This window comes from Uloborus diversus, chromosome 4 (genome assembly GCF_026930045.1).
Source record: "Uloborus diversus isolate 005 chromosome 4, Udiv.v.3.1, whole genome shotgun sequence".
NCBI lineage: Eukaryota > Metazoa > Arthropoda > Arachnida > Araneae > Uloboridae > Uloborus > Uloborus diversus.
Window position 1 is genome coordinate 193,731,375 of NC_072734.1, and position 72,089 is coordinate 193,803,463.

Below are 72,089 nucleotides of genomic sequence, written 5' to 3' on the forward strand. Positions count from 1 at the left end.
ACAGCAAGTGCAGATACCGCTTTTGGGCTTAGCACGGCACAACGGAGGTCCCCATTCAGTTTTGTGCATTTCTTATTTCCAATGTGTGAACAAATGCAGAGACAAAACAGTTTATCCATATACCTTATTGTAGATCTTTATTTTTCCGTTTCATAAAATTAGACAACAAAAGTAAAATGTAAAAATGAGCAAATTTCAGTCCAGATTCACTAACCGAAAGTGCAAAAACTGAAACTGAACAAGAAAATAACAGCCAACAGATGGGGGAAAAAAAAAAAAAAAAAAAAAAAAAAAAAAACACATACATACAAGATAAATATTAAGTACATCGTTATGCTCCTTATAATGTACTACAAAATGAAAGCGTGGTTGCCAGATGCAGTTTTATTCTTTGTGCATAGAAAACAACAACAATGAATAAACAAATAAATAAAAGTGCATTTGAGCATTTTGAATGTTTAGTATCACAATAATTAATTTTCACTGAAAGACAAATTGAAACCAAACAGAAAATTTCCAGATTCTGAAGATGAATAAATAGAAAAAAACTTTTAGTGCTTGTTACAGAACATATTCGTTTTTTATTTATTTATTTTTTTTCTTTTCAAATTTTAGAAACATCAAATTCAGAGAGCATAGTTATAAGCAACGAAAGGGGTGGGGGGGTGAACACTATTATGTTGCTTTTTAGTGCAGCTCTAATTTATGAAAAAAACCGGAAAATGAATTTTCTTTTGAACGCACAGTGCTTCAAAGTGTAAGCTTCAGAAAAAGTAAGAGTTGATGTCTTTAAGCTCTGAAATCCGCATTGACAGTATGTATTTTTGAAAACTGTTCTGTGTCTTCAGGGGTTCCTACCCCCTCCCCAAAAGCAAGAGCCCCCCCCCCCCAGAAAAGTGAAAAATACCCCTCAAAGCATCCCCCCTAAAAATTTCAATGGTGCAGTCTGCGCCAAGACATCTCCCCCCCCCCCCAAGGTGGGCACCGCTGATATCTTTGACATATCGCGCACCAAGAACAACATTCAGAATTCAAAAGCAGAAAACTTTAGGACAAAAAAAGAAATTAATATTGTAAGGACTGTTATGAAGCAGTTAAGTAATATGTCATAAGCAGTAAGTTACTGCCTTTAAGAAAGAACATGCAATATGACGACAGCTTAGTTATCATCAAGAGACTTTTCATTTTTCACTCCAGAGCCCCCCCCCCCCCGTACCTACTATTATTTGTGGCTTAACCAGTTGGATGGGACCCTGAAGACAGCTCTGATTTTTTGAACCAGACCAGAAACCAAGCAGTCCCTGGTCCAGCAGCCCCAGAGGTATCGTTTCACTTGGAGGACTTTGTGACCACGGGCATATTCAACGTCCCCCAGTCACCATTAATGAAGACGGTGGATCTTCGATCGGCCAGGATCGAACCAGGGACCCTCCGGTCACAAGTCCGATGCCTTACCGATCAGGCCACCACAGCTCCCGACATCAAGAGACTGCAGTTTCGTCCCTGTTATGGATTCATCAGTCTGGGATAGTCAGTGACCAAGCTGGAGATAAATGTCATCTCATTGAAGCCAAGATTACCAACAAGCTGGCAGGTAGAATGATTTTAGCACACCAGGGAGAGTCCGGAAGAAATGGCGCGGTACAACTCGAAAACAAAGGTAAAAGCTAAGGTAATTAGCAGTAAGTTAAAGCATAACTACAGTAGACTCTCATTTTATGCAGGAGTTACGTTCTACGGGAATGCCGCGTAAATTCAGACCTTATACTAGTGTTAAAATCGGGGTTAGGTTCCGTAGATAACAAAATACTTCATTCTAGTGATGACTAATTGTATAATAAGTTTAATGTGTACTTACATAGACTTTTATGCACAACCTGCATAAAGAAAACATAAATTAATTTCGTGCTCTGTTTATAAAGAGGAGCTGGCTATGATAGTCTTTTGGAAAATTTTTCTCTGTAATTCTTTGCAGAGCATTAACGCATCCATGATCACTAGTGTCTTTTTCATAATAGAATCTTCTTTCACTAACAAATGAGAAAGATCATTTCTATTGTCTAGGAATGGCTCAAAATGTTAAATTCTGCATCTGGTTTTGAACATTTTTGCAATTGGAATTATACATCTAGGACTACGGGTTGCGAAAATAAAGGTCTTGCAGGTTAAAACGGAACACCCTGTATAGACAGTAGGCGCCGCTTTAGAAATCACGCGGTTAAGTGGTTGGGCAGGGATCATATTTTATTTTCGTCTGGAAGTTGATGAATTGTAAAAATGCAGTCGAAAACTTTTTACTATGGAATGAGTAAAAACGACACAACGTGTATAAAGTACAAATAAAGTATTAAAATAAAGTTAAAAACAGTTTTTTAAGAATAGTTTTGAAGTTTTGTTTTATAAAGAACTAGCTGCGTTGCCTGGCTTTGCCCGGTTCACCTTAAAAATAAAAATTGTGTCAAATGATGTATATTCAACAATCAGGCGTAAAAAATAAATAAAAAAAACATCATGATTTCCCTTCCAAACAATGACGACAGATATTAAAATACTTTTAAGAAATAAAATCCAGAAGGATGGATTTAAAATACATAACCATGGAAACACAAAATAAAATAAGTTTAAGGAATTAAAATGCGAAAGAAAATGGTTCACAATTTGAATGGAATCAAGATTTCTTAAACTTGGTTTAAAAGCTTGTAACTTTTTTTTTCCTTTCGAGATAGAAACTCAGTTTTTCGACCATAGGTCGAGTTAGATCTGGAGCAAAAAAGGTCGCTTTTTCCAATGGCATCAAAAAGAAAGCTGTGGGACAATTTCTTCGCTTTTTATTGATTTATTTAATGAAGGAAGTAGTGACTAAATTTCAGTTAAGCCTAAAAAAATTCGAGCTAAAAACGCAAATAACTCCCGCCGCAATTAAGTTAGAGCATTGGAACAAATTGCGTAGAACGCGGAAAATTCTTCCCTTTCCAACGATATTTAATATTACTAATTGCGAGTAATTGTTCACCCCCATATTCGGGAATTTATGTGAAAATTGGGCCTAAATTGGAATAAAAAAAGTATTCATCGAATTGTTTTCGAACTGGTCTGCAAACCTTCTCAGGACTTAAAGGAACAAACTGAAAATTTCAGCAAAACCGACCGGGTAATTCTCGAGTTTTGCGAGTTCAAAAACACAGACGCTTTTTTAGAGATTTCATTTTATACTATGTAGAGATGAATTAGTGTAAAATATAATAAAAGAATCGCGCTATGTATGGCATGTTTTATTTTTAATTAGTATCGCATCGTATACAAGAAATGTTGAAAAAACGTTTAGTCTAGATTCTTGGAAATATTTCTTTATATAAAAAGATTTAATTTAATAATTGTTAATTTAACAACGATTCCAGAGATGTAAGATTCGTTATTTTTGAAAACCGAAATGGAATCTTGCGTAAGAATAGGGAGAGGGGGTGAAAAATCTTACAAACCCTTACATGGGAGAGGGGGGTCAAAAATTGCCAAAATCATCCTTACATAATTAATGAATGGCCCCTAAAAAGTCATGCAATCCCAGAAATAATCTGGGAACATTTCGGAATCGTCTTACAGCAAAGTGTGCGATGAACAACACTTAGACTTAAAAGTTAGCTAATTGCTCTGAGTTCAATTGTTTTAAGTTTGATTTATTTAATAATTGGCTTTTAATTCAATTATCAACTCATTCAATCGTTTTAATTAATTTGTATGATTAACATCAGACCATTAAATCACACTCAGATTGCCGATATCAACATAATCAATGGAAAATCGTCCGTAAATCCTGATAGATTTTTATTTTTAGTTTCAAATTAAACCATCATTCCCTCAAAAGAGGAAACAAGTTATATCTTCATTCTCAAAACCTGGAAATCATCAAAAAAAAAAAAAAAAAAAAAAAATTGTGTGCAGACAGACACATTTTAACCACTAAATTTCTATGTACTTTTAAAACCTTCCACTAAAACAATATTTTTACTTCTGTCACTCAAACTGACAATCACTGCATTAAACTTTACAACTGATAGTGTCCTGAGACACCTACAGTTCAAAATACAGTAAAATTTACAGCTCTATATTATGTATTAAAAAATATATATGTATATATAATTCAGATACTGCTCTATATTCTTAGAAATATCACTGACATTAGCTACATTTAAACATATTAAATTTAAAACGTCCATTAAAAAGCTAGTAGCAATAGATATGCTTTTATGACAACACCAATAAAAAATTTTTTTCTTGTGTAATGATTACAACTTCTACATATATACGTATGTATGTGTATATACATATATCATTAATAACCATTTCTTAAGCAATGCCGAGTTGTTTCGATGAATTTTTGAAGTACAGAATTTATTTCAAATTAAATTCTTGCGCGATTTGCATCATTTGATCATGAGGATAAATTTGAAGTGATTAAATTTTTAAAGCTGTTTTCCAGAAATTGTTTACTTATAAGAAACTCTTGGATGACAATGCAAACTGACATTATTCAATATTCTTTGCAGGGAATCTTTGCAGGGTGCATTTTGTTATGATATTTCAAATGTCGTGCACAAACGTTCAGCATATTTCTGGCTTACCATCTTTCCGAACACACAAGGACATGAGGGTGGTTCAAAAATACACGTAAAAAAAGTTTCCCTCAGATACCTGGACACCCCTCAATATTTTTAGACTTGTGGATAGCAATTGTTCAATTGTTGTGGCCTTCCATTGTTCACATGTGCTTCAATGAGGGGAGGGAAGGCACAAATGAACAGTCTTGGGACACATATGAGCACGATTAAGCAATTCAGGACAGGTATCATATTTTAAAGAAAAACTCTTTATGTATGAATATACTAATTACATTGAAGGTTTTGTAACCCATACTGCATCAGTTTAAAGTATAAGTAATTGTGCCAGTAAAAAAATAATGTTTTTATTTCATTTTTCATTGTTAACTATAAAATTCAAAGGAAAAAAAATGTCAGCTTTAATGAATAATATTTCACAGTAATCAATAAGACTTATTTTTCGTCAAAAATGTCATTCCAACAGACATAGAATTGCCCTGTTTTTTATATACTAGGGGGCTCCTCCCCGAGCTCACTTTGACAGCCAACCCCCACCTGCAGGGTAGGGTGGTTCAAAAATACATGTAAAGAAAAAAAGTTTCTCTTGGACAAGAGGACACCCCTCAATATTTTTGTACTTGTGGATAGTAATATACTGGAAGAATTTTAGCTTCATATTTCAACAGAAAGAGGGTGCTTAACCCCCTCCCCCAAACATCAAGAGTGTGGGGAGAGGGTTTAAAAATACACTGAACTGAAAAAACAATGCTACATATTATAATATACACTAGAAATATGCATATACATAGCAATAAAATAATTATTTACAAAAAAATAGCTGGGGAAATAAAATGTTTCTAAATTTTTGGCCTTTTCTATGCTATGGCTAATGTTAAATGAAGGTGTCATCGAGCACCCTCTTAAAATTTGAGTAAGAAGTTGAAACTTTTACAGCATAATACTATTAGTAAGTGTAAAAAAATAGGGGGTGTCCTGGACTCTAGTCAAAAAAAGTTTTTTTGAACTACCCTAAAGGACATGCTCTGCAGAATCCCAGGGTTCCACCCAACATTCCTTCTTTTCTTTCAGGGGCAGTGGTCGCGCTGTGAAACCACTAATTTATAAATTTTTTTCTCTGTTTTTTCCGAATTTTTTGAATCAAAATCGCTTGAGTCCACTTCTTTTAAGTTCAATGAACAACATTAGATGGAAGAATAACAAAAAAATATTTTTTTCGTAGGCTCAATTTCTTGTTCAAATCATCAAATTTTCAATTTTTTGTTTACCCCAAAAATTGGAATTTTTTTCAGATTTTAAAATTTGTAATTAGCACTGAAAGACTGAATCATTTTTCTTCATTTTACCTGAGGTAGTCAATCATATTGTTCGAAAAGATTCAAATTCATTTTTACATGCATGAACATGTTTTTGTCATTCCCCAGGTGGGGGGTGTGAACAAATGGGGACACCACCCCCAGCGAAAAAAATTCGGAAAAAATTTTTTTTGACTGAAAAATCTATGTCTAGATGATCAAATAAACCCACATGTGGTGTTTTTTCTTAAGATTTCTCAAAAATTAATGACGCGCCCCTGAAAGGGTTAAACCAACCTATTGGAAAAATGCTTGAGTGAAGATTTTCATCAGTATTTTCCAAATGAGTAGCAGAGAAATAATTTGTAGATTCAAAACCCATTTCTTGTCAGTGTACGTTCTCGGATTATGTTAGTACGAGAATAACAAATTTTCATTGAAACAATATCCGATTCATACAAGCAACTGAAATTTAAATTAATGCGGTCATTGGCAATATGGTTTAGTTTAAAAGCTGAACAAAATAATAAATACAGCAACAGACTTGTGAGCTGCTTAAAGGTAATTGAAGAATTTTTGCAAATAGTTGTTAAATAATTTTTGTTTTTTATTGTAAGTAAACCATCTTCAGAATGTTGCATTCAAACTGTAGTATTGAGGGGGGGGGGGGGAGGGGGGAGATGAGTTACCATGAAAAAGTGGAAGTTAAAAAGGGTTTCACTTATCTTTCTATATAATAAACATTTAATGATGGCATCACAGCAGCCAATGAAATTACTGAAGCGCCATGACATAATTTCATGAACAACGTTTAAAATTTCAATCAAAGGCTGAAATATATCAAATGCTTTAGTTTGTAACAGGGCCGGATCTAGTAGTTCTGGTGCCCTTGGCGATATTGACAAGTGAACCCCCCCCCCCCCCTTGAATAAGCATAATAATATAAAATAACATATTAATAAAATAAATAAAAAAATAAGTGCTTAAAATTAAAGTCAGTTTCTAGTTAAATTCCAAACTGGGTTTTGCATATCCAAACACTGATACAGATTTTGAATTATCTTTTTAAACATTAAAGTAATGCATCTTACGGCGCTGAAACAGATATTAATATTTTCAAAAGACTTTCAAATCACGCAATTTGCCACCTCCAAAATTAAATCGAGTTTCCTGTTAAATTCCAAACTATGTTTCGCATATCCAAATACTAGTACATAAATTATCATTTTTACTTTCTTCTATATCCAATATATAGAAGAAAGTATTGGATTCATGCAAATTTTCGAATTTTGACGGATTTGAACGCTTTGAGGTGTGCTGAGTCCATTTCGACCATTTTTGGAAAAAGTCTGTCTATCTATGTGTGTGTCTGTTATGTATGTGTGACCAGTTTTTTGTGCCCTGTGGCCGGCCGTGATACAGCAAAAACTACTGCATGAAATTAAACGAAATTTGGTACACATATGTGCCCTTTAACTTTTTAACTGTTGCCATCTTGTGTTTGTTAACAAATGTTTGCAATTATTTTAAGCAAGGCTTTTAAAATATTTTTCAATTTTCATTATTTGCTTTGGAGATGAATCGGGAATTGTGATGGTCGTCAAGTTATGGCGTGTGTAATTTTGTTTTTGTTGGGAATATTGCTTCCTCGTCAAGCATGGGGAGGGATCAGAAAAAAAAAGAAAAATATAGAAGAAAGTTTTGTGATGGCCACAACATACTAGTTTAGCTTTGAAGCCAGTGAATCTTATGGCACTGAAAAAGATATTCGTAAAAAAATGCTTCAGTTTCGAAATTTGCTGCTTCTTAAATCAACCGTCCTAGGCGGCGCCTAACCCAGGAGCCAGGCCTGGTTTCAATATTAGCTATTTGAAAACAAAGTTGTGCACAAACTGCAAAAATTTGCACAGCACTCTATACACAAATTCCGGGATTACAAGGAACTCCTTTTTCAATGCAAAAGAGGAGAGCTTAGGGATGAAAAGACATCCCACAAAAGCGCTTTTGTTTATAACAACTCTGAAAAACTTTTATAGAATACAAAATTTCAGTTTTATTTACAGAAATATTTTACATATTCAAATACACACAATACTATATACATAAAAATAAGTAATCTTTCAAAGAAACCTAGCTTTGGTCATGATTTTCTCCAAACTTCATCTCCAAATCAAGAGGAATAGAAGGCCACTAAAACTATGACATCTTTCCCACTCCTCAAAGTAGAATCCACATTGACACTACGCTTAGGGTTTGGGAATCAGAAGCTGCGTGATTTAATACTGGCATTGTACTTGCTCTGTTTGCCCTTATGAATGCTTACTTTCCAAGAACCTCTTTTGACGCATTCTTTTGCTTTTTGCTTGTCTAAAACTTGGGAAAAATGCTTTTAAAAACATAGTTGTATGAAAATATGGTTTATGGTTACAAAATCATTTCTCAACATTGAGCTTTAACAGAAAAAATGACAACTAAATTAGAGCCAACCATCGTAAAGTATTGAAAATTATTGTAAAAACGCCTTACTGTTTAATTGGTTAATTTTTATTTTTCACAGAAGAACAAGAAGTAGGATCAGGGATGCCCCAAACTTAAAATTGTTTAGGGGGGGGGATTTTCAATTTACAAGTCTGATTTCATGGAATGATGAGATATGAGCACCTATACCTAAAAACACAGGCCCGTTACTTCAGTACTTTCCGGGGGGGGGGGGGAGTCAAAGGTGGGGTGTGTATTCTATTCATTTTATAGAGAAAAAACAACAAAATACATTTAAAAAAAATGCACAATTACATAATATTTCCTCTCCCTCCAGATCGTCAAAATGGCAGGTCTGCCTAGACATGAGATTAGGCGTTTGAAAAAAGCAACAGTGTCTACAAATTTGTCTAATCAACAGCCAAAATTTGCTGCATACGGGCATTTCTGGGAGGTGACCTCCCATTGAGAGGCTCCCGGATAGGCACTCTCAAGTGTACAAACCTAACATGTCATTAAGGGAGAAAAGATAAATCAAATTTTATTCTCCATCAGCACTAAAGCTACTACAGTAAAACCTGTTTACAGCCATACTGTTAGGACCTAAAAAAAATATTGTTATAGATAGGTTATTGTTATAGACAGTTTGATTATTTATGCTGACACTTTTCTGGGACCAAGGAAAATATTGCTGTAGACAGGTTCATTGTTACAGACAGGTTATCGTTATAGACAGTTTTATTATTAATGTTGACACTTTTCTGGGACCAAGGAAAATATTGCTATAGACAGGTTCATTGTTATAGACAGGTTATCGTTATCGACAGTTTTATCATTAATGCTGACACTTTTCTGGGACCAAGGAAAATATTGCTGTAGACAGGTTCATTGTTATAGACAGGTTATCGTTATAGACAGTTTTATTATTAATGCTGACACTTTTCTGGGACCAAGGAAAATATTGCTATAGACAGGTTCATTGTTATAGACAGGTTATCGTTATAGACAGTTTTATCATTAATGCTGACACTTTTCTGGGACCAAGGAAAATATTGCTGTAGACAGGTTCATTGTTATAGACAGGTTATCGTTATAGACAGTTTTATTATTAATGCTGACACTTTTCTGGGACCAAGGAAAATATTGCTGTAGACAGGTTCATTGTTATAGACAGGTTATCGTTATAGACAGTTTTATCATTAATGCTGACACTTTTCTGGGACCAAGGAAAATGTTGCTGTAGACAGGTTCATTGTTATAGACAGGTTATCGTTATAGACAGTTTTATCATTAATGCTGACACTTTTCTGGGACCAAGGAAAATATTGCTGTAGACAGGTTCATTGTTATAGACAGGTTATCGTTATAGACAGTTTTATCATTAATGCTGACACTTTTCTGGGACCAAGGAAAATATTGCTGTAGACAGGTTCATTGTTATAGACAGGTTATCGTTATAGACAGTTTTATTATTAATGCTGACACTTTTCTGGGACCAAGGAAAATATTGCTGTAGACAGGTTCATTGTTATAGACAGGTTATCGTTATAGACAGTTTTATCATTAATGCTGACACTTTTCTGGGACCAAGGAAAATGTTGCTGTAGACAGGTTCATTGTTATAGACAGGTTATCGTTATAGACAGTTTTATCATTAATGCTGACACTTTTCTGGGACCAAGGAAAATGTTGCTGTAGACAGGTTCATTGTTATAGACAGGTTATCGTTATAGACAGTTTTATCATTAATGCTGACACTTTTCTGGGACCAAGGAAAATATTGCTGTAGACAGGTTCATTGTTATAGACAGGTTATCGTTATAGACAGTTTTATTATTAATGCTGACACTTTTCTGGGACCAAGGAAAATATTGCTGTAGACAGGTTCATTGTTATAGACAGGTTATCGTTATAGACAGTTTTATTATTAATGCTGACACTTTTCTGGGACCAAGGAAAATATTGCTGTAGACAGGTTCATTGTTATAGACAGGTTATCGTTATAGACAGTTTTATTATTAATGCTGACACTTTTCTGGGACCAAGGAAAATGTTGCTGTAGACAGGTTCATTGTTATAGACAGGTTATCGTTATAGACAGTTTTATCATTAATGCTGACACTTTTCTGGGACCAAGGAAAATATTGCTGTAGACAGGTTCATTGTTATAGACAGGTTATCGTTATAGACAGTTTTATTATTAATGCTGACACTTTTCTGGGACCAAGGAAAATATTGCTGTAGACAGGTTCATTGTTATAGACAGGTTATCGTTATAGACAGTTTTATTATTAATGCTGACACTTTTCTGGGACCAAGGAAAATGTTGCTATAGACAGGTTCATTGTTATAGACAGGTTATCGTTATAGACAGTTTTATTATTAATGCTGACACTTTTCTGGGACCAAGGAAAATGTTGCTATAGACAGGTTCATTGTTATAGACAGGTTATCGTTATAGACAGTTTTATTATTAATGCTGACACTTTTCTGGGACCAAGGAAAATGTTGCTGTAGACAGGTTCATTGTTATAGACAGGTTATCGTTATAGACAGTTTTATTATTAATGCTGACACTTTTCTGGGACCAAGGAAAATATTGCTGTAGACAGGTTCATTGTTATAGACAGGTTATCATTATAGACAGTTTTATTATTAATGCTGACACTTTTCTGGGACCAAGGAAAATGTTGCTGTAGACAGGTTCATTGTTATAGACAGGTTATCGTTATAGACAGTTTTATTATTAATGCTGACACTTTTCTGGGACCAAGGAAAATATTGCTGTAGACAGGTTCATTGTTATAGACAGGTTATCGTTATAGACAGTTTTATTATTAATGCTGACACTTTTCTGGGACCAAGGAAAATGTTGCTGTAGACAGGTTCATTGTTATAGACAGGTTATCGTTATAGACAGTTTTATTATTAATGCTGACACTTTTCTGGGACCAAGGAAAATATTGCTGTAGACAGGTTCATTGTTATAGACAGGTTATCGTTATAGACAGTTTGATTATTAATGCTGACACTTTTCTGGGACCAAGGAAAATGTTGCTATAGACAGGTTCATTGTTATAGACAGGTTATCGTTATAGACAGTTTGATTATTAATGCTGACACTTTTCTGGGACCAAGGAAAATATTGCTGTAGACAGGTTCATTGTTATAGACAGGTTATCGTTATAGACAGTTTTATTATTTATGCTGACACTTTTCTGGGACCAAGGAAAATATTGCTGTAGACAGGTTCATTGTTATAGACAGGTTGTCATTATAGACAGTTTTATTATTAATGCTGACACTTTTCTGGGACCAAGGAAAATATTGCTGTAGACAGGTTCATTGTTATACACAGTATCGTTATACACAGGTTCACTGTACTAACAAATGAAAATCGATTTTATAGCATCTTCAGCGAGCCTTGTATTCGATGTTGGGAACAACAGTGCTTAATTTTGTTGCCATAATATTCAAAGGCAGTGTTGCCCATCTAAGGGCTCAAGGCAGAGACTGCGCCTCTGAAATTTTTAGGAGGGTTAAGGGTTATTTTCACCTTTTTTGGGGGGCTCTTGCTTTTATGGGGGTTGTGATTTTTAGGGGTGATGCACCCTTGCTCTTAGGGGGGGGGGCACCCCTGCCAAAGGGAAATTCATCATTCAACAATTAAGAAAAAAAAAACAAGTTGTTTGTTGTGTCCAAAAGGAAGAGCGGCTGAAGGGGCCTGGGCCTCTCCCAAAATAAGTATAAAACCACTCATTTTGAATAAGGATTTTTGACATTTTCAAACTTAAATTTGGAACCTTCATCTTCAGGTCGCTCCCGAAATGAATTCCTGCATAAGTTTTCGGCTATGACACAATCTAACTTTCCTCAAGCGGTGTGATAGGAGTTCTAATTTTCTTCTACTCGATATGCAACCCTGAAAAGATTCCCGGCAAACAAATATTTTTAATTTACTCACTGCTTAGTTAAGATTTTGGAAGAAAGAGTCCAATAATTTTTCCTCAGAGATTTTACATAACAAGCACACAATTTGAGAAAATGATGCAGGGCAATCAAGCTCCCTGAGCAATGATTGGTCGTAGAGGGAAAATATTTTGCCAGAGAAAACTTTTGCTAGTAGTCAGGATTGAATCCTTGATGGAATAAGTATCAAATACTTTTTAAACATCTAAAATTAGTAAAAAGTAACCAAAAGCGACGAAAACGCATTTAGTCAGAAATGTAGTCATAATTGTCTCTTTTGATTAACAAATAACGAACATGTCAAGCAATTAGTTATTATACACAAAAATATTGAAAACAACTTCATGATTACAAAGTGAATTTTTCTTAATTGAAGAGCAACAAGATTGAACATTTTTGCAATAAATTGTTTTACAGGGCTAAATTTTATTATTTGTGATGATTACAAATGAGGCAGTGAGGAGCAAAGGGATGTCAGTGGCAAAATTAAAAATTTGGAGACAACCAGTATAAATGGTAGGTGAACCCCTCCTCTGTCTTGGGGTAAGAGATGGTACTAGTAGCCCTGGTAGGTGCTGCTCTACAGCATGATTCAGAAAAAAAAAATAATGAAAGCCTACCTAGGATCTGATCTTTAAAAGCATTTGACTCAAAACTTGAAAATGTCCACTTACACCCCTTTGCTTCTCACCGCCTCAAATGTGAAATAAAAATGGCTAGAGCTTATGTGAACGTTTTAAGTTGATGCTCACCTTAATAAGCTTTTTAAAATTGAAGTAGTTAGTTTTAACAAAAGCTAATTGCTGCCTTTTTGTAGAACAGATTATTTTTGATTGTTGACATATTTCATGTACCATTAACATACACAATATTCAAATAAAAAGGTGAATTTAATTTTTTTTCCAGGATGTACCTATACCAATGAAAATACGTCATTACATTTCTATATTTCAATAGAACTTCTAAAAATGCGAAGGAAAATAAATTTTGCCCTGAAACGCTTTGTTTTCATAATATACCTTCATTCGTCAAAGCAGAATCACTAAAATAAGTAGAAGAGGTTATGACTGGCCACAAGAGACAACCATTTAGTTTCTTAAAATACGCTTTAAAATTGGTTTTGAGAACAAAATGCTTCAACATTTGACTGCTTTAAGCTCTACAAAGACCAACTTAGACAAAGTCCTTAGCATATGAAATGAAAGCATTCGTAAGAACATTTCTTATAATACTAATCTTGCATAGGAATAGGAACTTCATTTTAGAAAAAACATTGGGGGCGGGGTGGGGGGGGGGGGTGGGGAGAGAGAGAGAAAGAAATTTTATAAGCACTAAGGGAAAAAAAAGCTGTACTCCATTTCACTTCAAGTAGGCTCAACATAAAAGGTTACAGGAACTGCATTTCAACCAGTCATGGAAATCATGGTTGCCATAAATCTAGGGGTTGCCAATAAACAATGCTACTTGCCATACTTAGTGTGTGTGGGAGAGAGGACACTTGATTTTATGAAATATTATTTGAAAATAAATTTACGAACTCCATGACTTTATATATAACTCTAGATAACGAAAGAAGTTGAGCATTTAGCCCTTTAAAATTAAGAAAGCACAAAAAATTAAAACTAGCAAAAATACTGTTTCCTAATAAATATTGTACAAAATGAGTTTATTCAAAAAGCAAAAATAGATATTATTCTAACATCACTATTATTTATTAGCAATATTAATGATTTCATAATGATAAAAATATTTTCTTTTTAATTTTAGAGGGGCTGGAGGTATAGGATATTTCATTTTTTCATCTTTTATTTAAACTCAAAAGAAACAAGAATTACTTCTTGAAGCCTAACATTACATTTTGTACCTTTTGCTGTGGCGTCAACTTTAGGTGAAATGGAATACAAATCAAATTAAGGTAGCAACAATACAAAACATAAATTTTGATAGTAAATATTTTGCTATAAAAGACATAAAACTGATATTATTAATAAAAGAAGCACTTGCAAATTTTTTTTGTTTCGTTGTGTGCACAGAGATTTTTTTCTTTCTTTTTTACAATGTGTGTGAGTAAAAGCAATTTAAAGCTTTTATTTGTACTTTCTACACTTAACACAAAATGCCACTGAACAATTTAAAAATACAATACAAAAAAAAAATGCAAAGAGACATCCTAGATTTTCTACCACTTTTTAAAAAAGGTCATAGAAACATACTACATATTGAATGACTAAAAAAATAGAGCATTTCTTCATTTTTGTTCAAGATAGCATTTGGTTATGAAAATGTTCCCTAGTAAAATTATTAAATACCAATAGAGTTTCTATAAAATTCAATGAAAATTTTATAAAATTTAGTACAACAAATCACTTAAAAAATATCTGAATTCTTTAAGTTATTCTTGGCATTGATTCATTGATTAAATTTAAATCTTAAAAATAAAAGGGTAAAAATATTTTACAGGGAAATTGCATGTTTGACATATACATGTACAAATATGATCCAAAATGTAAATACATATCATTCAAATAAGAAAATTTTCACCCTTTGAAAAAAAGGAAAAGTCTACAAATAACTACAAGGACATATTAACAATAGATATTTCATTTAAAAGAAATATAGTAGACCCTCGTTTTACGCGGGGGTTACGTTCCATGGAAATGCCACACAAATTGTGTAAATTGAGACCTAAGAGCAGTGTTAAAATAGGGGTTAGGTTCCATAGATAAAAAAAATACTTCATTCTAGTGATGACTAATTGTATAGCAAGTTTAATGTGTACTTATATCGATTTCTATGCACAAAAAAACAAATTAATTTAGTGTTTCTGAAAAGAAGCTGGCTATGATAGTCTTTTGGCAGTCAAGAATTTTTCTCTGTAGTTCCTTGCAGAGCATTAACGCATACATGATCATTTCCATGATAGAATCTTCAACGATAGAACCTTCCTTCCATGATAGAATCTTCCCTCACTAACAAATCAGAAAAATCATTTCTATTTGTCAAGGAATGGCTCAAAATTTTAAATGCTAACGTTTATTGGTTGTGTGTCATTGATGTCGGTACCCTCGTTGGTTTCGTTTACTTTGTCACTCCTAAAAGCTCTTCTTCCATTGAGTTCTGAACTGTGTGAGTTTAATAACTTTACTTCTCGATAGAGCTCTGGAACCAATCCCATAAAATGTCTCCAGTGGCTCAAGCTCGATTATTAGCACGCCAAAATGCAGTTCATTTCGTGAAATTTGCAATCGTTAGCAGTTTGGATTTTAAAAAGAGGGCAAAATTTTATATGTTCGCACTGCCGCATCCGGGTAAAACTGAAATTCATACGCATAAAATGAAATAAAGGTGTGAAATCTTAAACCGCGTAAAATAAACCTGCATAAAACGAGGGTCTACTGTATTCAAGGCAGAAACATGGGCAAGTGACAGATTTATCTTCTCTTTCGATATCAAAATGTCATTGAACTAGTTATTTTAAATTTTCTGTACTATAAACTAAAAAGAGGGCTCCCTGAGGTCTCAAAACAGCTATAAAAAATTCGATTATTAAAATAATTTGCACTAAATCAGGTTTGTTAAACTTTGTAGTTCTGAGGATTTCTTTAATATGAAGCTCATTACCCCCCAACAACTTGACAAAAGGGGCACCCTAAACTTTTGTTAAGGAGAAAAATTCTAAATTTACCGACTGAAACTTATTTTTACCGAATGATAAAAGAAAAAAAAATGCTTACTGTTAATGCAGCCTCCAAATTTGCCAAAACACCAGACTAAATTTCCCAAACGTTGACTTTTTGGAAGGTCACAGTGACCTCTACCAGCCTACCATTGGGGCGCCTCTGCCAGATAGTTTACTAAGACAAAAACTGAAAATCTTACCTTACACAAAAAGTTAGTTTGAAGTTTAAATGGTAGTTAAATATAATTTGTCAAATTCAGATTCATGAACTACAAAACATTACAAAATAATAATGTAATTTTCATGATCACTAAAATAAATCTAATGTAATGAATCTAGAAACATATTTTGTGGAGGTAAACGGTTTGACAAATGGTTTACTTCCAAACAGCACGACCTTGAGGGTCAAGGATTTAGACAAAATTCTAGATATAGGTCAATTCCCACTAGGTACCAGTTTCAGCTTAAAAAATTCATTACAAAAAAAAAAAAAAAACCTAATTCGAATTTAAAAAAAAATAAAGCCCCAGGTGCACACCCCTGGGACTCAAAGTAATTTTGTACAAAATTTCAAGGCTGTAGGTGCTATGGGGTCTCCTGGATGCACAGTCGCCACAGACTTCATTTCAAAATTTTCTTTGATTTCACCTTTTTTTAATTTTAAGAGAAAATGTGAACTGTCACACTTCTTAGTACTCCCCCCTCCTCTTCGTCAAACTCAAAATTACTTGACTCCCCCCCAACCTCAAAGCAAAATATCAATTGTGGACAACCCCTTATATTTTTCAAAATGCAGATAAATAAACTTTAATTTGACCACTGTATAATATTTCAGAATCCTCAGAGGCCTATAGACTACAATGGGGTCGTTTCCAAAATTTTAAAAGTATTTTTTTTTCTGAAAGAGCATGCTCAAAAACATAGGATCTGACCAATTTAAAATAATTTGACTAAGTTTAACATTAAAAAAAAAAAATACTTTTAACCAGTACTCTTTCATTATTTATGCTTCTGCCGATGACATCACAAATGATGAAATGCCATTCAGCGTTGCCATTTTCACAGACTACAATATTTAATTCACATCTTTACTCACGTGTACTGGCAACGATAGGGTTGACAGCAAGCGAAGAGCGCACAATTTAACTCACTTCCTGATAATTATAACGTGGAAACGTGGTTGACAGAGGCGTCAGAGCACATCATTTGTGACGTCATCAAGACTACGCCTTGTTTGAAACATCAGACATTTAAAAAAAAGAATTAAAAAATAACTGTTGGGAAAATGAAAGTATTTTCTAGCTCCATGTTATTTTTTTTTTGCTTATTCAGTCAATTTCAATGCTAAAAATAGTACTTTTGACTGAAGGAACCCATTGAGAATTATCGCTCTATATGCAGTTTGTCACCAGAATCTACTTCAGAAAGTATTCAAAAAAAATCAATAATTTTAGGGCAAATTTTCGGAAAACTTTACAATACAGAAAATACTGTTAAACCATTTTTTTTTCAATGTCGGGAAACATTTAAAGTATTTCAAGAGCTACTTTAAACTACAGATTTTTTAAACTTTTTGCTATGCCATCTCAAAATAAGGCGCACTGAATGAAAATATTGATCACCTTTACTTAAATAATATTTTTACAGAGAGTTTTTTTTTTTTAAAAGGATTTTTTTTTTTTTAAAGTTTATTCAAATACCTTTGTACTCTTGATAGAAAGTGCTTAACAAATATCCTTACGAAGAATTCTAAAAACATAGAACTAGAAAAAATTACCATTGTTAGGATGTTAAGAAACACGGGGTGTCTACTGATATTGGAAGTACTAGAAATATTTAAAATTTACTGTTTTTCTTTTACATGTTGGAAACACTGGAAGTACAGGTTGTAAATAAATTCTTACATCGAAGAAGAAAACTCAGCAAAATAACAGTTTGAGATTTAAATGTAATTCTTTTCTTTTTTAATTTTGATCTTTATCTCAAAAAGTTTTCTTCACTATTTTAATACACTTCGACATGTGTACTTTTTGCAGTTCTGTTTGTGTGTGAGAGGATTTCGAGAATCTTCAACTTAAGGATAAGGGTTTCGTCGAATTGGTGGGTTTTTGACATTTTGTACTAATTGAGTTCAACTGTATCTCCAGGGCCAGATTTGGAAGTGTGGAGCCCCCGGGGCAACGAAGGAGTGGAGGCCCCTAATCAGGGTTCAAAAAGATCATCATATTTTCAAAAATATCCGATGCTTTGATATATATCCGAATATTTTGATATATATGTATATATCCGATATTTTCGATCAGCACTTTAAAAGTAAATGCATCCTGAAGTTACTGCAATTTATTTTTTTAAATTATTATTATTATAATTTATAGGGGAGAAAAAATGTAAAATTTGCTGAACCGTGAAAGTTAGGATATTTTGTTAAAATTTTATTGTGGGGGCCCCTTTGTTGTGGGGCCCACGGCACAATAACCCCGCCTGCCCTCCCCTAAATCCAACCCTGTGTATCTCCTCGAGTTTTAGTCTGTATATATTTTTTTTGGAATTATTTTTCATCAGAGATTATTTTGCAATACATAAGTGAGGGGATATAGGGTCTGCATAAAAAATTTCGTATTTTTTCTTTAATTTTCTTTTTCTTAACAAACTTTCATTCAAACTCTGCATCTTAATTTGAATATTTTTTACAGTTGGAAGTATACATCTAGCACTAACGGTTACAAAACAGAGAGCTTGGCAGTTAAACTAGGACAAGCTGTGTGTATTATATATAAATTTAAACCATTAAATGAGATGCATTAATGTCATAGGACTATAGGGGGGAAAAAGGACATGATACAGGAAAGCACATATATCATACTGGGAATATATGGGAATTTTGAATCACCGGATCAGTAGACACCCTGAAATCATCATTCTTAATGACAGAGCACAGACATGAATTAATTTTTCGTCATACAGTGGCACAATGGCAGCTACTACATAATCTCTTACATAAGGTTCGAAAATATCATAATATTTTCGAAAATATCTGATATTTTGACATGTATATAGGATATTTTGATACATATCCAATATTTTCAATGAGACTAAACTAGACTCTTCAAAATAGTAAATGCATCCTCAAACCCCTTTTTATTTTCTTACATAATTATTACAACAGTAAATCCCTCTAATGCGGACACTAACGGGACAATTTTTTTTGTCCACAATAGAGAGGTGTCAGCAAGATCAAGGGCACTCATATAGGGGGCGAGGGGCTCGAGCCTCCCTTAGAAATTAGAACTTCCTTGCTTTTAGTATTTTTTTCTTTGCAAAAATGTAAAAACATTTCTTTTTCATCTGTTTATGAATAAATTATTAAAAATGTCAAATTTTTATGACTAATCTGTCCTCAAATTGGTTTCCATGTTGAAAATATCCTGCTGAACCATGGTTAAAATATTTGAGCCCCCTCTTACAATTCTGCATATGGGGGCCCATGCGCAAGACAGGGGTTTAATAATGTTATTTGCATTTTAACTGGGGAATTAAAAATTGTCCGCATAAGAGGGGTGTCCGCCTTTGAGGAATGTCTGTTAGGAGGGGTTTTACTGAATGTGTAAACTGAAAATTAAGGTTTCTATTATTATTTATATCTAATAATTCATTTTATATTTTTGTCGATTTTAATGAAGTTAATTTAGTATTAGCTGTTTTACTCATTTTTCTTCTCTTAGATATTTTTGTACACAGTTATACAATGATTCAGAAATAAAAAATATGCATTAGTTGGTGCACAGCCGTAAGACATTTTCTTTTTTTCTGACCAACGTTTAATGTTTAACTAGGCATTATTAATATAATTTAAGGGGTCACAATACCTATTGAACAGTTTTTTTATGAATATTATGTTTTTCTTTGAAACCATAACATACGCACTCATCTTGCAACCAATAATTTATTTTGAAAATCTAAAAATATTGCAAACATTTTTTAAAAATTCAAAAAATTCAGCAAATTTTCATTTTTTTAAAATCCTTAAGATTTTTTTGTTTTTGCACTTATTTAAAAAACAATGTTTGCTAAGCAATCACAATATTCATCACTAAAAATCTGTGCATTCATTTGTTTACATATGTATTGAGACATTTTCTGTAATTAATTATGTAAAAAAATCATAATTTTTTTAAAAAATTTTGTTTTTAAAGGTATAACATGCTCTAAACATTTGAATAATTTATAAAATACTTATCCAATGCACAGTTTTGTTAAATATATTATCCTGATTGCAAAAAGTATTACTTTAAAGCTGTATCTTGAATAGAAAAAAATCCTTAGGGTTCTAAGGACATGAAAAAAAAAATCACTGAGAAAAAGCAACTTAAAATGTTTCTTTTGCATAAGAACACATAGTGAGCATGACCTAAAACAACTCATAACTTTTTAAATATTTGAACTAGAGCGATGAAACTTTTTTCCTGTGTTTGGATTAATTTGTAGTTTTGAAATAAGCAATAAAATATTTTTTGATCGTTTCATCATTTTTGAGGTACTGCGAACCCTTAAAACTGTTACATTGCAAATAATAAAAATGAATACATAATAAAAAATAAATATTATATTACCTTGCTGGATTGATGATGTATTGATACATCATAAAAATATAGTGCATTACTTTTAGGTCATTTTTAATAATAAATGAACAATATAATTTTTAATTAATATAATTTTTGTATTGAAAATACCGTAGTTGAAAAAATAAATATCGAAAATATCAAAATATCATGATATTTTCAAAATAAATATCGGATATATATTGTGATATATATCATGATATATATCTACTGATATATATCGGCAAATGCTCTTACACATGATAAAAAGTTAACAATTCATTTTTTAAAAATCCATACAAGAATTTTTAAAAAAAATCATAGATATTGCAATGCAGCTTGTCAGATGAGGAGGAATTTTTCACCTTTCAGTAAATGCTCTTTTTGCCGCGGATCACTGTTCCGAGTCCCCCTTCACACACATACGTCAAAATGCTGCTGAAGTGTAAACACAATGAACGAACAACAAGCTTCGAATGTTTCTCTCAGTATGCAGGATGAAGGAAATGAAGAGGTGTGTGAAGTGTCTCCATCAATTTGATGTAGTTAGGTTCTAAATAAAAGAAGGAAGCATTGAAAACATGCACTTAAGTTATTTAGCCATACTTATTACAGTACTCTCGATATCTCGAAAACCTTGGTATGACGGAAAATTATTTTCCCCCTTGATTTTGCGTATTTATGTACCGTAAAATCCCAAAAGTAACCCCCTATCGAATATAGCCCCCCCTTTTTTTGTGGAAAGTGAAATCACTTTAATATCCTGAATATACACCCCCCCCCTTCACCTGAAAATTTTCCGATCATCTTCATTTGCCACTCCCTCCAAAAAAGAAGGATAACATTTCTGCTTTACTTGGAAAGCATTTACAAAGGTTTATTTTCCCCCTCCATGTGCAGTTTTGCTTTTCGAAAAAAAAAAGAGGAAAACACAATGATTTAAACAAAAAAGAAAAAAAAAATGGTCTCCACGATTTATTCCTTCCAAAATGTCTAGACTCCTTTTGATGCAAGGGCACCTTTTTTCTTTTTCTTTTTTGTTCATAAGTATTACAAAAGAAATTTATACAATTGTACTGCTTTTTATTCATTTTGGAAGGAGCATTTTTGTTCTGATTTGTGAAACTGAACGATCTTCAATGCAGTGCTATTTTGATAACGAGACGCCATTTTGGAAATAGGTTGATTAAAAAGTAGCGCGAAACTTAAAAATTACCTTTTTTAAATTAGAAGTAATGTAATTGAATGAGTTTAGGATCATCAGAAATGTAAATTTTACTAAATCGAGTAAGAGATTTGTCTGTGTTTGCGTTCGCGAGCTTTGTAAAGCTCAGTTTTCGAAATTACGATCTTCGTAACGAATTTACTGCCGTGATTGCGATTTTTGCTTCTATTCTGAAACAAGAACATTAAGATTTTGCTTCTTTTACTGTAACATTATTCAGTATATAATGAATTTTCAAGCGATAAATTATAGAAGTTTTGCCAACTTAAGGTGCAAAATCCTTCCTTTCAGAAAAAAATGGCATCCTCATGCAATTTATTAGTACTAGAAAATTATGACAGGTTTTTATTAATTAATTTCTCTTTCTTCATTAATATTAACTCTTATTTACTTATTTCTTTTCTGTACTCTAAAATTAATACTACTAAAAACAATTATTTTGGTTAATTTTTCAGAAAAATCTCGATTATAACTCCCCCTTCTGAAATCAACAAGTTTTGTTTTGAAAATAGGGGGGGGGGGTTACTTTCGGGATTTTACAGTAATGTTATTTTTTATTCTTATGTTGAAGAGTTTTTGATCAAAACCTTGTTATGCCGATTAATTTTTGAAGTCAAATATTATGCTACGAGTTCCGGTGCAGCTTCAAGCTTTCTTTAAATGACAATAAAGTTCTTGAGCAAACACAGGAGATTTATTTACAGCTATGTACAGGAAATGTAGTTACAACTGATAAATCAGTCCTCAGCAATTAAGCAAATAACAATTAAACACTGTAAACTCAACGGTCACACACGTATTTACTTCAAAATATGCAAAAACACAGCGAAAGGCTAATACACGCAGAGTCAAATACATGCTCTCAGTGCAATGGCTCAGACCGGGGCCAGATTTGAAAGTGTGGAGGCCCCGGGGCAACAAAGGAGTGAAGGCCCCTAATCAGAGTTCAAAAAGATCATCATACTTTCGAAAATATCCAATACTTTGATATATATGTATATATCCGATATTTTCGATTTTTCGACCAGTGAAAGTTAGGATATTTTGTAAAAATTTCATTGTGGGGGCCCCTTTGTTGTGGAGGCCCAGGGATGGTAGCCCCGCCTGCCCTCCCTTAAATCCGGCCCTGGCTCAGACCAGTCTCTCTTTTTATTATGTGCGGAGGCTATTTATAAATCCTAGAGAAGTTTCGACAAAATTGGAAATGCTTCTCGAAGTTTTCTTTTAATTCCATTCACAAATCTTAGTGTGCAGAAATGGGAGGACCATATACTTCATTCGAATGTAAGGGGGCTGTATATTCATTACAAGAAACTATTTACAGGTTAAGTTACTACAATAATTTTTAGATGAAGAATAATGGAATAAACATAATGGAATGAAAATAATTTGTAACAATAATTTTTCCGTAAAATCAGTACTTTTTTGTCTTGAAGCAATGCGAAGAATTTTCCCAAAAATTTCTCACACCCATCATTATTTCTCACAATAGTTAGGAATGATTTGGAGAAGCTTATATGTCATTTTTATTCTAAAGCCTGGGGGTGTCAGAAAATGCAAGTCCTGAAAAGCTTAAAAAAACCTACCTAAAACATTTTGCCCCCTTCTTCTGCCATTTTATTGGACCTTTTGACTCTATTTCCTCTTCCCTAAAAAGGGGAGATGAGTGAAAAACCCCTTTAGAGACACGGGGAACAGTGCAACCCTTTGCCCAACTTTTTTTTTGGGGGGGGGGGGGGAACGCTCAAAACTCATTTGAAACCATTCTGCAACTTGGTAATCCAAATCTTTGATAAGTTTAGTCGTGGTAAATCACTACATTTTGCTTCTTCACTAGAGTGTTCTTTTTTATTCTTTATTCTCTACTATTTTTGGTTCATTTTAAAAATTAAAATTTTTGTTATTGTATTAAGACTTTTTTAACAAACTTTTTTTACTTCATTCCATGTTTCCACTTATTTTAACTATCGTGACTAATTTTTAGAATATTATTTTATTATGATTATGACCTTGTTATCTTGAAAAGTCAACATGTTGATTTTTTTTACTGTCCTTCGACTTCATGATATCGAGAGTTTTTATAACTAAATAATAACCAATTTTGATGTCATGGGTAAAATATTTAATATTACGAGCAAAACTTTTCCTTCAATTCACAAGTCGAACCGCATCATGCTGCGGACACTCGCTGATGAGATAAATTTACTTTGTCTACGAGTTTGTTGGCACTCTCAGCTTCAATGAGATGACATCTGCCTCCAGCTTGGTTATTAACTAATCCAGACAGAAGAGTTCTAATAAGAACGAAACTGTATTATCTAGCTGTGATAACTGGGCTGTCTGGTATATTGCATGCAGTTCTGCCTTAGCCCTGGCTTACGAGCAGTAACTTACTGCCAAATGCAGGGAACAATGTACTCCTTTACCAATGTATAACTATCGCCATGAAAAAGACACCAATCAAAGGTTTAACGTCTTATTATAATTGGGGTTAAAGTGTAGAATAGGAGATCTTTGATATAATTGATTTACTACTGCTGAAACTACCAATTTCCCAGTCGGCGACATTCTACAACTGAAGGGCTACGGGGAAGAATGATCAAAGCCCATTTTTCTAAAAAACTCTGGTTAATCTATGGAAAAAAAGTAGATTATTACAGACAGTATTCAAAAGAAATATTATTCAGGCAAGAAACATCATAGTGAGTAAGTTTTAACAGGGAAGAATGAGGCTAACTTGGAAAAGATTGGAGATTTCAAGCGCAAAAACGTAATGAGGGAAATTTGAGCATGGTGCACTATGAACATTCTTCCCCGTGGCCCTTCAACTGTATGGCAATCCCAGAATTCGCCTCCATGTTTGGTCAAAGTAACATGAAAGCATCACATTATTTTGTCATTTTAAATTACTTTTAAATGAAACAAGCCCTTTAAACATGATTAAAAGCTTCATTAAAATATTTATTAAAAAAAAAAAAGGAAGGAAAGAAAATCACCAAATAAAGCTTATAAATACAGTTGAATTGCTATGCATTACTTCCATTAAACAGCAAAATAACTGCCAAACAAATAATTCAAGTCATTAAACAGCAGTAAAAGTCTCATATTAAAATGCAAAAAAATCTAAAAAATGAAGTAAATAACATTAAAAGTTTGATTAAAATGAAAATAATCTGCTAAATTAAGATATTAAGTAATTAAAATGGAAAATCAGGAACAAATATGGCAACAAGTGAACATTTTTCTGGTTTTGCCAAGGTAGTAAACAAACAAATCGCAAAGTTCCAATGTACCCTTATTTTGTACCCCTTACCACAATTGTAACCATAAACACGAAATCTACCACATCTTAAGAACAGTTTTCCATAGAAAATTTCTACATTTAACAGAGTGATGCAATTTGTGAATACAGTTAAATCTGTGTAAGTTGACCACTCGCAGTGCAGTACTTTGGAGGTCAACCTAAACAGGTGATCAACTTATAAAGGGCGGTAATGATTTTTTTTTTGTCATTTCTTGCATCATGTATTCATTTTTTTGAGTAATTCACTTTTACTCTTTCTGTTCAACTCACTTTCATTGTTTAACAGCATTGAAAGTGAAACAATAATTAAAAATACTATTCAAATAATTTTGTTATTTTTTCTGTCGTTTTTAACTATGCTAGACACTGCTTTTAGAAATTTCATATGTGCCAGCTAAATTTCTCTGGCTTTCTCCATTTTCAATCAATTTTAATATTTCATGCTTTTTATTAATCTCAAGTTGAACTAACTATCTTTTTGAAGCCTTTTTATGTAAAACTTATAGCACAAAGAGTAACAAGCTCGACCCTCCCAGTTCATAAAGGCAAAATTAAAATGCCTTATCTCTTAATCCCTTGCACCAGAAATATGTAACTTTACTCATTAGCAGGCCCAGATCTGCGTATCTGCAGTGCGAGGGGTCCGCGTCCTTAAAGGGGCTAACGACCCTAGAAATTGAAGAAAAAATAGAAAAAAACTAGCACTAAGACTTGTGCACTTTACAAATAGACACTGCTGGCTACTAGGTTGGGACCCTACACATTTTGTAGCAGGGGGGCCCAAAATATATAGATCCGGGCCTGCTCTTTATAGCATAATTCCTATGTTGCCACAACATAATACAACTGAAAGAAAAGACTGAACTTTTCTACTGACACCTCTTTTCATTGAACAGAGTACAAAAAGCTATCGCAAATAGAACAACAAATGAAAAACAAGTTTGGAGAATAAAGAGCAACATAAGCTCTATGCTGCGGTTCAGTTAGTAAAAAGTTAATCCGTCATCAAAGCATTAAAAACATTCTTAGAAAGCTATCAAAGAGATAATAATAATAATAAATAAATAAATAAATATATAATAGAATAAAATAATTTGCTGAAGAAAGTTTAAGAAAATAAACCAAGTGGTCAACTTACAAAGGTTATTTTTACAATACTCCAAACCAAATTTGGTGTACATTAGTGGTCAAGATAGAGAGGTGGTCAAGTTACAGAGGTTTTCCTTCATTATATGACTAATTGCGTTTCTGACAAAAGCGATCAACATAGACAGGTGGTCAACTTACAAGGGTGGTCAACTTTACAGATTTTACTGTAACATGCAAATTAAGTCATAGAATGTCCCAGGAAATTCTACTGTCAAATAATAGAATTTTTAAAGGTTTCATTCACCTATTCTTGGAGTCCCTTTCAAGTCTGGTTTTTGAGCCAAGAGGTGCAAATTTTCAAACAATTTACAAAAAAAAAAAAAAAAAAAAAAAAGAAAGAAAGAAAAGAAAAAGCATGTTTTGAAAATAGCAACAAAAAAATTTAGAATTGTATGTGAAGAATAAAAGTGAGGAACAATACATATAAAATATTTGAATCTATTTTATTAAAAAATGAGCCGTACTCACCATCATCACAGTTCAAATAGCCGTGTCTCACTAAAAAATCTAATGCAACTAAGGAGCTTGTCAGTTTAAAGTCATCTGTTACTAAGACTTCTTTCAGCTAGAAATTACAATAAAAGAATAAATAAATAAATGAAATATACACACAAATAAACCGAGCAGTTTAAAGGTCGAAGTAAAAACACAACATGAAATAAATAGATTTTATCCAAGACATTCTAGTAACTAGAATTCATTTCACTCTTTGTGAAATTAGACATTTGAGGCAGTGAGAAGCAAAGGGATGCAAGTGGACATTTTCAAGTTTTGAGTAAAACGCGTTTAAAGATAACATCCTGGGTAGGCTTTCATTGAATTTTTTTTCTAAATTATGCTGTACAGCAGCACCTACCAGGGCTACTAGTACCATCTCTTGCCCCAAGACAGAGGAGAGGCTCACCTACCATGTGTACTGGTTGTCTCCAAATTTTTAATTTAGCCACTTGCATCCCTTTGTTTCTCACTGCCTCATTTCTTTAGGTTCAGGTGAGTATGTATAGTGTACAAGGTCTTAAAAAAAAACATTATCTTTACTAATAATAAAGCTGAAAGTCAATTTGTCTGGATATCTCTCTGTCTGGATATCTGTCAAGATCTCTGTGACGCACATAGCGCCTAGACCGTTCGGCCGATTTTCATGAAACTTGGCACAAAGTTAGTTTGTAGCATGGGGGTGTGTACCTCGAAACAATTTTTCGAAAATTCAATGCGTTTCTTTTTCTATTCTGTTGGGAATTTAATCTGATAGCTCAATCAAAGCTCGAAGTTCAAAGAACTAAAAGCAGGTTCTAAGCAAGCAAGCCTAACTGAAAATTTGTGGAATGACCTGCTCGGGAAGAATTACAAAATATAATTTATTTATTATTTAACAATTGCGTAAACGTTTTATTGAACAATAAATATGTCCAAACATGGAAATATTAACAAGTGTAAATAAAAATTCACATTCCCCAACATCTGAGTAAAAAAATCCCCCCAAAAATATCACTAGGAAACATTTCTTAAAAATAGTATCATTAAAGTTCCAGTAAAATTCACATGACTAGTTTAATAGGAGTACCCACCTTGAGTCCAATGCCATAAACAGAATAGCTCATACGAACGAGTTAAAAAGTTCATACCAAACAAGCTATTCCTTCCTTAAAAGCTGGCACAACATGTGAAGTGCGGGATCCACCAATTTGGATCCCATATCAAATCGTCCGCGGTCATTCCATGCCACCATGTTGAGTTCAAAAAAAAAAAAGAAACCTGTCCTCCCGGACAACAGGAACATCCATCCAATGAAAAAAATCTAACGGACATCCAATCCAGCTCTCGAGCGTGGACCTTCAATGGTCCTGTTTGCTAGGCCTTTTATCAGTAAACGCGACTTGATTTAAACTCATTTTTAGAGAGAAAATCCCTCACTTAAAAACTCATCTCAAGGCAACAACTGGAACATGCCCGCATTTCTAGCTGGGCTCAACGACAAAACTTCCTACATCTTCCAAAAAGAATCCACTCTACAACCTGGAACTCCGGAGCACACAGCTCCCAGGCACAATCTCAGCACCTCAGAAAAACATCGGACTGCAGTCACAACATGGTAACACAAGAGGTGAAACAATAAGAGAATGATTGATTGAGAGTTCACACTTAAATAGCATTCCCTATCTCCCTACGCGACGGCATGACGTATATCAAAAAGCATGCATAAATTACATTGATGAAACAACTCAACACACAGTTTACAGTTCAAAACTAAATTCATTAAAATTGTTTCCCACATGCATACAGCAAGAATCTACTCAACATCTTTACAATGACATCACATCATCGTGACGGGTCAACAAACACATGCTACGCATACAGGGAATGTTGGCTCAGGGGAACGATTTGAGCACTGGTAAAATAACGGGATGATATTCTAAGTTCGAAAAAAGAAGGAAATAAGTTTTGGAAACTTTTATAAACCTTCTAAAACTTTAGGAATTTCTCCAAGATCAAAAAAATAATGACTCTAGGCCAACATATTCCAATTTTAAGAACATTTTTCCGAGCAAAATTATCATAAGATGGGCAAGTAAATTACAAAATTATCATAATGTGGAACCGTAACAGGGGCAAGCCAATTGGTGAAAAATTCACCCTACATTATTTGTAAATATACCAGGCGAACCAAAAGACCTTTTAGTTTTTTACTACGGGCAAGGCAGTGCGGGTGCCACTAGTGAGAACATACAGAGATACAGTTTAGCCAACGATTGTATAGAAAGGCAAACATTTGGTTTACGGGCTTAAATGGATGGACAGGCGCAGTAGTTTGTTACAGATGCGCGTTTCTGTCGCAGTTTTGTAAAAATGACAAATTGTTCAGGGCAATAATTTTTTTAAATCTAAACTATATTTGATCTATATTCTCACAAAAAAAAAAAAAAGAATAATTTGAATTTTGACCTCTTGAATTCAAATTAAGTTTTTCGCATTCACGAGTGTGTGTGTGTATGTAGGCGTGTGTGTTTATGTGTGTGTGGGGGGGAGTATGAGTGTTTGTGTGTAGGGGTATGTGTATGTATGTGTAGGCATATTTGTTTATGTTTGTGTGCAGGTATGAGTGTGTGGGTAGTTGTGTGTATGAGTGTTTGTGTGTGAGGGGGAGGAATGTGTATGTGTGTGTGTAGGCATATGTGTTTGTGTCTGTGTGCAGGCGTGGGTGTGTAGGTGTGTGTAGGTGTCTGTATGTATGCGTGTGTTATGTATTTGTGTATGTGTGTGTAGGCGTATGTATGTGTGTGTAGGTGTATGTGTGTGTAGACGTATGTATGTGTTTGTGTGTGTATGTATGCGTGTGTGTGTAGGATATGGACGCAACCTGGAGATGGCTTTCGCTAGAGGAGCAGCATCGTGAGGAGCCGGTTGACGGTGATGCTGCAGAGGGTGCTGGCGACAAAATATAATGATAGGACCTCAAAACAGTCAAATGAAAGCAATAAGCAATCGTGATTGTTCAAGAAAAAAAATTAGTTAATTTTTTTACAACATAATTTTTGAGCTTACCATTTTGATTTTACCTTTCCGTACGAAAGGAAAACGTTTTATTTTCTTTTTTGTTGTTTCCACAAAAACTCATTTCCCACTCCATCATCTTCAACTTAGAGAATGCAATAAACTAATTAGGTACTAGTGACATTATCGAACGCGTGCATCAATATCCCATTGCTATTTTTTCTTATCAACTGCTAAACTATCTCAGATGAAATTTTCTTAACTTGGCCTACAGACCTTAACCTAACAGACACAGAAGCAATCTTAGGATGTTCATCCTGTGATTAATAAGTAAGATTCAATATTTTGACATTGAGGAAAAAAAGATGCACAAATATGCAGCCGTGTATAATCGCACCTCATTAATTTTACTTTTTTTTTGAACAGATAATTGGCGGAAAATGCGTAGGGAATTAAAGTACTTAATTTTGTAAAGCAAAAAAAAATTTTTTTTTCTTCATAAAATCAATTTTCCCTGATTTTTTGTTATTTTTTTTCAAAATTCCCTGATATTTCCCTGACTTTTCCCTGATTAATAAAGTTCCCTGACTTTTCCCAGATCTCCCTGATTTCCCTGATCTGTCGCCACCCTGTCCGCGAACCACCCTCGAGATAAAATTAAACTTCACGGATCCCCGCCCCACCTGTTGTGCACAAAAAAGAAAGATTTGACACAGTTAAATATGTTTTTTTCTAATATATTTTTACGTTTTTTCCTTTTAATTTATTTATTCATTGCTCTGTATGTTTTTCAGAGCTCTTGTCCGGTTTTTATTTCTTACATTATTATTTTGAGTCATGGAAGTAAAATTCTATTTGAAATTCAATTAGGAATAAAAATGTTATCACAAAATTTAAAAAAATTAATTAAATTTTAAGTTTTATAAAAATGAACTTAACAGTTAGTGAACAAAACACTGTTAGCCTAACTTAAGTGTGATAATTTTTCATAGGAGGTTTATTTTTATGGCGTATTACGATTTCTGTTATTAACTATGGTTCAGGCAAACCTACCCTGACCGAGTTCTAATGCTGTGGTCTCCACTGCCCGAAACTGCAAATAGTTTCATTCATCGCAATCAAAGCGTTATGATAATACAGTGAGACCAGTGTAAGTTGACCACTTGTGGTGTACTATTTTAGTGGTCAACTTGTAGAGGTTGATTTATATGATATAGATTAATTCTGTACCTGAAAATAGTGGTCAGCTTACAAGGGTGGTCAGTTTTACACGTTTTACTGTACTAGAAAAATATGCTCATCGTTAATACAGGAAAAACATTAACTATTTCCACTTGCACCAGTGCTACAACCTTGCTCACCACTCTTATTCATCAGTTCACCACATACTAACTACATCAATAGAGTCCAACCTGGTGCGAGTTTAATATAGTATGTAGCATGCTAGTAATATCAATATATTCTGAGCACTAAGTATTTTAGGCCTTGACGATTTGGCCAGAATGAAAGGATGATTGCCCAAAATTTGGTGACTGTATGAAAATCTGAAGCGTCGAACGTTTACTTCCACATCAAATGATTTTGCTGTGAAAGCATATTTTGCAACAAATTTATAAAACAGAAGTGCTCCATAATTATGTAAATCGACTGCAAGCTATAGCATTTGATCGATTTCAGCATTTGCTTGAAATTTTGAATGTTGACTATTAAATTTAGTGTTTAAAATTTTGGAGCAAAAGTTTTATATAAAGTACTAGGGGGCTCTGCCCCCTGCTCGCTAATGCTCATCAACCCCCAAAGATTGCTTCTCAACCATATTTGATCGCAAAGATTTAAATCGTCAGTTAGAAAGAAACAGATTGAAAACGCATTATGAGCTTCCTTTGGAACAAAGAGCAAACCCTTCTCCAGGTTTCAAAATAACTTGTACCAACTTGCAGAGCCGTAAGGGCTAAGGGGCTACTGAGCATAGCAAAACTGCAGTTTTGTATATTCATAGTCTCAGTATTATATTTTGCTTTTTAGCTCAGGGCTTGAATTGAGTTGAGCCTAAGATTTTCTGTTAAAATCGAAACCCTTAAAGTTTGAATATGGGAAAGAAGAAACATGCGAATCGAAAAGACATAACTATGGTAACACCAAATAAAACATCAATAATTTTAATGGAGATGAGGATTATTCGAACTTTATTTTAAACGGCTTGAAACTTTTTTCCTTTGGAGATAGAAGCTCAGTTTTTTGACCATAGGTTGAGTTATATCTGGAGTAAAAGAAAAACACTCTTTCCAGTGGTGTCAAAAAGAAAACTGTGGGACAATTCCTTCGCTTTTTTACTGATAAATTTAATGAAGAAAGTAATGCAAACATTTTAGCTAAGCCTAAAAAAGTTCGAGCTAAAAACACAAATAATTCGCGCCGTATTTAAGTTAGAGCATGGAAACAAATTGCGTAGAATGCGGAAAAGTGTACCCTTTCCAATGACATATAATATCAATATGTGCAAGTAATTTTTCACCTTTTTAATAGGCAATAACATCCAATTTAAGCAAAATTTGAGCTTAAAAAATCAATTACAAAAAAAAAAAAGGGGATTTAAAAAAATAAAACCTCAGGTGCACACCCCCGAGGCTCGAAGTAATTTTGTACAAAATTTCAAGGCTGTAGGTGCTATGGGGTCTCTTGGACGCACGTTCCCCACAGACTTCCTTCCAGAATTTCTTTGAAATTTTACTTTTATTTCCTATGAAGAGATGACGTGAGGTAGAGTCTTTCTGAGCGCTTCTAATCAGACCTAATCTAAATCTTCCAGTACAGTTGTACCACTATTACAGAAGCTTTATGCATGCCGATGCCTCTAGTTAAATTTCATGCACCTTAATTATTTTCTTTTATTGACATGTACCCCTATGCAGGGGTGAACAGGCTCCCATGGTTTTGGCCTATTTTGAGAACTACTAGGTGTTATTTGAAGAGGTGAATGGAGGAAGGTGTTATGTGTCCTTTGACATTTTGAGATGATCCAACAAGGGGCCATGTCAGTCTCTAGTCAAAAACCAGGGGAGGAGCCCTAAGGCCCAGATTGGAATAGTATATTTTATGGGGGAGACGACTCAACCACCAAACTGGTAAAGGCTTGGTGACTTAGCTCTCGAGCTGACTTTGGCTCTTGGTGGCCCTGGTGGTCAACGCCAATCGACAAGACGTGCATGTAAACAAAAAAAAAAAAAAAAATTGGGGGATGTATGAGATACAAATAAGGATCTGCGAGCCTGAATTTTATGCAATCTTCACTGGAGTGCAAACATTCACTTTCTTGTAAATTTCTAATTCGCCCTATAATAGTTTGACCATGGATTGTATGTAATCTGGCAATCTGCCAAGTAAAGACGATTCCACCTGAATGAATCTAGCAGGGGAGAAGGGAAAATAACGATGGGATTTTGATGCACACATTTTATAATGTCACTAGCGCCTTATTCATTTATTGCATTCTCTAAAATAAAATAAGGAAAACAAAAATAGTTACCATGGAAACAAAACCAAAAGAAAATATTTTCATTTTGTTCAGGAAAGCAAAACGGTAAGCTCAAAACTTTGTTGTGAATAAATAAATCATTTAATTTTTGCCCTGAGAATATAGATCGAATAGATTTCAGATTTAAAAAATGTTGCCGAGTGCAACTTTTCATTCTTACAAAATTAAGGCTAAATAATAGAGAGGCAAAAGTGCGCATCTGAAACAAATTAACTAACACCCCTTTAACTAATAGATTCGTCCATTTCCGTCTATAAACCGGATATTAGCCATGGTTCAACATGTAATCAATGTAAAGAATAAATACCTTTGTGCTGAAAAATTAAAATGTCAGTAATCCAACGTTATTAAGCACAAAACTTGCAAATGATTTTTCTTATGCTTCCATTTGTTTCAGATTGGAATGTAAAAATTTTACTGTCTCACTAACTTTGCAATGATTTTTCAGAAGGAGATCCACGAGAAATTGAAAAACTTGGAAAGGGGTTCACAGGAGAAAGAGTTTGGGAACCTTTGACATAAACGAAGCTATTTTATGACATCTACATAATCATCTCAAAATCTAAACAAATGTCACCATTCTTTCACTCACCCTTTCAATTAGTTTTACATAAATTGATATTTTGTGACAGCACATTAAACAAAACATATCAGAGAATCTGTAATTTTATATACTTTAAACTAAGCTGGATGGAACAAATTTTGTCATTTTGAATTTCATATTGAACTTTTAAAAAAATCTTCCGACCATGCAATAAAAATTTAAGAGTAACTTACTTCGTCAATTGTATATAAATGAAAACACTCTACTTCATCATCAGTATTCGTTGGGGTAAACTCTAATGGGACTTCTACATCAAAAATAAATAAAGTTTCTGGAAATATTCCTCTTTCATCTTCATAGAAAAATCTGCAATTTAAATAGCATTCATCATGGAAAAAATATACATTTCAAATTATCACAAAGTAAAAAAATGAGTGTTGATTTCAAAGCATAATGTGACAATTACACACAGAACCAGAGAAAATATTTTTCATTCATTTAAATTGGCATCAGCTAGCACAGCAACACAATTTGCCTGTTCCAATTGACGATCGCTATGGAAAACCTAATAGTGATGCAGAAATAAAAATCAGAGGACAATATCAGAAAAACTACACTTTTTAGTAGAGACGTACCAAGGATTCGGACGCTTTTAAGTTTTTGCCAGTTTCTGTTGGTTTTTACCGGTTATAACCAGTTTCTGCAACTGGCACGGCAAAAACTAGTTTCTGCTGGCAGAAAGCCAACCCTGTCAGAAATCCATATGCTATGAATCACACTGGCACTTTTCTTAAAAATTCTTCAAGGATGCTTACAAGAACATTAGATTTAGGTTATAAATACATCAAAGCCTCCCAGAGCAAGAGCCCAAAGAGAAAAATATCCTTGAGAACACCCCCTTAAAATTTTCAATGGCTCAGTCTGTGCTCTGTTGCCTAATTCCAAGTTGCACACCCCTGCTGAACTGTTATGGCCTGCTTTCTTTTTTCACAGCTCTACAAGATATTTAATTCAAATGACTTAACTTATGCAGTAAATTACCGCCCCTGAGCCAGGGCTAAGGCAGAACTACACACAATATACCAGACAGCCCTGGTCAGGTATAGTGTGTGTAGAGATGTAAAATTTCCGGAAATTTTGAAGTGGTGGGAAAAAAACGGTTTTTTACAAGTTTTTTTCGGGAAAAAATGTAAAATTCGATTTCTTTATGAATAAAATTTGGGTTTCTTAATAGCTCTGTGTTTCTTGTAACATATAAAGGGTTGAGCATTAAAAAATATATGCTATCCACACATCTTTTTCTGCTTGACAGAAATACACATAAAGGTAAGATTAATTAGAAGAAAAAAACTTTTTTGTTTTATAACTGAGTAGAGGGCTTTCATGGTGAAACCCAAAAATCAGTCAAGTCGTCACTCAACAAATAATATTGGGTAATGTGTGTCTAATCATAGCAATGACATTTTCTATCTTAGATTGCCTTTGAAACTTCTGAAATTTTCGACCTTCAAACATGATTGATATATAAAATTTTTTTTGGAAGAAAAATAATACAATGCTCCTGTCTGAAAATGAAACCTATTGAGTTTTGATTTTTTCCAATCCAGTCTAAGTCCAAATAAAAACTAAATTGGTTTTTCTTAAGCTGAACCAAAATTAAACTGGAGTTTAAGTTTATTCATACGGCCGTGCTAAGCACAGTAGTAAAAGTAGTCATACCAGCCCTTTCGAACAAATTTGAGTTATTATAACCAAGTTGTTCTCTGTTTCGTATTTTACTTAATAAATAAAATGTTTTAGGGTCATTTGATCAAGAGCTATTGTTTTGAAAAAAAATTTCTTTAAAAAAAAATGACATCTGAATCAAATATATGGAAGAGAGCCACACTTTAAAATACAATATCTCAGCTTGAGCCCAACTGCAAAGTCCCCTTTTTTGCTTAGCACGGCAGTATACAGGGTGCGGTAAAAAAAATATCGAACAAAAATTATATCATCGAATGGAAGAAAGGAAATTTCATTTCAATGAGTACCTAATTTACTTTTGTTTCTCACTTTATTAGGAAATAATTTACAATATATTACCTAGTTTATGTATTGTTTTTCGGTTTTCTTACAATTTTAAGCGAAATACCTGCTATTTTAAGTTGTTTAACCAAGTAGAACGACATTTCATTTGCTTGTTGTCCCTCGACAAACAGTATTCGAAACGGCATGCCGTTTCAAGTGGCTTGGAAATGATAGTCGGGAATGTGTACCAAAACGAACAGTGAACATTTCAGTTAATCGTCAGGTCATCCAAAAGTGAGTTCAATGAAATCCTTGGGTCTCCACGAGAGCAATCTTTTGTGGGAATTTCTGTCCGATAAGTACGACTAAGGGAAAAAACAGCTCACACAGAAGTTTTACGAGTTCCAAAAATTCAGGCATTCGTATGACTCTAAAGATGCCAGAAACGTTTGAGACGGGCCCGCAAGTCCACGCTGGAAGAGATACCTTTCACTGATTCAGGGCCATCGGAAGAGCTGACAGCGCCCGGGGCGAAAGTTTCCTGGCGCCCCCTACCCCCTTTACGCGAAAGAAAAAAAAGTCAAATTAGTTATAATATCAGTGCATAATTTGAATTTTTTACGTATTAATGAACAGAAAAATCAGAGGGCTATGCATAATACAAACTAACACATAAGCAATGAATCTGTTTCTAATATATGAAACATTAATGCCCCAAAAAACTTTCGAAAAATGGAAATATTAAAAATCTAAATATTTATATAGTAAAATGTTATTGCACTAGACAAAAAACAAACAATTAAAACTGAATTGGTTATTCATATTGATCAAAATAAGAACACGAATAAATAATTCGCTGATTATAAATGGAAAATGTACTTATCGAAGTAAATGACATTCAAAATTTAATTTCGATCTGGACTCATCCAATGATTTTTTTCAAGAGTTTTTTGGTTTTACTTGTACCAACTTAATACTAGCTTTCATATACGTTAAAAACAAAGATGTTATTTTTTTGCATCAGATATTTGTAAGTTTTAGGGAGAAGCCCACAAATACTCAACATCGTAAATCGCGCAGAATTTCGTTTTTGGAGCTCTAATTTCGAAAAAACACTGGCCCTAATATTACAAAATATGGCCTTACAAATTGCGTTTTAAGACTTGAGTATAAGAAAAATATTCATGCAAGGGTCCCCATGCCGCCTTTCTTTAATATCACAAGCAATGGCTTTTTTAAACGACACTTACAAAAAAATTAGGCGGAACAGCCCCTGAAAATGTAAAAAATTGCTTAAATTATTTGGACCATAATTTTGAACCATTTTCCTGGGAAAATGATCTAGACTCTCCTTTCCATAAAATCTTGAAAGTTTGTCTAAGGTTTCGTTTTGGAAAATTGGATTTCGAAGACGTCCAGGGGGAGAAGAAATCGATTTAAAAAATCTATTAAAAAAAATAATCGATTGGAAGCAGTCTCTGAGCTCCCTCCCTTACCCTAAGGTCAATAAACATGGCCTGTAATCGCGTTTTTAAGGCTAAAATTGCGTTTTTAAAATTAAAAGTTTCAAAATGTTGACTGGACACCTTTTGACCTTTTTTCCTATCGGATAAAAAAAAAAAAATTTTTTTTTTGCTGTTTTTTATTTTTTCAATGCGCCCCTTAAATCTTTTTTCTGGTTACGTCCCTGCACGCAGGGGCAGAATTCAAGCAAATTTGGTGAGAACTGAACAAAGGAGAAGTGCCTCTTGTTTGATTCTAATACTTTCAGAAATTGTATCAGCTTCAATGATACAAATTAAACGAATGTTTTGGAGACTTAAAGAGAGGAATATTTTCGTGTCCTAGGAAAAAATAGAGAATCATTGCAATGATTCTCTATTTTGTGTGTCTATGACTGTGTATCTATGATGTACGAAATGAGGCGGGGGGCCGCAAGGAGCCCCTAATTTTATACAATTGGGGCATTTTATACGATAAGGCCCCTCATTTCGTGTAAATGTCTTCATGTTCCGTCGAAACGAGGGGCGCCCCCCCTCATGCAGCTCCTCACTTGCAGCGCCCCCTCATTTCGTGGTGCCCGGGGGATTGCCTCGCTCGCCCCCCCCCCCCCCGTTCGGACGGCCCTGCACTGATTTACCGTTCAACCGGTTCATATCCCCCAGAACCATAGGATTTGGTCTATAGACACCATAGGCTCCAATATAGGGGGAAAGTGGGGGCTCAAACTCCCCCTTTAGAAATGAGAACTTCCTTTCTTTTAATACTTTTTTCTTTGCAAAAACATAAAAACATTTTTTCTCCAGCCATTAATGATTTAGTTATCAAAAATGTTAAATTTTATTAGCTCTAATCTGTACTTAAGTCAGTTTCCATGGAGAAAATATCAGAGCCCCCCCCCCCTTAAAATTTTGCATATGGGCGCCCTTAGTAGACACTCCAAGCACCTTAGGAAGTGTTAGATATCGCCAAAATTCGAAGTCAGGCTTAGTCTGAGATGGAATCAGGACAAGCGACAAAAAATCTAGTTTTTTGTGGATGAGGGCCGTAAAATGAATCAAAAAGTGAACCAGAAGGACATTTTAGAAGTTATTGTAGTTCTGTGGGCCTAAGAGCACTTCAGCATTGTAGACTGGACTCCTTTAACTCCACACCGATTCATATGGCCAAAAGACAAGAGTGGTGCAAGACGCATTGTTTTTGACGTGATGTCATCTTTAGAGTGGACGCTCTACTCGCTCGACCTCAATCTCATTTATTACACTGTATGGCCTGTTTCAGAGTCAAAGGTCTACCCTAAACTACACATAAGTTTGGACCATCTAAAGCAATTGCTTTATAGGGAATAGGATTGATTAAAGGAAGTGCTGCCCTTGAATGAAAATTTCAATAAGCAGTTGCATCTCTGTATTACTGCAAAAGGCTGCTAGTTTGAAACCAATTAAATTTAATGATTGCTAAAGGTCTTCTCATATTATTATTTGTTGTGTTTTGTTAGTTTATTTATTTTTGATAAAGTTTCTTGGAAAATTGCTTGCCCGTTTTTTTTTTTTTTGCCGCACCCTGTACATTTGGTTCGTAGTCAGCAGAAACATAGTTTTGTGATTAAAGTTATGCTTGTTTGTTTTATGAAGAAGGAAAATAAATTCTTCACTAAGGTTATTGGTTTAAGCTTTTTTGTAAAAAAGTGTTATTAAACATTTTTTGATCTATATGCAAATTATATTGTCATACAACAACTTGCATTAACGTTAGACTGTATTTTAACATAAAGGGAGGGAGGAGGAAATTGCATCAGAATTTAAGCGTGAGAACTTTCTAATCACTTTTTGCTGAAAATTTCAATTAAAACCCTGAAAAATTGATTTTTTCAATTTTTCCGAAGTGGAAATTTATTACTTCGGAAAAAAAAAAAACGGTTTTTTCCGTTTTTTTGGAAATTTTCCGGTTTTCCCCCCCGACTGTTTTCATCTCTAAGTGTGTGTAACTCTGCCTTTGGGACGGTAACTTAATAATGGGATAACTGGGGTGCCTGGTATATTGTGTGCAACTTAATTTCGATTCCAGAAAAGAAAAAAACTTACGACACTGTGCCTACTGGAATCATTGCTTGTAACAAATCTTCAGAAAGTGATGCCTCTTCTTGTGCCTCCTTTTTAACGCACTCAAATACTGTCATTCCCACCGCAAAACCACCACTCACCTAACAGTAGATACAAAATTAATGAGTTCAATGTAAACATTTGAAAATAATCATCATTCTTATCTCAAGGAAAAAGGTAAATAAAATTGTGTAATGATAAAAAAAAATAAAAAAAATCTTATAATGATATTGATCTAGAATATGAAACTAATGCAGTTCATATACAATACAGGATTTTCCAAAAAGAACATTCTGATTTCAAGACATAACGATACAAATGTTAACCTGTTTTGATTGAATTACGCATGTCAGAAGAAGCAGAAAGCTCCCAAGTCTTATCAAATTACTGTGTGGTAGCATGGATGCTCTTTTTTACCCACCAATTAACTGCTTTGTGAAGATGACCACTTAGCATCAAAAATCCTCTGGTGACCTAAGTTTCTCAGTAGTAGTACAAGTCCATAACTACTGTTCAGCTTGATTTTCATTGAGACTACCATAGTGCTGAACTTAGGCCACATAGAGCAGTAAAATCAAAAGTTACAGGTTGTCTGTATAAAAGGAAATCACCTGGTCGTCCCTGTATTACTAGACGAAAACAACTAACGTGTAGACTGTGTATGAAGGGGGAGCCCCCCAAAGAAAACTCGTATTTTGGTTCCAAAATATTTATTTATCAATTTACTGACAAAATTTCTTTAATCTAATTCAAACTATTCGCCATTAGACGAAATACTCTTGTCAATTCTTTTTTTCTGCTGTTCGCAGCTCCTCCGGAGCTTTTGAACTTTGATCACATTTAGTGCCCTCTGCAAAGCAGTTTTGACAGCCTCTACATCATCAAAATGCTTCACATTCAGAATTTTTTCATCCTCGAGAACGTAAAAAGATCACAAAGGGCTAGTTCTGGCAAATGCGGGGGTCGAGGAACGACTGGCCTGAGAGGCAGAGTAGTGGTTAAAAGTAGAGGCTGAGTGTGGGGGAGCGTTATCATGGTGAAGGAAACATTCACCTAATCACCTGTAAGAGTTCAAACTGATTCCTGTTTCTCCTGAAATTTTGTCCAATCGTAAAATGACGATTCTTGTTGATTTTTTGGCAGATTTTTTCAACGTTTTCATAATTTTTAGACATTGAAGGGCCCCTAGAACGAGCATGATCTTCAACACTCATCTCGCCACGTTTAACTTGCCCAACCCAATGGAAAACTTGTGTTACGGCTCATTGCATCGTTCTTGAAAGCTTGTTGAAGCATTGCGTAAGCTATTCCGTTGCTGACTTTTGAAGCGGGAAGCAAAATTTCAAACAAACTCTTCGCTCTTTTAAATCTGCCAAAATGAGCTCGCAGGCGGAAAGCAATAACACTTGAGAAAACCAACACTATGATCAGACGTTATCAACTACACTGATGCCACTTGCACAGCTGTTTCATGAAGGTCTCTGAGCTATCTAGCTGGAGAACACTCCAATACATCTAGCATTGGCAGTGTGCCAATCCGGTTTCTTTTGGGTCCCCCCTCCTAAGCCTTGCATCCAAAGGTAGACAAATTGAGTTTTTAATTTAAATTTTTTTTAAAAAGAAAATTGGACATTAACCACGTGATATAAAATTATCTGAAGGGTATACTTAATATTTTTTCATAATGTATGCCTTTCAAATTGCATTATTAATTTTTAATATAGATGGGCACTGTCGTTCTTTTTAATGAACCGTTCATCAGGACTGTTCAGTTTTTTGACCCGTTCACTAAAATTGTTTATTTGAACGACGTCAATCATTTAAAAAAAGTTGCAAGTGATCTCTCTGCAAGAGTTACTCACGAGCACTGAAAGTGTTTGATTTTATCAGCAATATTTTTTAAGGGAAAAGCAATTAAAATAAGCTAAGAATAAGAAAACATGCCGATAAAAAATTAATCAAAAAATATTTCATTTAGGTTTAGATGAATAAATCATTTATAGTTCATTCTGTAAGGTATTTCTCAGTGACCAAGTGCTAAGATATCTGCTTTTCATTCCAAAAGTCGCGGTTTGGTTCTAGCTTGGCACAAATTTAAATAGATAAATTTCATTTGATTGAAAAAAAAAAAATTGGCCTGTCTTCAGAAAATGAAAAAAATCGTCTTTTAAAAAAAATTACTAAATACAGTAGAACCTCGATTATCCAAACTTCGATTAACCGAAACTCTCCATTAATCGAAGTTGGTTTCTTCTTCATTCCCAACCCCCCTTCTACTACCATCTAAAATTTTTTCTTAACAAAAATGCATTTTTTCCTCTGAACTCATGCTTTTTAGAAAACTTCGAGGTAAAACTGCACAGCAAAGGATGGCCAATTTACACCCGATAAAGCTTCCATTTAAACCATTGCAAGTTTTTGTTTAAGAACTAAATTAAAATTTATTTATAAATTTAATTTATTTAACAATTAAAAAAGACATAATAACAATTCAATGACTGTATTACTCATTTAACCGGATGATTTTTGACGAATTCTGGATTACCTAAAAATTTCTATTATCTGAAGTATAGATTGTAAAAAAAAACAGCCGAAAACTTTGTACTATGGAATGAGTAAAAACGACGCAATAAAACGACACAGCAGAACGAAAAGCTCACACATTGTGTAGGCTTTTTGTTCACCTTTTATGCACTAATGAAGGGGCTTGCATTTGACACCCCAACACAGGTGTTTGCCGAGTTTTTAACTCTATTTCAATTTTTTATGCACATTGTGTCGTTTTTACTTATCTGAAATAGATTCAGTTCAGTGGCGTGCAGATCAATATTTTTTAGGGGACTAGTTGGTTACAGTAAATTACGATACACAAAAGTAAAAAGATTCATAGATATATTATCTTCCCTATTATTATCAACTTCAGTGTTATGCTTCAAAGTTAAAGAGCAACATTGCTCACTAAGATGAAAATCTATTAGAGTTTTACCAAAAGTTTTCAACTGAGTAATGGCTTGGTAGTGTCCTTGGGTTTTCTCGTGACGAATCGTTGCCTTGTGGAAATTGCTCATATCTGAAAATCCATTGGCATTCCAGACGCCTTTTTCCTTTTCAAAAAGGGCCAACAAAATAATTTTTTTCTTGACTTACAAGCAGTCAGCCATTTAACAGTCTCAAAGTAATCTTTCTTAAAATGCCGATTGAAATTTTTTAGCTTCGCAGATATTGCTAGGTCAGGAGTAGGCCTGCTCTGTGAAAGTATTTGAGCTTTCTCTTGGTCAAGTCAAAGCTCCGAACGAACGGTTTGCGAGAACGTCCAGCAGGCAGCAATTCTCTTTCGAGCTCCGGGGCAGTCTGTGCTGTTGCGCATGCTCCTCAACGACGTCCAGTTGGGGACTTGTTTTTTCGACCGAGTCCCCTTCCATTACAAAAGAAAAACACAATGGACACAGGAAAATAACTTTGACTAGTGAATTTGTTGTTTCCTGAAGCTCACATAGAAACCTGTGCACTAGGTACGGAAACAAAAATGTATCCGTAGGTTTAAAAAATGCATGAAATAATCAAATAAGCTTTCGAGCGAACGCCAAGGATCCAACAAAGCTATATGAGATCTGGGGAACAGGTTCTTAAGAGCTAGTCCCTCGGACAAGTCCATTTAAGACGTCGCACACAGGGGAGAAAGGGAGGGAGGGGTAGTAAAAGAAATAGCGCTTTCTAATAAACTTGTTTTTCTGCTCACGTTTTTTCTTAATAAATTATTCTGCAAGGTAATTTTTTTTGAAGGGGCAAATATTTAAGGGACCAGCCTAGTCCCTCTGGTACATGGGCGGCACGCCACTGGTTCAGTTCCAATACTTCGGATAATCGAGATTCTACTGTACATCCTTTAAAACATTTTCAATGCCACCGAAACAGTAATAATAAGGAACAAACTATGAACTTATAAGAAAAATCGCGCATTTGTTCAAATTAGAATTATCAGATCTCTAAGTGTACTATGCTCACAATGGTCATAAGTAAAAATGAAACGAAAAATGATTTTGAATGTGTAAAAAATGAAAGTAACATCTAAAGGTATAAAACATTTATATAATTATGGAATAAAATGAGAGACAGAAATAAAGCGAGGAAGAACTTTAAAATAAATCCCATCGTTCAAAAGATATGGTCGTTATTGTTTTAGGGGATCGAATTGCAGCTTATTTTAAGGGGTCAGTCATTTAGATCCGTTCACACACACACATGCATGAACGGCACATTCCTAATTTTTAAACACCCTGTAATTTACTTTAAGAAGTAAATAATTCCACTTTCAATCTGAATCACATGTGGATAAAAACAAGGTTTTATTTTTTATTTTTTAATTAAAGATAAGAAATTGAACAGTTTAATTCTTTCAAAATTTCTAAAGTTAAGCAATGTGCTACATTGCGAATAACTCCAATTGGTTTTATTAGATTATTTAATGGATTCCTGAAAGAGTTCCCAAAACTTCTTCAAGCAGGTTCAACCTTTTTTCGGCAAAATAACTTATTGAAGAGCATTTAACACTTCACTAAATATATCTTTCTGTAACATGAAGCTTTAAAAAATATTAATGAAAACTTAGTACAGTAGACCCTCGTTTTACGCGGGTTTATTTTACGTGGTTTCAATTGACCGCGGTTTCGATTCCATGCGGTTTAAGATTTGACACCTTTATTTTATTTTACGCGGATGAGTTTCGGTTTTATGCGGATGCGGCAATGCAAACAGATAAAATTTTCCCCTCTTTCAAAATCCAAACTCCTAAAGATTGCAGATTACGCATAATCAACTGCATTTTGGCGTGCTAATAATCGTGCTTGTGCCGCTGGAGACATTTTATGCGATGGGTTCCAGAGCTCTTTCCAGAAGTAAAGTTATTAAACTCACACACTAAAGAACTCACTGGAAGAAGAGCTTTTAGGAGTGACAAAGGAGGTCAAAACCAACTAGGATACCGAAATCGGTGACGCACAACCAAAAATGTTCACATTGAAAATTTTGAGCTATTCCTAGACAACAGAAATGATCTTTCTGATTTGTTAGTGAGTGAAGATTCTATCATGGATCTGATGCAAGTGATCATGGATGCGTCAATGCTCTGCAAAGAGTTACAGAGAAAATTCTTAATGACTGCCAAAAGACTATCATTGCCAGCTCCTCTTTATAAACAGAACACAATATTAATTTTTGTTTTCTTAATACATGTTGTGCATAGAAATCGATATAAGTACACATTAAACTTATTACACAATTTGTCATCACTCGAATGAAGTAGTTTTTTTTATCTACGGAACCTAACTCCAATTTTAACACTACTCTTAAGTCACAATTTACTCGGCTTCTATTTATGTGGCATTTCTGTGGAACGTAACTCCTGCGTAAAACGAGGGTCAACTGTACTAGAATATGAAAAGCAGAATGATGCAACATGAATAAATGTACAAATGAAAAATTTCTCTTTTAGACTTCTTCATTTCTACTCTTAATTACGATGAACCATTCTGAATCTCACATTTGAAAATGTCTTGTAGTTTCAGAACAACAACAACAAAGAGACATCATTCAACTTCAGCATATAAACACATTAAAAAAAAAAAAAGTTAAGTGCCAAAATTTGCTCAATGTTTTTTAAAAATTTGATTTAAGCTAATTTATAAACTTTTCATCACCAGAAGCCTCTAATTTTAATTAAATATGCATGCTTCTCATCCCCTCATTGCATGTCTTTAGAAATCTATCAATAGTTTTCAGTTCTCACTGAAACTAATTACTGTTTTTATTTCTACAGTTAAGAACCAATAAGGTTTCAATCAGGTTTCAAAGAAAATGAGAACCATAGTTTGTTAGAACACTGTCGACCTAAGAAAGGAAATTTATTTCAATGTTGCTTTAAAAACCTCTTCTCCTCCAAAGACGATCACTAGTTCATTAGGTCTACAGCAAAGTTTTCAATACAACTTTTCTATAGACCTAGTAATTTTTGAGTACATTACATTAAATCAAAGAAAAACATTTCCATTAGATCCTATCAAATGAAGACAAGTCCTAACTTAAAAATTTAATTACAGATTTCTTGGTCTTCCTACATTTCAAAGCTTTCTCTGAAGAATATTAAGGAGATTAATCAGTATAAATGCCCTTTTTTCCCATAAAAGGTTGTTTAGAGTCACGTTTTTTGTGAATTCCGGAAAACCATTTAGAATGGACGTGTGTGGTTTTGATCAGTAGCTCCTCAAATAAAGATTGAATAAAAGAGCAGATTTTGGAACAAACTTTTTTTTTAAATCTAGCTTTTTATTTACTAAATTTTTAGCAGGGTTCAAAAATATCTGATATTTTGATATATATAGGATATTTTGATATCTATCCAATATTTTCAATCAGCACAAACTAAAGTCTTCAAAATAGTAAATGCATCCTCAAATCACTCTTTATTTTCTTATGTTATTATTACTATATGGCGATTCAAAATTAATTTTTTTTTAAATATTTATACCTAATATTTAATTTTACATTTACATCAATTTTAATGGAGTTCATTTAGCATCAGCTGTTTTACTCATTTTTCTTCTGTTAGCTACTTTTAAAGTTTGATTATTCAGAAGTAAAATGTATGCAGTAGTTGGTACATAGTCATAAGACATTTTTTTTCCTGACCAATGTTCAATACTTAATGAGGAACTTTCAATATAAATCAAAATAGTTATAAATAATTTTATGAATATCAAATGAAAAGGAATATTATATTACTTTGTTATATTAATGATGTATTCATACATCATAAAAATATAGCACATAACTTTTTGGTTATTTTTAACAGCAAATGAACAATATTACTATGATTAATATACTTTTTATATTGAAAATACTGTAGCTGAAAAAATAAATATCGAAATATCACGATATTTTCAAAATAAATATCGGATATATATCGTGATATATATCATGATATATATCGGCGAACCCTGATTTTTAGTAAGCATTAAAAGTTCTGACTATCATGCAAAAGGGTTCATGCACAATTACCATGTTGTCTAATTTGCCAGGCCACGTAGGCTTGGTCATAGCCCTTTTTTGGATCCACACACCTTTGCTACCATCAAGGTTCTTCACGTAACCGTTCACATGAACCCCGCAACGTTTGATACCAAAAAGACCTGTGAGAAAACAATCCACACGTGTCTGTATTGGTTCATCAGGGCCACAAACAAAAAGCACATTTTTATTTTCAGATACATGAAAGCATGATAGTACAACATCTAGAAAAAATACCGCTCACAGATCACAATTTCACGACACGAGCACAGACACTGTTGGGGCAAGAGCCATTATTTTTAAGTGGCATTCTCCCCTGAAAGGGCATCATGATCAGGGGCAGATAGATACACTAGGACTTTGGGGGGTGCCATGTTGAAAATTATAGAATTTTGAGTACCAAAACACTTCTAGAACTGGTATAGGATTCCAGGCTGTTGTGCTGTGGTCCGAGTGTTGTTACTCTAAACATTACAAGAATATAAGAAAATCAAAGAAATTGCCGTCTGGGCCAGACTGAAAAATCAGCAGTAGCGGAACACACTTTTAGTGATGGCACCCATGACATTAAATTCAAAGAGACCAAAATACTTTCAAGGACTTCCCACTATTACGCCAAATTAAACAGAGAAGCGATCAAAATTTTCAAACATCCCAACAATTTTGACAAAAAGGAAGAAGGAATTAAGATCAACAAACTCTGGCACGCTACACTTAGATTATCCCAAGAGATACTTCTAGCCAACCAGAAACAGTGACGGACGCCCAGCAGCCAATCTCCAACCAGAATGAAGAGGGCTCAAGTTTCAGCCAACCAGAACCAAGGACGAACGTTAATAAGCCAATCCTGGCCCAGAACAGAGGAGGAGCTAGCTCTTCCCGCATAAATAATGACAACACTTCAATATCTGCATTAGTTGCTAGGAAGTCGCTTCCCTGGAAGCTTGACTGAAGATGGCCGAACATTTGGAGTAACAACGCTCAGACCACAGCACAACAGCCCAGAATCCTACAAGATTACTTCTAGAACTGCTTATGTGTCAATAAAAAGCTCTGAACATGTCAGGAATAAGAGGTCTGTCTAGTAGGGCGATAAGCTTTAATAGTTACTTTCAGAAGCAATGAAAGGAAATTTTAAGTTAAGGGGTTAAGTTAAGAAGAAGTTAAGGGGAAGTCAGCCTGGTGACCAAGCTAATGTGGGGCTTGCATCGGGACTCATCAGTCCCAATGACACTTCAAATATAAATAGAAAAGGTTCAAATGAGCAAAAATGCTGTGCTCAGCAAAATACATGTAGAACCATCAATAATACATGTATGAATTGCACACATTTTCAACAAATTAGAAATTATTTTTGTCATAAATGACAAATATCCATTTTTTAAAAATAATAAATGCCTGATACATTATTCATTTTACACAACAGAATTGCTATGAGCAGTGATGTTCTCATCAATTTTTCTGAGGCTAAACTACCGGTAATCAGTCATGCACAAGATGTGTATGCGATCATAAACATAATTGTCATAATATGAAAATTTTTGAAGCTTGAGGGTATACGCTATATGTCTAAAAATGTTTGAGAGTATACGGCGTATAAGGAGTATACCCTATGGGAACATCACTGGCTACGAGGGAAAAAGTTAACACTGAGTTAACAAGATATAAAAATACACATACATGTAGCTGACCTTTCCATTTTCATTAGCGACTGGTCACCAAATTTGGAACTTACATCATAGCACTAGGAGAAAAATAGAATATTAGCAACTAAACTGTCAATTTTAAGGACATGTTAGCACACATATGTATTAACAGCGAAATACTGACAGAAGATAAAACATTCATATTTTAATCATCCTTATTTTCTCCACAAATGTCGAGACAGGTCAAATTGAGACATTTACCCAATTTTTTTTCAAAAAAGGTTAACATGCAGTTTTACTCCTACTTTAACTAAATCAGTGTATTTCACTATTCTTTTATCAAAATAAAAAACTCATATTTCTATAGCAATAGTATTTTATTCCAAAATTTAATGATTTTTTTTAATTCAAAAAATGCAAAATATTGAGTTAAGATTTTTAAATTGAGTTGAATCACTCATAGTAATGGAACCAATAACAAATTATAAAATTATTTTTTAAAAGATTTAGTTCACAATAACATTGTTCACAAATATTCTCAAATAACACGACTGCACGAAATTTTCTCCAATTTTTGGTACGATGCTTTTTTCAAATCTTTGTACTTTTTGAAATTTTTTACACCCCTCTCATGGTTCACTTGAACAGTTTCTTTTTGCTTGAGTGTCAATGAGAATTGTCAAATTTTTATGAATTCGTAGGCATTTATGAAATTCTATATATCAAGGCGACGGCTCTATTTAATTTGCTAAAAGGTGTTCTTGTACGCCTAGACTTGCCTTTTCTGGAGATGAGAGGACTGCTTAGAGCATGTTGCAGTTTTGCAGGACTGCAAAAGTTGGTTTTAGTCTAACAGGCACAAACAATATATATCCACTGCACGGCTCTCTACAAAATCGAACCGTAAAAATGTCCCTTAAGACAAAGGACATGGTCTAATTGAACCAGAAATATTCGCATGCCAATTTTTGGATTCCTACATCTTGAAAACACCGTGTCACATATTGCTGGTTCATGCAAATTACACACATCAGAAAAATATGTTAAATGACATTTTCTAGGTGCAAAAACAGGAAAATTTTCTGCCCCCCCCCGGGGTGAAGTTGAGCCCCCTCAATAATTTTTGCAAGTCAACAACCCTGAATGAGATTAAAATATCCAATAAAACGTATACGTAGAAAAAAGGAGCTATTATGGAGACAGTGTAAATTTAATTTTTCAATTTTAACCAAGTTTGAAAGCAAACAAGTAACAAAGCAGTAAGCAAAGTGTTGCACCTATATAATGGAAAAGCACCTAATACTTAGCGGACATTTGTATATCATGAAATGAAATGAAAGTCAGTAAGGAAAAGTCAGCCACTGTCCTAACTATACTCAAGCGGTGAGTATGTTTAAGATGGCTGTTGTGAGAAAAACCATCCCGTCGGAGAGGTTATCTCGCGATGACATTGAAAATATTCAGCTTGTCATCCTAATAAGGAGGACAGACCTCATTCTCTCTGGGGACCACATGTCAAAAATGCAAAAGGCTTATACAAATACAAATGTGCATAGCTGCCAACATGCCAACTTAAAAAAAATATCTTACAATGTATTCAGTGGCTATTTCTACGCTTTTTTGATCATTATAAAGAAAATTATTAAAATTTAAAGTATTATAACATTTTTAAATCCTTACCTTTACTTGATCTGTGCTTTTATAAGCAAAAAGTAAATTAATAAATTTAAAAATAAGTAAATAAATAAACTTAAAAATAAGTAAATAAATAAACTTTCATTTCTTTGAACTTAAACTTTTAAAAGTTGCTGACTTTGCAGCTTTTAAAAATTGTCTATCAACGCAACTTGTTTGAAACAATAGTTTTTCTGTAAGTTTCTACAGATTAAAATGTTCTCCATGCTGTTATCTGATTAAAAAAAAAAAGTGCACAGTTCTCGTACAAATCTGCCATAAGACTGTACAATCGTACAAGTTGGCAGCTATGAATGTGACGACCAGCAACAGGCTCTGGGCCCAGCTAGGCTGCTCCTAGTCAATTTATTAGTCCCCAATGAAGATTAATGGCTCTCTTAAAGCTATCCACCCCCTTGCTCATTACCACTTTTATGGTAAGCTGTTCCAAATGCCCACGTCCCTACTAAAGTAGTAGTTTTTCCTTATTTCCAGGTTAGCCTGAGATTTGAATAGCTTAAGACAATGACCCCTTGTCCTGCTTTCGGTTCAAAAATTTAAACTATTAACATCATTCATTTTGACAAATTTAAACAACTGAATCATGTTCCCTCAGACACTCCTTTGCTCCATGCTATACATATTAAGTCTATTAAGTTTGGTATCATTCTCTAAATTTGAAAGTCCCCTTACGAATCTAGTTACACATCTATGAACCCTTTCCAATACAGAAATATCTTTCCTCAGATAAGGTGACCAAAACTGCACAGCATGCTCCAAAAATGGAGCCTTACTAAACTCTTATATACCTTCTTAGATTTGTATGAAATAAATCTATTGATAAACCCAAGCATTCTGTTGGCTTTGTTACTTGTAATGCTGCACTGTTGACTAAACTTGAAGTCCTGATTCATTAAGATACCCAGATCAATAAAATTTTCTGCCTGACTAATGACTGAAACCTGTAAACGATAATTTGTACCCTTATTTCCATGACCTAAGGGTAGCACTTGACATTTCCCTAACTGCCATACCCCACTTATCTGCTTACTTAGTAATCTATATATATAAACATGGAGTTTGGTAAATTTGTTCCCTAAGATCTCAGAAACTACCCGGCAGATTTTGCTGAAACTTTCACCGTTTGTTCAGTTTGGTACTGGGAAGGTTTATAGACCAGTTCGAAAAAAATCCGATTGATAGTTCCCTTTTAATTCCAATTTTAGTCCCAATTTTCGCAAAAATGCCCCAATATGGGGGTGGAAAAAAACGTGCATATATTATATGTCTATCGAAAGCGCCAATTTTTCTGCTGAAGATAGCATCTGTTCGAAGTTTCTGAGTTGTATGAAAAACGAGTTATGAGCTTTTTCGATCCCTGTTCGAAGGCTTTCATCGACCCAATTCATTATTTAGTGTGTCATCTTAACTCCCAAGAAATGTTGTTTTGTTGAATATTTTTGCGTTTTGTCTGACTTTTTGAGGCTTTTCTCAAGTCAAATCTTAAAGTAACGTTTTTCCACAAGATTGGCTAAAAATAAATGGATTTGGCTGATCATTTTACTTTTAAACGGAACTTATGTAATTAATGGTTTATTATTATTATTTATGCTGATTGGACACTCGCTCACTATATCCAACCAACCAGCAGAAATATCGCCAGAATTTTTTCAGAAAGATTTCAATAGCTGATGCATTTGGCAGTTTTTCCCACTGTCGCTGTTTTTGAGCCCAAAGACTACGTAATAATGTTTCTCAGCTTTCACCATATAAACAAAATATCGCCAATCAAAGATACTTGAAAAAAAAAATACTGTGTAAAATAATTCGACAACTAAATTAGGCAAATCCGTAAACCGCACAAAAACTTCCATTAATTTTTCTTTTTGCACGATTTCAAACAATCGCCAAATTTTACTACGTACTTATTTTGGAAACATTTCGGATGAAACCGTTTAGCGCCATTTTTTTTTTTTGACCAAAAGTATCTCAGTATCTTGCAACAATATTTCTATAATAAAAATTAGTAAGGAGGGGGAGTATTATCGAAATTGTCCCGAAATCATTCTCGCAAATTTGGTAAGATTTTAAACCGCACCAAGTGCCCACAAAAATTGAAATTTCCCAAAATAACTAAAGCAAGTGTAAGGGGAACACGGGCGGCTACATTTTTAAAAACAGTTCGTACATCAATAGCCATACAGAGAAGGTTTTATATTTAAAATAAAAGTACTAACAGATAAATCTTTTTAAACATGTAAAGTTTAATTTCATATTTCGGAAATTCTTCAAATTTGTATATGCTTAAATGTCGTGCTTTCGTTTCTAATTGAATACTATTTTGTTCTTTATACTTATTGCTATTTTAGTTTAATGAGTAAAGAAGAAGCTCGATTTTTAATCACGTCAAAAAGGTTTATTTTAAATTCTTTCGCTTAAACAGAAAACAAGGGCAAGTAACGATTGTTTCTCATAATTATTACTGACCCAGGCAACGCCGGGTATTTTTACTAGTATAATCTAAATCCTCTTGAAGCTGTTTTACCTGTTCTTCATTTTCTACAATCCCCATAACTTTTACAAGGCTTCTTAACAAAAACAATATTGGGAAGGCTTTTGGTCTTCTTACTGGTTTTTACACCTTAAAGCGGCATCGTGTTATAATGACTAAGTATCAGTAATGATCCAATTTGCAGAGGTTATCTCTTTGATGAGGAAACTATCACTCACACCCTGTGTGACTGCAAAGTGTTTTCGGCCCATAGGTTTGAACACGTTGGGCATCATTTGCTTGAACCGTGAAAGATTCATGATATTATTATTGAGTGTTTGCTGAATTCTGCTTCAGCTACTGGTCTGTTTTAAGCATAGACTAATAATAAGAGTAGACCGAGCTTTCCCAGACTTGCTGATGAAAAAATTGGTTCATGGATACATCATGTGACTGGTGGAAGGCTTGGCGAACACTTTGGCAGCACGGTTGCTAGATGGCAGGATTATCTATAGTTTGGCACTTGACATGTATTTTAAGTAATGTGTTTTCATTATAATTTTTTTCCAGGTGCAGAGATTGAACTGTTTTTCTTTTAGTTATGAATTATTTTGACATTAGTAATTAGTTTTTGATCACAGTTTTCAGTAACTTTTATTTCATTTGGAACTTGCTACGTCAGCGTTGGCGTGAACGTAATGGAGTAAACGTTTTGCGTTAACGCAAAAATGTACTAATCGGAATCTTAAATTGAAATTGTAGGTAAAAATCTTACCGTTTGCCGATTCTATTTGGGCGCTTGCATCTTTAATTGCTTAGAGAGTTATTGAAAATGACTAAAGAAAATGCACAATACTATCTAAACGAAAAATTCACTATATTAACAAAATATTTACAACTCAGAATAACAAATTTACAAATCGGACTCCATAAATATTCCGCGTTCCATCAATTCTATTTATTTTATTTCTCGTGGGCGTTGATCGTCTGCTACGATCAATGCCCGCTGTCGCTAGGATATCCACTAGTCACATGGTTTGGTTCATGAGCAGCAAAGGGTTGCCATAGCTCGGTCTATTCTTATTATTAGTCTATGGTTTTAAGACTTCTGTTTGAGGACTAGTACAATAGACCTCTAGTTGAAACCCCCTTTCTTTCATTTTATTTCATTTATTTCATAGTGGACACTTGTATTTCATACTATTTAGACAAAAAGTACTCTACGAAATACAACGATACGTTTAAAACCAAAAGGGCTCACCTCATCTCTCCAGCCGTTTAAGGTACTAAAAATATTTTTCACCCGGAGTTCTTGTAAAATGGCGTGCATCTTTTCACTCCGCTCTTCGTATGTCCTCCAGTCTGGGTTCAGATATACCCTCTGGTTAATGGAATCATACTGGAAAACACTGGAATAAGGAGACAGCTGCTGCCAGATTTCGGAGCGGATGATTCCCACCTGTTTGTCGCCCACAAAGAATGCTTTGCAATCGCCTTCATTGGGTCCTAAAATATAATAATTCAAAGAATATTACAAAAATACTTTGTAATTGTGAAAAAAGCTCAAATATCCATCAAACAGGGTTCATACTCAATTTGGATAAAAAAAATTCCATGACTTTTCCAAGACTTTTTCATGACTTCATAAGCATTTTCATGACCTTGTTACACGAAGAGAATAGTACTATTTAATGTCAAACTTGCCAATTTTTTCAGAAATGGGCATTAGAAAAACTTTTACATGAGTGCCATTACCTCACTGGAGCACTTACTTGTGACTGAAAAAAATATCAGTGTACATACTGCTGAAAGTAATAAATTATTCTTTTTTGTCTTCATCACATAAATTCAAGGAAAATAAATTATAAGGAATGCGATACACTGATGTTTAAATGTCTAATAAATATTTAATAAATAGAACAGAATAGTAATGAATTTGATAAAAATTGAATAAGTTTAAAATAATAAATTTACTTCATAAAATCATTGCCCTTTGATATCAATAGTGCATCTAATCACTAATGTAACTGGACAGCATATTCGTCCATTAAAGTAAAGCCACTTTTTACAGTAAATTCATTTTTGCAAACCAGATATTTCAGCTAAAAGGATCAGTTTTGTGAGCTATATGATGGGCACTACTGTTTTAGAGTATTAGAATTCCCCTATTTCTATGTTCCATTGCCTGACTAAAGTCTTCATTTTAAAACCTTCAACATATCAAGATAAACTCTGAAAAATTTAATAATGAACTTTTTACAACGAACTGGTATGCAATTGAATTACACTTTTTGAGGGAGCATGGCAAAATCAAGAAAGTGCGAGTTCACTACTACAGAATATAAAATATAAGAAGTACTGAAAATAATGGTGGGTTCAAAATAAGTAATGCCCCAGTAATAAAATCACATCACAAAAAAAGGTGAGCGGGTGTTACAGAAGCAGATGAAATTGGATTGAAAAATTCGGATTTGTCTTTGAGATCGTTCAATTTATATGCAATATTACTAAATCACTCAATATTTCTAGCGCTCTTTTAGCAATTGTTGCTTTCTTACTGTCCAAGACATTTTTCCATGACTTGAAATAAATTTACATGACTTTTATGAAAATATTAATTTTCCATGACTTTTCCAGGTCTGAAATTTGTTTATTTTTTTCCCATGACTTTCCAGGATTTCCATGACCCGTACAAACCCTGATCAAAAGAGCATTTCACCATTACCAAGATATTTATTGTAAGAGGCGGTTCTATGTCATCTTTTTCTATAGCATTAACTTCTCTATTTTTCTATAGCATTGGCTTCTCTATTTGGTGAATGGAGGAAGAATAATCTCATTAAAATCTAAAACGTTCATCTATCGTCATTTTTGGCTGGCAGGTAACAAATGAGGCTGTGAGAAGCAAAGGGATGTAAGTGGCAAAATTAAAAATTTGGAGATAACCCGTGCCAATTGGTGGGTGAACCTATCCTCTGTCTTGGGGCAAGAGATGGTACTAGTAGCCCTGGTAGGTGCTGCTGTACAGCAGGATTTAGAAAAAAAAAATCAATGTTAGCCTACCTAGGATGTTATCTTTAAACTTGTTTCGCTCAAAACTTGAAAATGCCCACTTACATCCCTTTGCTTCTAACTGCCTCAAATGTACTACTAAACTGGCCATCAATGCTTATTCCTGTAAGTATCATGCCACGCTATTCAACGCCAATACCGGTGAAATATGAAATTTACTATGCCAAACAAGGAAAAAAAGAAGAAAGCAATGGCATCAAGAAGATGCGACTGAGGTCAGCTCATTTGCTTATGAGTCTTATTTTTTATTTTGTCTACTCAGGGTTTGCTGACATATATGAGTTGATATATATCCAATATTTATTTTTTGAACTACAGTATTTTCAATGTAAAAATTATATTAATCATAGTAATATTTTTCGTTTATTATTCAAAATAACCAATAAGTTATGTACCATATTTTTATGATGTATTAATAATAATACATCATTAATGTAATAAAATAATATAAAATAATCTTTTTTTGTTTTATATTCATAAAAGTATTAGTAATGTAACAATTTTAATTCATATTAAAAGTACCTAATTAAATATTGGGTTGGTCAAAAAAAAAAAAAAAAAAATTCTTATGACTGTGCAGTAACTAATGCATATTTTTTATTTCTGAATCATACAACTGTGTAAAAGTAGCTAACAGAAGAAAATTAAGTAAAAAAGCTAAAGCTAAATTAACATCATTAAAATAGGTAAAAATGAAATATATATATAAATATCGAAAGAAACCTTAATTTTAAGTCTACATATTGTAATAATAATATAAGGAAAAAAAGAGTAATTTGAGAATGTATTTACATTTTTGAAGACTTAAGTTTACGCTGATTGAAAATATCGGATATATGTCAAAATATTGGATATGTTCAATCCTCGCATCCACTGAATTATGCGCATAAGATTTGTATTAGTCAGATTCATTCGAAATTTGGTTTTTTAAAAACCATTCAAAAGTAGTTTCCTGAAACTGCCACAAACTACTATGTTTTTTATCGCACTACTCGCTGCTCTGCTTAGAAAAAAAAAAACCAATATGCTGTAGCATAGTGTTTACTACTAAAAAATTAATAATAAATAATATTAACTACTAAAAAATGTAGCTACTACAAGCTTGGGTACTTTTTGCATATTACTGACCGACGACCAGTGAATAAAACTGAGTACATAATAAATAAATGAAACGTTCCTTTCGAATTCCTGACTCCAGAACAAAACAGTTCTGATTTTGTGATTATGGTTTTGAAAAAGGTTGTGTTTCTCCACATACAATTATTATTATTATTATTATTATTTGTTATTTTATAAAGCTCTGAAAGTAATGCATTAATTTATCATGAAAAACATTTTTGATCAAGGAGTGTTAAAAACGTTATTCGAAAGATTAGCAAACACTTATTGGAAAGTATTGTAGAGTTAAAAAAAAGAATAACAAGTGAAGTTTTACTTAAATGAATTTTTGTTACATTCACCAATAACTCAAATTTACATTAGTTGAATCTATTTAAAAACATATAAACACTATTAATTTCTTCATTAAATCCAATTTTATTGTGAACTAATGTTTATTTATGAATTTTAAAACTATTCCGGTTATGGCGTCGCTCTGGCTATGACGACACTTTGTTGACAGTCCCAAAGGTGTCCTGATAATGAGGTTCGACTGTACCGATGATTGTTGTAAATTTAAGGCCAAATGCACTAGAAGACCATAGTTACGCACACCTCAGGACCAGAGCTTTTACGGTACAGGTTTTGTTCCCATCGTCATTTCAAATTTTGAAACAAATATTCTGAATATATCTATATATTTGCATTTGTACTTCTGAGTAAGTTTTAACTGCTAAGAGCAGTAAAACATTAACTATACCGGTTGAACTCTGTTAATAAAAACTGTTGAAAATCCACGAATTTGTTTGTATTAGCTGTTATTCGTAACAACAGTAAACGAGTGATACTATGAAAAAAGGAAGGAATGCTTACCTATATTTATAAAACATAGCTACTAATACATACATTGTAATCTATTAGTATGTTCAGAAAAAAAATCTCTTATTTCTTATAAATGATTATTTTTGGAAAATATTGGAAAAAGAAGAAGCTAATCGACAATCGCGGAACTGGTTGTAATCCACAATAGAAGATGAACAGTCATACGTCCGAGTAAATTAAAATGTCACATATGTCCACGTAAACAAATGTACGGTTTTGATTTTATTTTTCAATGAAAAATAATTTTTCTTTAGTTACATTGAGCGTATAACCCCTTGCTTCCACTGAATAAAATATCTGCCTTCTTATTAAAAAAAAGCTTTTGCTGTTGTACAATTTCAAGGAAATTTCACGTTTTTATCACAAACGACGATACTTTTACAAAATTTATTGCTTCGCCAACTCCCAAATGATTTTGTGAAGGATAAAAGAAGTGCAATAAGGTGCAGATGCAAAAGAATCATCTTAATTGGCAGTTAAGATGCATACAAACTGAATAGCAATATATAACAAGTTCAAAGTACTATTTTATTTATAAAGAACTACAGGAAAATAAAGCTACTATTAAGAAATTTAAGAACCATAAAAGATAAAACATCAAAGATCACAATGCGACACATAAAAAGAAAACATTAAAAAAAAGAAAAAATCGCAAAGCCTTATTTACTATAACTGTAGGTATATATATTTTAATTACAAAAGTTTAAGAGCATAACTATTTAGAGCAAAATAATAAAAATGAATTCAAAACAAGGAAATGTATTTGTTAACTAGTGGCCGTTCCTCAAAACTTTAGAAAATATACACATCAAAAAGAAACTGATGAATAACTTCACACAAACTTAAAACCACAGCATACGTAGCAAATTTATGAGCACAAGTCCAAAAAGGTTTGGGTATTAAGGACTAAATCAATAAACGAGTTACCTATTTTACTCTTTAAATTAAAATTCGTTAATAATCTAGAGAGTTTGTTCGCCCAGGAGTCCCCAGCATCAAAATTTCGACAAGCAGAGTGTATAATAGGGCCAGCAGAGCACCGGGTCATTGTTGTTATGACTGAAATGGAAAATGACAAACATGGCCCGTTGCCAAATGTCAAACACGAATAGTGTGAGTGACATTCAAATATTATTCCTGAGCTACATAGTTAACTGGAGTAACTTTTCATACAGTGCAAAACTTTCAGTTACAGAAGAAAAACGAAAATATCAGCAGGAGGGTGGGAGGGTAATAACAGAAAATTAAAAAAAAATCGCTAATATTAAACTGGTTCTAAGGACCATAGACCGAGGAGAGCAATTTTTTTCAAATGCTAGACGTGTCTCAATTTTCAAAATGCAGCGTGCAAACCAAATATTATGAGAACTTTCCGGAAAACACCTTTTTAAAGACACTGAATCTTTATTCGCAATGAGTGGTTTTAAATTTATTTTGTAACTCGAGTCGCTACATTTTCATATAGGGACTCTATTTGTAACCACTGAGTTTTCCTCCTTTCAAACGTATTTTTATTCGTAATTAAGAGGAGAGTCTCACTGCTCAAATTTCTGATCTTCGTTTTCTTTGCTTTTTCTCCTCTTCTCCTCCCATTTCCCGTTCCCGCCTTAATTTCTTCAAATTACATATGTTATGTGTAATTCTCTTGTTGTTTGCGAGTGGAATTCAGTTTTAAAGACACAAGTGCTCCCAGACTTATTTTATTAGAATCAAGCTCTGGTAAGAAGTGACTCTATTTATTCATCATGTTTTTATTTACTTTGGTACTTGTCTGTTCGGGTGGGATCTCGCAACTCAATTTTCACCCACTTCCTGTGATCGAATTCTTTTGAAATTGTGTATACAACCTCCGACCCATAGACTGGGCGATATTTCATAATCAAATTAATTAATCAATCAGTAATTATTAGTTTATTCCAATTTCATTAGGTTCTTCTCTGTTCCGGTGGAATCTTGCAACTCTTATTTTCACCCACTTCCTGTCATCGGATTCTTTTGAAATTTGGTACGTAACCTCAGGCTTGATAACAATGCAAATTCTAGAATCATTTCAATTAATTACCCATTAATTATTAGTTCATTCCAATTTTAATCAACATTTTTGCATAAATCCTCTAACATGAAGCCGAAAAAATGCTTGCAAGTGTTAAAATTAAATATCCGTAGAAACTCCTGATTTTTCCGCATCATATTGATTTTTTTCCAATATTCCAAGTTAATTGGACCGTGAGTTATAATTGTTTTAAACTAATTTCTTGCTAAAATGTAGGTGAGTCTTCAATTGAAAATTCATCATTGATCAGGGTCGTTGTTCAACAATGCTTTTATTAAAATTTTCAAAGCAATGTACATAGTTATAGCAATTTATATATGCAAGGGATATTTCAAAACTGGCGAACTTTCAATGTAAATACTGGAGAATTGTAAAAAAAAAATGTTAGGTTTAACTGCAACTTTTTAGTAGATATTAGGGCTGGGTGATGTAGGAATTTCTACACCGTGATGCATCGCCAACCTTGCATCCTGATGTAGCGATGCATCACAATGTAAGTCTTTCTCAACTTAAACTTGTTTAAATTTTACAAAATATATGCAAGGTATAAGAAAATTAAAAAGTTAGTTACAATTTAAATGGATGTTTTAAAACTATGTAACAATAAGAATAACAACTATTATTTTTTCATTCAAAATCTATTGTGCTTATGCATGTTCAGATTACTTATTAAATAATATTTCAATACAAAGAAATCTGTAAATAGCTATCAACAAATTTGCTAAATGAAACATATGCACAAATAGCATGTAGTATTTTATTTCACAAAGAGTATTTCGTGGCTATTGGCTTTTCTTCATTGATGACTCTCGTGAATCTTTCAATGACAATGAATGCGTTTACGAGCTGCTGACGATTTTCTTGCTGGGAGGGGAACTAAGATAATGTTTTCTTTTCTGGGGACTAATAAGGATTCCTTCTTGAAAGCCATAAAATAACAAGTTTGTGTGATCTGTGGTGTGGTCGTCACTTATTAGCCTTAAGCAGAAGCTACTGATAGGAAACAACCCTTTCTAGGAAGCGACCTTTTCTTTGCATTGGTCTCTATAAACTTGGGAAAATACAGTCGGACCTCCATATATCGAAGTAGCAAATTGCCGGAAAAAAATTTGATGTATAGAAATTTCGATACATAGAAACGATCTTATTTTATCCTATAAATCTCCTAAAACATTAAAATTAAAGCTAATTTTCGTGCATGAAACCCAATTTCTAAATTTATACGAGCATCGGATTAAACGAAAGTTAATAACTGAAAAATTAACAGAAATTACATTTTTGGACCTTCATACATCTTTATTCTTCGGCAGTTCAACTTGATTCGCAGCATAGGGGGATTTTCGTATTGACAATGTAATCGAGAGAAAAGTAAAAAATCAATCTACTTAACTTGAATGATTTTTACTGAAGCTAAAAAGACTAGGAATGATAATCAACAGACAAAAAGGATAACTTGAAACTAACTTTAAAGTGTTACTTGTTACAACTAAGATTTGAAATAAACTTGAGGGAATATAAGAACTCCAGAACGGAACAACGACCTATCTACACACCCCTCAAACCCAGATTTCGTATGAGTTTCTTAGCAACCTTTAGTAAACATAATTTTCTCCCCTAACCTTTATTTTTCATGAGACAAACAGTCTAATGAGGAAAAAAAAAATCTACGAATGTCTCGAAATTTTTTTCGGTATATGGAGATTTTTTCGATATATAGAAACAATTTTTCTATGTAATGAACATTGAAATTTGCTAGGATTTCGATGTATAGAAAATTTCGATACATGGAAGTTCAATATATGGTGGCTCGACCAGGGTTGGCAAAAACCCAGGTTTTTTTTTAAAAAAGCCCATGGACCCAGGGTTTTTTGGGTTTTTTAAATAAAACCCAAAAAAACCCAACTAAAGTTGGGTTTTTTTAAAAGAAATGTGGGTTTTTTTGTCTTTTTTTAGGGAAAATGTGAGATACTTATAGCATATTGTAGCGCAAGTATATGGACAAAGTGCAAAAATTGTCTTCGGGAAAAAAAAGCTGGGAAACTAGTTAAAATTCAGGGTTTTCACAAGAAAAGTATGAAAGACGAAAAAAACCCACGAATGGTGAAGTTTCTGAGTTTTTAATTTTCATTATTACCAACAGTTAGGGCAAAGTTACTTCTCGAGTGATAAAATCTATTGTTCGTTTTTAATTACTACTTTTTTTTTTGCATTTTACTTGATTGTATTTCATTTTGTTATGCAAAACTACTGTAGAACCTCAAGTAGTTTAAATCCCTTTTTACTGAATTCCAGCTTAATCAAAACATTTCTTTGAATTTTATGTTGGCTGTTTTTCTATTTTTGTGTACAGAGTGAGAAATATTAAACTTTTTCGTAAGATAATGAAAATACTGTACATGTTCTGTTTTCTATCAACCGTTTGAAAAATTTGTTTATTTCTAAAAAATATACCTTGTGTTTATTCGCAATTTGTGACGTGTTGGTTAGCAGAAAATAATTCAAATGAAAGCCTTTTAACTAGATTAGTTTCCTCTGTACAATCTACATATATTGAGAAAATCAGACGTGACAGGACTTGGTCAAGATAATTTGAGTTATTTTTTGACCAGTTAAAGAAAAAAAGTTAAATACATTTATTTAAAATCTTTGAAGTATTTTTTTAATGCCGTTAAGAGTTAAGAAATACTATTAAAGTTCAGAATTCATTTTCTATATTCATTGTCTGTGGTGAAGAACAAATAAAAAAGTTTAAATTGTAAAAGTATTTAAATTAATTAATTTTTTAAAAAACTTCTCAGAAAATTTTAAAAAACCCAAAAGTGGGCTAAATAATGGGTTTTTTTTAATGGGTTTTTTCAAAAAAACCCATTGGATCCAACCCAATTGGGTCCAATTCGGCCAACCCTGCGCTCGACTGTACCTCTTTTTGCCTGCAGCTTCAGATTCAGACAAAAAACCAGTCTCCACAGGAAACAGGAAATGCTTTTGCTGAAGATGAGGGGCTTCCTTGATAGAGTACATTAAGGGGCATTAATAGATTTTGTTTCAGCGTTTTTTTAGGATTCGACATCATTCGGACAGATAGAAGCTGCTCAGGAAAGGAAGAAAAAGATATAAAATCAGTTTACAAAAATGAGGAGCGATCAAATAATGGATTTCCCAATCTGGCAAAGTGATTTGATTTTCCATCTTCCAGGCAGTGTTGCCAGATGGTCAAATCCAGATTTCCCCAATTCCCTTCCAACTTTTCCCCAAAAAGCGATGTTTTCTACCAAAATTCCCCAAATGCATAAATTAATTTTCCACTAATATTTTCATAAAATGAATCGAATTCTTCTAATATTTTTGTCTCTTGAAAATTTTTTTTTCCCCCAAATAGCTAAATTTTCTTATAAAATTCCCCAACTTTTTTTTTCTTCACATTTTCGTTTTTTTTTTCTCCTTCTTTATCTTTCTTTATCTTTACTAATAATAAAGCTGAAAGTCTTTCTGTCTGGATATCTCTCTGTCTGGATCTCTTTCTGTCTGTCAGGATTTCTAACTTGCATATAGCGCCAAGACTGTTCGGCTGATTTTCATGAAATTTGGCATTTGTAGCATGGGGGTGTGCACCTTTAAGTGATTTTTTGAAAATTTGATTTTGTTCTTTTTCTATTCCAACTTGAAGAACATTTTCCCAAGCAAAATAATCATTAGATGGACGAGTAAATTACCAAGTTATCATAACATGGAACTGTAACGTGGGCAAGCCAATGGGCGAGAAATTCATCACGCATTATTTGTAAATATACAGTGGGAACCAAAAGACCTTTTAATTTTCTACTACGGGCAAAGCCGTGGGAGTGCCACTAGTCATAAATACAAGCGCCTGACCGAGAGATAATAAATAAATAAATATTTTTCTACTCGCATTTACTACTCTGCTTCAGTATGTACATTTAAACTATGATTTTTGTATATATTTATCCAAGAACACTCTTCATCACACTTATTTTTACCTGTTTCATGTATCAACTAGTTACTCACGCAGAACATTAATGCGAATTCCATAGCATAATATTTCACATAATGCAAATTCCATAAAAGCTAACCCAACGCTGCTTGATACAATGTTCCCAATACTTCTTGACGTGAATTTAAATACGATAAAAAATCTTTTTTCCTGAGGTTTTTTTCCCCCAGGTTTTCCCCAAGGAAAAAATTTTTCCCCAAAGAATTCCCCTCAAAACCCATTTCCCCAAAATTTCCCCAGAGAGCATCAGATTTCCCCAAAATGGGGAAATTACCCCCAATCTGGCAACACTGCTTCCAGGCGACAATTTTTTTTTCACTAGGCAACCTTGGTGTCGAGTAGTCCCTATCTTAAAAAATGCTCTGACAACACTACCAAGACAACTAATTTCAGTTCCATTAAAACTCAAAGGAATGTTACTAAATGTGTGATATTTAGGTGCAAAAAGAATTTTTTAAATGGTTTTTGCATATAAGTTTTACATGATGTTGAATGAAAAATCTTTTTTAAGTCACAGATTAAAGAACAATAACTGGATGATTAAATATATGTACTTATATTTTTAAACTTGTGCATTTTTTTAAACTTTAAATACATTCTGTAACTTCAGAAAATGGTTATTTACTGAATTTAAATCAACTATTTACTATGTCTTGAACACTTTCATTTGCACCCATGCTTAAATGTCGAAAAATTTAATTACTATTATGGAAGAGAAAAAAAAGCGTGAGTACAAATTGAAATTTTTAATGAAGAATTCAACTTTTGTGTAGCTAAATTAGATTCAGCTGTAAATAAGTTACATATATATTTATACATGAACGTTGACAATGAATAAATGTTCAATATAAAACATAACTTTCACACATTTTGCCCTGTTTTTGATTTTTTTCATAAAAATAGTTTCTCTGAAAATGTACAGGGTTTGAAATAGAGCGTGGGATTGCGCGAAACGTGCACAAAATTGGCAAATCCCGCGCAATCCAAAGGTCCGTGCGGGATTCCCTCCCCCCCCCCGGTAAATTCTTAAACTCGATAACGAACCCCATACGGAGAAGATAAAAAAAACTTTTGAAACCCATTTTCATTTTGGAAAGATGGAAAAAATTTAATAACGCGTCCGTCAATTCAAAGCAATTCAAGTTACATAGACGAATTCTGATTCGCTGGCATCAACGAATTCCGATCCGCCGACATTTACCGATTCCGATCCTCCAACATCAATTGATTCCGATCCGCCGGTCGAAATGCGATCCAAAAGCTGCTGGAAACAACAGTCCCGTTTTCGAAAGGTATAGGCAATTTTTTACTTTAACTTTTTGATCGTCAGAAAACAAGTCTTTGTGCAGTAGAAATATTATTCTAAACAGTGGGGACCAAACTCCATTCGGATAATTAGATCCAGAAAATGGTCTATTTAAAAAAATAATTGAGTATATGTGTAAAATATTTTAATTAAAAATAATGTAAAATTTTTGTTATAAAATATTTTATTAAAAATAAAATAAAATTGCAAAATTACTGAATAATTTTTTCAAAATGTATATATATATATAGGGTTGATATTATACTAAAAAAATTATAATTTTAAATTGAATAAATAGAAAAATGAAGAAAAAATTAATTTAAAAAAATTCTAAACAAATTTTCAGAACTTATAAAAATTCTCCTCCAAATTCAAAAAATCCCCCCCCCCCGGAATTTGAAGTATAGGGGGACATTCCCCCCCAGAAATTGAACCCTATTTCAAACTCTGATGTAGTTTTTTTTACACAGGGCGGTAAAAGCCATGGGATTTACCGTAGTGTCTAAAAACCTTGACAACCGTGCCGACTAATGCCTAAATCTTATTATGTGATATTAAGCCTGCTTTCCAAATATCCCTCATTGGTATGTGTGCAACAAGTTCAGGATAGAAAATCCACTGCTGATGCCCCGAACTGCTCGGATTTTTTGTTGGAGACATCGATTCGCCAGTGATTTTTTACGAGCTAAGCATAAAAACAATTTCAAGAGTAAATTCTGTGAATGAATGTGATTAATCCTCATGGGTGTATCTATAAATTCTATTTAATAAATGTTACATAGTTACTCTTTGACTTACAGGCACGGTATAATTCTGTTTGCCAGCGGCTGACGCTATTGACAGGCCAGGGAAAATTGACGCTAGTGCAGGAAGGTTCAGGTAAGCTCATACAAGCACGCTTGATTCATTTTCATCAGGTTTTGGTTTTCATAAATTTTAAAAAAATGATATTTTTCTAAGAGTGTTCTTAATATATATATATATATGTATATATTGTAACGGATCCGGTGCGGCTTCCAACTTTCTTGAAATAAAGAAACAGTTCTTGATTAAAAATACAGGAAATTTATTTGCACTGTGTACAGGAAAGAGCGTCAACAACTGCTAAATTAATCATCAGCAATTAAGCACAGCAAAATGCCTCGCTATAAACAGAGAGCTAATACACTCTCAGTACAAATTCTCAATCGGAACTAAACTCTTTATCATGCATAACGGCTTTTTATACACACCGAAAGAGATCTCTCAAATATTCCACAAGATTCCAAATGCTTCTCGAAAATAGTAGACCGTTATTTTATTTCTTCTTTTTATTAATTCACGAATCTTATCAATGAAAAATAGGGGGACCATATACTTCAACCGAATGTATAAGGGCTGTATATTCATTAAGGGAAACTATTTACAGGTTACATTACTACAATAATTACTATTTACAGAATTTGTAACAATATATAATACTAGGGGACCCAACAGACGTTGTTCTGTTCAAACTTCGTAAATTGTAAAGTTAATTTTTTTTAATAAACTATCAAGTGTTTGAACCGTTTTGTTAAAAAAAATAAGTAAAAAAATGTTTTAAGCTGCTTGGTGTCAGAATGCGAATATTTCTTACAACTTGATTTATCTAATGCCCACTGAGCAGTTGTTTTATTAACTATTTTTTCGCCCGTACTTGATGGCTTGTTCCTTCAGCCATACTCAAAAGACAAAAAAGTCCTCATATATCATTTTATAGTTACTTTTCAGTTTCCCCTACCCCCTGAGATATTAAGTATAAAAAACTAACTACCCATCTAGAACAAACGGGAAATCCCGCTGCAACATCCGCCATGTGAAAAAAAATAAAACAATCAAAAGGATATCATTTTAAAAAAGTGATAAAAGTAAAAACATTTCTCTGAATAAGCGAAAATCACTCATGCCCCCCCCCCCTCCCGATGTAAAATAAACGCATTCTTCAACTAAAATGACTAAACGCTCTTTAAAAACGAAAAACAAGTCTTTGCAATTTGAAATATTTCGCCAAATAAACAAAAAATACAATAAATTACATTAACAGTAGCTTTAAAATGTAAACAAATTATCACGCAACTCTATTGTTTATAGCAGCTTAATAGAAGGAGCTATATTGAGCAAGGTAAATAGCTTTAAAAGGGCCATTAATTTTCTTTAGGGACTTATAAATTAACTAGGAACAGCCCAGCAGTCCCCCTGTTGCTATTCATCACATTTGTTACTAGAACAAATTTCATGTTAACATTTTCTTTATTTATATCAATATTTTTTTTTATTCATATGGATTCTAATATTTTGAGACCTTTTGATTTTTTTTTTAAATTTTTGCTTTTTAATCTTATAAATATTTATTATTGCCACCTTAGATTAGTGTGTTTTATGTTTAATTTAGTAGAAAATAAATAAATTTATGGGAAACATGCCAACATTGAACTTGGTTCGTGAAAATTTGCTTCTCTGAACCTTCAATCGTTTTGCATCTTATAAATATTTTTATATTTATGGCAATTAGAAGTTATTTTGACATGCTACGTTAGATTAACTCAATTTAATTTTTATTTAAATAACTGTAAAATGACTAATTTTTGTGTTGTTTAATTCAAGTTTATTTAGTTTTGCGAACTTAATTTTGGTTATTATTAGTTTATTTTTCTGTTATTACTTTTTTTTTGAGGGGGGGGGATATTGAAATTAAACAATTGAGCACATAACATTTTAGCATTTGTATTTGAAACAAAGTTGAATTATATACTTTTATGAAGTTGAATTTGTGCACATCATTTCATTATGATGCCTGCTAAAGGGGGGAATTTGTTTTTTCCCCCCCCCATAAAAGTTCAAGGCACTCATAGCCCTGCAATCATGAAGTATTTTTTTTTTAAATGTAAGCTATATATGATTCTTGAAAATATACTTTGAATATGAAAATTGCAAAACTAAGCCTCATGTGATCTGCTTCTCTTTGTGATTGAGCATTTCAGATATTTTTAGGAAAACTTTCAATACTGTCAAAACTTTCAATACTTTCAGATCTGTTTGGTGCGTGATAGAGTCATATTGGTTGAGAAGGGATATAACACTATTAAGAAGCATTACAAGACAGAAAAACACAAAAATAATTTTAAGCTAAAGAAAGATGAAGCACAGCTTCATCTATCCTTCAGTGAGACTACCAGCATCCCTGGTTCAGTTCAAAATGTATCATTACGCCTATTTAGTTCTAAGGAGGCTGCCTTAAGTGCTGAGCTAAGTGCCTTCCATCCAAATGCTTGTTTAAATGATATTATTATTCAATGGATAAAAAGATTAGTTGTGCAAAAGATGATAAAGGAATTGTATCCAGGGTTCGTACGCTCCTTCAAAACTCCTCCAATACTCCTTCGTTCAGGAAATTTTTTTGAAGGGCACTTCAAACTCCTTCATTTTGGTTTTAACTCCTACAAAACTCCTTCTTTTTTAGTTCAAGACTACATAATTTTCCTCTATGACAGTAACTTAAAATACTTCGATCGACAACTGAACATTGTCACAAGGCAAAGGTATATTGACGATTTTGATGTAGTAATTGCGTATATTGTTTTTAAAAGATGTGATTTACAAATTGATCATAGAAGTCATGCCTTGAGGGGAGACGAGTTCATGAAATTGTGACAACGGAAAGAGAGAAGGTGACAAAAAGTGAAATCACAGCTATTATAGTAATATGACATATGACAAGAGGAGTAATAAGGTGAAGTGTGACATTTAGTGACGAAAAGGAATGGGGTCAAACATGTTGAGAAAAAAGTGCGACGTCATTAAAGGATAACACATTAGTACTCCTTCAAAATCTCATTTTACTCCTTCAAAACTCCTCCAAAACTCCTTCATTTTATTTCTGAAATTGAGTACGAACCCTGGTATCATTAAAAATCAGTATTATGGTTGATTAACGAATCATCTTCACAGATTTAGCAGCAGGCAGCTAATTTGCCTTTGGTGCTTTCTTGGGTTTAAATGGAATGGTCCTCCCAAGGTCCTTTTTTAATCCTAAATCGTCCTCTTTAGTCCTCTTTTTGATTGAAAATGGTCCTCGTTTACCCTTTTCTAAAGCTGAAATGTGTTGGGAGGCCTGTAAATGTTTTAGCTGTTGCCACACACTCGGTGGCTAAACTTTTCAGTATAATGTAAAATTCATGCAAATTCGACTGAATATGCAAAAATAATAAGTCCTCCAAAGTACTCCCCTGTGAGTCTCGAACAGTCAGGGAGAGACGAATCTCTCCGGAAAAGAACTTGTCATCCAGAATGTGTCGTCACTGGAACAGGGGTCGGAGTTGAAATATCCGGGCACAAATCCTGGTTAAGAAAATATGAAGGCTTTAACCTGTCAAAAGAAATAATCTTTAGGACTCGACCGATGCATCGGCCTGGCCGATGCATCGGCGCCGATGGTTCAACAATTTAGCCATCGGCATCGGCGGCCGATGCTAAATTGCAAGAAACATCAGCCCATCGGCCTTAAAAACTTCGAAAAGCCGATGGAATTGGCCGATGTTTTTGAAAAAAAAAAAAAAAAAGACCTTCGATGTTTTACCTTTTAATACAAAGTAAAGGTTGTTTTCATATAAAATTGTTTACTAAATTTCAGTATGAATTTCTATTTTAGTCACCCCTGAAAGAGCTTTTAATACTGCATTCAAGTACCAAACAAGTTAATTATTGCGTTGTTTCTTGCTGCTGGATGTACGTGTGTATCTCTCATAAGTCATTACTCAAAAATGGTAAACTGTAGAAGGATAAGTTTTCGCATGTGGGGTGTGCGTACTTTCCAATTGTGCACTTCCCTTTTTGTTTTCGTTCGAGTGTTCTGAAAAGCCTGTTTACTCATTTTTTGTGGCTATTAATTACTTATTTCAATGCAAAACTAATATAGCGTCTCAGACTGACGATCATTTGGTAATATATAGCCGAATTGGAGACCATAGAAACAAATATGAGATGGCGAAACCGGTTTTTGTGTCATTTTGTTAGATTCCCGTTGAGCCGACGGTAATTTTTAAATTTTCGATATTTGTAATATAAACACAGTAATGCAGTCTTTTCTGTATCGCTTCGGCGGAGTTACAAGTTTGGGGCCCGTCAAAATACATATTGGGGCCCTATTTCTCTGTCACAGAAGTTGTAAAACATTTATCAGAAGCATTTTTGTAATTCCTACGGTGCCCCTATGGTTATGGGGCCTCTCGCGCAATTGCAACATTTGCTATGTTTTAAATCCGCCACTGCACGTAAAAACAAATTCGGGGGCAAGTTTTGAAAGGGTTTTTCTGCTCAATGTTTATGATTATTTTGAACTCTATTTTTTACGACTATTTTTTGAATTTCCGAGAACACTTGCGTGTCCCTCCTCAAACTCCCTCAATTTCTGAAATTAAACTCTAGTTGTATTTTTGAGTTGTTTAAAACTAACGCCATTCATAAAATTAGGGATTTTTTTTCTCAAACTTTATCTATTGTTTAGAAAGAATTTAGAGCACTAATGTAAGAAATTGATTAAAGACGTTTTGAATGGGGATATAATTCGGAAATCGAAGGGACTTTTGAATTTTTCTTCGGAAGTGCTGAAATAGATTCAGAAACTCTTCCGAGGCGTTGGTTTTAGCGGTTCTGTATTTAAAAAAAATTAGGCTGAGATTGGGGTCGAAGTGTGAGTTACTGCAAAATCAGTTTTTATATAAAATCAATGAATAAGTAATTTCCGTTTTTTATAGGAAAGTTTCAATGATTTTCTATTATGCAATTTTTTAAATTTCAGAAAATTATTGTTAAATTGAACAATTTAATTTGAACTTGCTTGTAAAGCTTCATAAAAGATTAAACAATCAAATTGTTCAATATTATGTGTGCAAACATCAGATCAAGTAGCATATGTATTCAGTTATTAATTTGGTGTAAATATTGAGTTTGTTTATTGTAGCTGCGTTTTAAGAACCTCGCTCTTTTCATGGCTATTTTTTTTCAGATAAATTTATGTCACTGTTTTAGTTTTTTGAAAAATACAAAATTTTCTATTCATAAATTTTAAATAAGTATAAAAATATTCCTATTATGATTCTGTATTGTAATTTATCTGTTACCTTTTTTGTTTAATTTGATGATTAAAAAATGTCTACGTGCAATCGTTCCACTTTAATTGCGTAATTTGTTGAAGGTTTCATAGTTTTATTCTTAATTATTACTATTATTTTTTTTGAATTTAATGTTTTTTACCTATGTTTAGTGTACCTAAATCCATACATCATTACAATATTACTGAAATCTTAGTTATATGTCAATTATATATATAAAAAAATCAATTAGGTTATTAAACAGTCTCTTTGTTTTTCTTTCTTTCTTACTTCTTTCCTAATATTTGTTTTTTTTTTTTTTGGCTGTTGTTCTTTCTTTTTCATCGTACAGCAGTCAAAAAAGGAGAAGCATAACTACATCCTATACAGATTGTACGTAGTACGATCCAAAACTTCGGGGACAAGCTGTATAAAACCTTACCCAGAATAGTTCACATTACCGAAGCACATCCACCTTCAAAGGGTCACCTTGAGGGACTGTGTACTTCTGTCAGTGTTAATATAACTTTTGGAAAAACTCCTGGAAGTCATTTTTCACTACATTCTATGATGCAGCTTTATCTTCTCCTGATGGAAGAAAGCGGCGTCCATGCAAATGTTTTTTTGCTGGGAACAGGTAAAAATCACACGGAGTTAAGTCCGACGAAACGTTATGTTATTTGTTTGTCATATCAAAGTATTGACCATCCTCAACATGAAAGTCGCCTTTTTTCCCCACGATGAAGTCATATGCGGATTTAGGACTGAGTTCCTGGGGGGAGGGGGGGCAGATTTTTTTAGCAACATTTTTATTGCCCCCCCCCACTCCCATGTTTTTGTCTTTTTCCTGTGATGCATAAGTCCATGCTTTACTTTTTTGTGTGTCGTTTTGATTAATATGTGTTTTCATGCTGTCCTTTTTGAGTTGACCTTAAGAAAGGGAGCCGGTATCAAGAAAGTGATGCAGGGCTCCCTTTTAAGTGGGAAATAGAATATCTCTAATTTTAGGGGAGCGGGGGTTTCTCCTCCGCAGGAAATTTTGTAAAATGGATATAAAATTCTGCATTTTGAAGCCTTACAGAGGTTAATTGGATAGACATAGATATTGATAACTAGATTATACAGTTGTACAGTTTAGTTCAAACTTTGTAAGAAACAGCCATTTTGAATTTGAAAGAAAAAATAAAATATAG

At 33.5% G+C, this 72,089-nt stretch overlaps 1 protein-coding gene across 1 annotated transcript; it reads right to left on the bottom strand.

Moving 5' to 3' along the window:
• Window positions 1–21,117: 21,117 nt before the first annotated feature.
• LOC129221081 (uncharacterized) lies at window positions 21,118–58,466 on the bottom strand. Its single transcript, XM_054855520.1, has 8 exons — window positions 58,346–58,466; window positions 53,628–53,872; window positions 48,236–48,299; window positions 46,547–46,677; window positions 39,476–39,594; window positions 34,115–34,247; window positions 26,779–26,875; window positions 21,118–21,185 (listed from the first exon to the last, which is right to left on the bottom strand). Exons 1-8 carry the CDS (start codon window positions 58,464–58,466, stop codon window positions 21,118–21,120), a joined length of 978 nt encoding a protein of 325 aa, XP_054711495.1.
• Window positions 58,467–72,089: the final 13,623 nt, after the last annotated feature.

Excerpts from the sequence above, each read along its gene's own strand:
- LOC129221081 (XM_054855520.1), bottom strand. The coding sequence starts at position 58,466 with ATGACCCGGTGCTCTGCTGGCCCTATTATACACTCTGCTTGTCGAAAT. Across the intron at positions 46,678-48,235 it reads AATGGAAAGGTCAGCTACAT|GTCTTTTTGGTATCAAACGT; the intron begins GTATGTGTATTT and ends GTTTTCTCACAG. Across the intron at positions 26,876-34,114 it reads ATTTATATACAATTGACGAA|CTGAAAGAAGTCTTAGTAAC; the intron begins GTAAGTTACTCT and ends TGTAATTTCTAG.